Here is a 66,486-nt window from a genome sequence, read left to right as displayed (position 1 = left end):
CGCCTCGCCTCCACCCGCCTCGCCGCAGCCCGCCGGCGCCGCCACCGTCCTCCACCTGCGCGGACCCCGCCTCGCCGCCGCCCGTCGTCCCTGACCCCGCGGCGCACCTCCTCCACCGGCGCCTCCTTCCCCTTCCCCGAGCACCTCCCTCTCCGGCGCCAACTTCGGCCGTCCTCAACTCCGGCAGCCCGAGCCTCGAGCCGATCCAGATCCACTGCGCTAGGTTGACTTCTTCCCCCCCGAAAAATATTCCAAGTCCCGATGATTTTTACAATACATGCTCATGTTCATCGCATCATAACTCTCTGCATATAGCTCCGTTTCGTGCATGTGATATATCAAAATGTTCGTCTCGAGATGCTCTTCATTTTGTTGCATTATGCCATATTCATTTGAGTCCATCTTGATGCCTAAATCTCTGGTGCAAGAGTGTTATATGCTGTTAACTGCTGTTACTTACCAGAATTTGAGGATTTGTTATTTTTGTTGCTATTGATGTGTGCATCTTATGGGCATGAGCTCTACATGTGTTTTGATGTATGCCATGCCATATTTACAGAGGTGTATGCCATGTATTTTTGCGATCTCTTTGGTGACTAGCACAAGCATGCAAACTAGGCTTCGTGATGTTTCTGATTTCAGGGACTTAGTAATTTTACTGTCTGTGACTGCTGTTATTTTGTTGCTATGTATCCATGTGGCTACAGAGAGATCCATGCTCCTTTTGGTGATGTTCAGTAAGGATGTTTTGTAGATATAGTTGTTTTGTATCTATCCATGCCTCTGTTTGTAATTATGGAGTGCCATAGCATGTCTTAATCTTGCTCTACTTTTGCTATAAAATATTTCTGACAGATTGATAACATGATATTCAATTTTTCCAAGCTTGTTGTAGTTGATCCTTTCATGATATGAACTTGCTCTTGCCATGGATAGCTTCATACACATGCCATCTTGCTGTAGTTATTCTTGTTTTGTCATGCATTTCTTTGATATGAGCGAATCAAGCTCACCAAGATGCCTTCATATTACTGTTTCTGCCATGCTCTGTTTTCGGCTAAGTCTGAAACCTGTTAACGGAACTTGCTATGTTTACATGGTTACCATCATATATTCTGGTCCTTTTTGGCTTATATTCAGTAAGAGACTTTTGTTCTATGCATTTAGTAGATTCATGTCATGCCTTGTTTTGCTATGTTAAGTTCCTGCAGTATGTTGATTTCGTGCTCTGAACATTGCTACCTGATGCTGTTTATGCCATGTCCAGTAATTTCACGAAGTCTGTGAACCTGATATCTTTTGCACTTTTGTCATGCTTGTTTGAACCTGTTATGTTGTGATCTAGCCGTAGCTCAGTGTTCATCTTTTGTCAAGCATCTCCTGTAGATTACTGCCATATGCTTTGTTTCTATGTTGGAGTGTTGTAGCATAGTTACTTGTTGCATTCTAAGTGCTATCATGCTGTTAATCGAAGATTCGTGTCATTCTTGTTTTGCTTGCCATTTGCAAACCGTGCATCCGTTTCCAGTGATCTTTATATCGATTTCAACCGAAATCATCCCATATTTCCAGTGGCATGCTTGGTTTGCCAAGTTACTGCCTTGTTCATCATTTTTCTTCCGGAGCACGCCTATGCACCGCATATCACATCTCGCATATCATACATGTTTTGCATCATGTTGCTTGTGCATTTCTCGTGATTGATTGTGGTTCCGTTGCTTGTGTTCTTGTTTTGGGTAGAGCCGGTAGACGAGTTCGTGAACGAGGAACCTGTTGAGTACGCTTACGAGGATCAAACTTTCGACAACTCTGAGAACCTTGCAGGCAAGATGACCATACCCTCGAAATCACTTCTATCTTTGCTTTGCTAGTTGTACGTTCTATTGCCATGCTGCGCTACCTACCACTTGCTATATCATGCCTCCCATATTTTCCATGTCAAACCTCTAACCATCCTTTTTCCTAGCAAACCGTTGTTTGGCTAAGTTACCGCTTTTGCTCAGCCCTTCTTATAGCGTTGCTAGATGCAGGTGAAGTTGAAGTTGGTTCCATGTTGGAACATGGATATTTTGGAATATCACAATATCTCTTATTTAATTAATGCATCTATATATTTGGTAAGGGTGGAAGGCTCGGCCTTATGCCTGGTGTTTTGTTCCACTCTTGCCGCCCTAGTTTCCCTCATACCGGTATTATGTTCCTTGAGTTTGTGTTCCTTACGCGGTTGGGTAATTTATGGGACCCCCTTGACAGTTCGCCTTGAATAAAACTCCTCCAGCAAGGCCCAACCTTGGTTTTACCATTTGCCACCTAAGCCTTTTCCCTTGGGTTTTCGCGAGCCCGAGGGTCATCTTTATTTTAACCCCCGGGCCAGTGCTCCTCCGAGTGTTGGTCCAAACTAGAGCACCGTGCGGGACCGTCCCTTGGCAACTTGGGTTACGTTGGTACTGGTACGCTTAGCTTATCCGGTGTGCCCTGAGAATGAGATATGTGCAGCTCCTATCGGGATTTGTTGGCACGACGGGTGGTCTTGCTGGTCTTGTTTTACCATTGTCGAAATGTCTTGTAAACCGGGATTCCGAGATTGATCGGGTCTTCCTGGGAGAAGGTTTATCCTTCGTTGACCGTGAGAGCTTATGATGGGCTAAGTTGGGACACCCCTGCAGGGTATTATCTTTCGAAAGCCATGCCCGCGGTTATGAGGCAGATGGGAATTTATTAATGTCCGGTTATAGAGAACTTGTCACTTGACTTAATTAAAATACATCAACCGTGTGTGTAGCCGTGATGGTCTCTTCTCGGCAGAGTCCGGGAAGTGAACACGGTTTGTGTTATGCATGAACGTAAGTAGTTTCAGGATCACTTCTTGATCATTTCTAGCTTCGTGACCGTTGTGTTGCTTCTCTTCTCGCTCTCATTTGCGTATGTTAGCCACCATATATGCTTAGTGCCTGCTGCAGCTCCACCTCATTACACTATCCTTTCCTATAAGCTTAAATAGTCTTGATCTCGCGGGTGTGAGATTGCTGAGTCCTCGTGACTCACAGATTCTACCAAAACAGTTGCAGGTGCCGACGATGCCAGTGCAGATGACACAACCGAGCTCAAGTGGGAGTTCGATGAGGAACGTGGTCGTTACTATGTTTCTTTTCCTGATGATCAGTAGTGGAGCCTAGTTGGGACGATCGGGGATCTAGCATTTGGGGTTAAGATTTTCATTTGGATTTTGACCGTAGTCGGTCTATGTGTGGATTTTGGATGATGTATGAATTATATTTATGTATTGTGTGAAGTGGCGATTGTAAGCCAACTCTCGTTATCCCATTCTTGTTCATTACATGGGATTGTGTGAAGATGACCCTTCTTGGGACAAAACCACAATGCGGTTATGCCTCTAGGTCGTGCCTCGACACGTGGGAGATATAGCCGCATCGTGGGCGTTACATGGAAGCACCGCTGGGTGCCAGGCCTGCTGCAGATGCAACTGACGACGTTAAGAACGTCTGGCAGAGCAAAGCTGATGACTACTCAATAGTTCAGTGTGCTATGCTTTACGGCTTAGAACCGGGACTTCAACGACGTTTTGAACATCATGGGGCATATGAGATGTTCGCGGAGTTGAAGTTAATATTTCAAGCAAATGCCCGGATTGAGAGATATGAAGTCTCCAATAAGTTCTACAGCTGCAAGATGGAGGAGAATAGTTCTGTCAGTGAACATATACTCAAAATGTCTGGGTATAACAATCACTTGATTCAACTGGGAGTTAATCTTCTGGATGATAGTGTCATTGACAGAATTCTTCGATCACTGCCACCAAGCTACAAGAGCTTCGTGATGAACTATAATATGCAAGGGATGGATAAGACAATTCCCGAGCTCTTCGCAATGCTAAAGGCTGCAGAGGTATAAATCAAGAAGGAGCATCAAGTGTTCATGGTCAACAAGACCACCAGTTTCAAGAAAAAGGGTAAAGGGAAGAAGAAGGGGAACTTCAAGAAGAACGGCAAGCAAGTTGCTGCTCAGGAGAAGAAACCCAAGTCTGGACCTAAGCCTAAGACTGAGTGCTTCTACTGCAAACAGACTGGTCACCGGAAGCGGAACTGCCCCAAGTATTTGGCGGATAAGAAGGATGGCAAGGTGAACAAAGGTATATGTGATATACATGTTATTGATGTGTACCTTACTAGAGATCGCAGTAGCACCTGGGTATCTGATACTGGTTCTGTTGCTAATATTTGCAACTCGAAACAGGGACTACAGATTAAGCAAAGACTGGCTAAGGACGAGGTGACAATGCGCGTGGGAAATGGTTACAAAGTCGATATGATCGCCGTCGGCACGCTACCTCTACATCTACCTTCGGGATTAGTTTTAGACCTGAATAATTGTTATTTGGTGCCAGCGTTAAGCATGAACATTATATCTGGACCTTGTTTGATGCGAGACGGTTATTCATTTAAATCTGAGAATAATGGTTGTTCTATTTATATGAGTAATATCTTTTATGGTCATGCACCCTTGAAGAGTGGTCTATTTGTATTGAATCTCGATAGTAGTGATACACATATTCATAATGTTGAAGCCAAAAGATGCAGAGTTGATAATGATAGTGCAACTTATTTGTGGCCGTTTGGGTCATATTGGTGTAAAGCGCATAAAGAAAATCCATACTGATGGACTTCTGGAATCACTTGATTATGAATCACTTGGTACTTGCGAACCATGCCTCATGGGCAAGATGACTAAAACGCCGTTCTCCGGAACAATGGAGCGAGCAACAGATTTATTGGAAATTATACATACTGATGTATGTGGTCCGATGAATATTGAGGCTCGCGGCGGGTATCGTTATTTTCTCACCTTCACAGATGATTTGAGCAGATATGGGTATATCTACTTAATGAAACATAAGTCTGAAACATTTGAAAAGTTCAAAGAATTTCAGAGTGAAGTGGAAAATCACCGTAACAAGAAAATAAAGTTTCTATGATCTGATCGTGGAGGAGAATATTTGAGTTACGAGTTTGGTCTACAATGCGGAATAGTTTCGCAACTCACGCCACCCGGAACACCACAGCGTAATGGTGTGTCCGAACGTTGTAATCGTACTTTACTAGATATGGTGTGATCTATGATGTCTCTTACTGATTTACCGCTATCGTTTTGGGGTTATGCTTTAGAGACGGCTGCATTCACGTTAAATAGGGCACCATCAAAATCCGTTGAGACGACGCCTTATGAACTGTGGTTTGGCAAGAAACCAAAGTTGTCGTTTCTTAAAGTTTTTGGCTGTGATGCTTATGTGAAAAAGCTTCAACCTGATAAGCTCAAAACCAAATCGGAGAAATGTGTCTTCATAGGATATCCAAAGGAAACTGCTGGGTACACATTCTATCACAGATCCGAAGGCAAAACATTTGTTGCTAAGAATGGATCCTTTCTAAAGAAGGAGTTTCTCTCGAAACAAGTGAGTGGGAGGAAAGTAGAACTTGATGAGGTAACTGTACCTGCTCCCTTATTGGAATGTGGTTCATCACAGAAACCGGTTTCTGTGACACCTACACCAATTAGTGAGGAAGCTAATGATATTGATCATGAAACTTCAGATCAAGTTACTACCGAACCTCGTAGGTCAACCAGAGTAAGATCCCCACCAGAGTGGTACGGTAATCCTATTCTGGAGGTCATGTTACTTGACCAAGGCGAACCTACAAACTATGAAGAAGCGATGGTGAGCCCAGATTCCACAAAATGGCTTGAGGCCATGAAATCTGAGATGGGATCCATGTATGAGAACAAAGTGTGGACTTTGGTTGACTTGCCCGATGATCGGCAAGCCACAGAAAATAAATGGATCTTCAAGAAGAAGACTGACGCTGACGGTAATGTTACTGTCTACAAAGCTCGAGTCGTTGCGAAAGGTTTTCGACAAGTTCAAGGGGTTGACTACGATGAGACTTTCTCACCCGTAGCGATGCTTAAGTCTGTCCGAATCATGTTAGCAATTGCCGCATTTTATGATTATGAAATTTGGCAAATGGATGTCAAAACTGCATTCCTGAATGGATTTCTGGAAGAAGAGTTGTATATGATGCAACCAGAAGGTTTTTTCGATCCAAAGGGTGCTAACAAAGTGTGCAAGCTCCAGCGATCCATTTATGGACTGGTGCAAGCCTCTTGGAGTTGGAATAAACGTTTTGATAGTGTGATCAAAGCATATAGTTTTATACAGACTTTTGGAGAAGTCTGTATTTACAAGAAAGTGAGTGGGAGCTCTGTAGCATTTCTAATATTATATGTGGATGACATATTATTGATTGGAAATGATATAGAATTTCTGGATAGCATAAAAGGATGCTTGAATAAGAGTTTTTCAATGAAAGACCTCGGTGAAGCTGCTTACATATTGGGCATCAAGATCTATAGAGATAGATCAAGACGCTTAATCGGACTGTCACAAAGCACATACCTTGACAAAGTTTTGAAAAAGTTCAAAATGGATCAAGCAAAGGAAGGGTTCTTGCCTGTGTTACAAGGTGTGAAGTTGAGTCAGACTCAATGCCCGACCACTGCAGAAGATAGAGAGAAAATGAAAAGTTTTCCCTATGCTTCAGCCATAGGCTCTATCATGTATGCAATACTGTGTACCAGACCTGATGTGTGCCTTGCTATTAGCTTAGCAGGGAGGTACCAAAGTAATCCAGGAGTGGATCACTGGACAACGGTCAAGAACATCCTGAAATACCTGAAAGGACTAAGGATATGTTTCTCGTTTATGGAGGTGACAAAGAGCTCGTCGTAAAAGGTTACGTCGATGCAAGCTTTGACACTGATTCGGACGATTCTAAATCGCAAACCGGATACGTGTTTTTATTGAACGGTGGAGCTGTCAGTTGGTGCAGTTCTAAACAAAGCGTCGTGGTGGGATCTACATGTGAAGCGGAGTACATAGCTGCTTCGGAAGCAGCAAATGAAGGAGTCTGGATGAAGGAGTTCATATCCGATCTAGGTGTCATACCTAGTGCATCGGGTCCATGAAAATCTTTTGTGACAATACTCGTGCAATTGCCTTGGCAAAGGAATCCAGATTTCACAAGAGAACCAAGCACATCAAGAGACGCTTCAATTCCATCCGGATCAAGTCCAGGTGGGATACATAGAGATTTGCAAGATACATACGGATCTGAATGTTGCAGACCCATTGACTAAGCCTCTTCCACGAGCAAAACATGATCAGCACCAAGACTCCATGGGTGTTAGAATCATTACTGTGTAATCTAGATAATTGACTCCAGCGCAAGTGGGAGACTGAAGGAAATATGCCCTAGAGGCAATAATAAAGTTATTATTTATTTCCTCATATCATGATAACTGTTTATTATTCATGCTAGAATTGTATTAACCGGAAACATAATACATGTGTGAATACATAGACAAACATAGTGTCACTAGTATGCCTCTACTTGACTAGCTCGTTGATCAAAGATGGTTAAGTTTCCTAGCCATGGACATGAGTTGTCATTTGATTAACGGGGTTACATCATTAGGAGAATGATGTGATTGACTTGACCCATTTCGTTAGCTTAGCACTTGATCGTTTAGTTTACTTCTATTGCTTTCTCCATGACTTATACATGTTCCTATGACTATGAGATTATGCAACTCCCGGATACCGGAGGAACACTTTGTGTGCTACCAAACATCACAACGTAACTGGGTGATTATAAAGGTGCTCTACAGGTGTCTCCGATGGTATTCGTGGAGTTGGCATAGATCAAGAATAGGATTTGTCACTCCGATTGTCGGAGAGGTATCTCTGGGCCCTCTCGGTAATGCACATCACTATAAGCCTTGCAAGCAATGTGACTAATGAGTTAGTTACGGGATGATGCACTACGGAATGAGTAAAGAGACTTGCCGGTAACGAGATTGAGCTAGGTATTAAGATACCGACGATCGAATCTCGGGCAAGTAACATACCGATGACAAAGGGAACAACGTATGTTGTTATGCGGTTTGATCGATAAAGATCTTCGTAGAATATGTAGGAACCAATATGAGCATCCAGGTTCCGCTATTGGTTATTGACCGGAGACGTGTCTCGGTCATGTATACATAGTTCTCGAACCCGTAGGGTCCGCACGCTTAAAGTTCTGTGACGATCGGTATTATGAGTTTTTGTGTTTTGATGTACCGAAGGTAGTTCGGAGTCCCGGATATGATCACGGACATGACAGGGAGTCTCGAAATGGTCGAGACGTAAAGATCGATATATTGGATGACTATGTTCGGACACCGGAAGTGTTTCGGGAGGTTTCAGACATATACCGGAGTACCGGGGGGTTACCGGAACCCCCCTGGGAGTATATTGGGCCTAATGGTCGCTAGTGGGAGAAGAGGAGGGGCGGCCAGGGCAGCCGCGCGCCCCCTGCCCCTCTAGTCCGAATTAGACAAGGAGGGGGGCGGCGCCCCCCTTTTTCCTTCTCTTCCTCTCTCCCTTCCTTCCCTTCTCCTACTCCTACTAGGAGAGTAGGACTCCCCCCTTGGCGCACCCTCCTCCTGGCCGGCCGCCTCCCCCCTAGCTCCTTTATATATGGGGGCAGGGGGGCACCCCAAGGCACAACAATTGATCATTGATCTCTTAGCCGTGTGCGGTGCCCCCCTCCACCATAATCCACCTCGGTAATATCGTAGCGGTGGTTAGGCGAAGCCCTGCGTCGGTAGCATCATCATCACCGTCACCACGCCGTCGTGCTGACGAAGCTCTTCCCGGAAGCTCTACTGGATCGTGAGTTCGCGGGACGTCACCGAGCTGAACGTGTGCTGAACGCGGAGGTGCCGTACGTTCGGTGCTGAGGATCGGTCGATCATGAAGACGTATGACTACATCAACCGCGTTGTTATAACGCTTCCGCTTATGGTCTACGAGGGTACGTAGACGACACTCTCCCCTCTCGTTGCTATGCATCACCATGATCTTGCGTGTGCGTAGGAATTTTTTTGAAATTACTACGTTCCCCAACAAATTCATATTGCATAGCCTCATTCAAAATTCACGTTATAATAGGCATTACAAAAGGGATAGTCTCAACACGCACCAATTACGAAATAACCCGTCGTACAAGTTGTTGGGGGGAGAATATCACATGGAAATCAACATTCAGTGAAAAATGACGAAAACCACATGGAAAGGATGAAGTTTCAAAACAATCTCAAAAGAACATGGGACGTTAAGAGGGTGATGTTTTATTGCCAAACAAAATTTCAAGTTCAAATATATTACGGGATGTGAGCTATAAAAATAACAAAATCAGCATTGAACGGTGCCGAACAATAACACCACTATTAATTGTTGAATTTTTCTATTTCATGTCTCACATCTTGTAATGTGTTTAAAGTTGGAATTTTGCATGACAATAAACCATCACCCTCTTAACATCTCATTTTTTTCCGATTTTTTTAAAACCTCCAAACCCAGTTTTCTTTGAATGTTGGTTTCCATTATATTCTCCCAAAGCTGTTGTATCCTGGTGCAATTACCTTTTTTTAGATAAAAGGCATACGCCCGACTTTATAAATAAAGCCACCAGGCAGAGTATCACAACCAACATCCAAGCAAAAACAGTATCAGAGCAGCAAATAGAAAGGTTTGCAAACATGGCTAACGAGCCAGTCATGGCACGCAGGCCAGCCCTCAAAAGACAAGATAAAAGGAAGCTGAATTAAGGCACCGTCCGACCCCGTCGCACAAGGAGGAAGCCGTGGACCGAATCTTGGATGCCATAGCGTCGAAAGCCTCGTGGTCCGCTTCCTTAATCAATAATCTCCACTGCTGCAGAAATACACCAGTTTTAAATAAGCAACTCACAGGATTAGCCGGGAAGATATGTTCGATGGTAAATTTGTTTCTAGTGGTCCACAACGACCAACAGATCGCTGCAAACCCAACCCAGAAGATCCTTTTAGAAGCCCGAGATAAGCCGCTGGACAATCTCCGCAAGTCCATGAAGGACGATGGATTCCAATTCACTTGCAGCCAATAACGAATACATCACTTAGCCAAAGAGCACTGAAAGAAGATATGGTCAGTGTTTTCGATGGCCCCACATAAGGCGCATCTGTCAGAGCCCGGACCGTTCCTTTTCCGAATTTGATCAGCTGTGGGAAGCTTCCCATGAAAAGCTTGCCACATGAAAATTTTGATCTTAGGAGGGATACGGGCACTCCAAATGCATTTGAACTTGGACGTAGGGGAGCCAGAAATAAGTTTAGCATAGACAGACTTAACCGAAAAGCAACCAGAAGAAGAATGGGGCCAGACAACCGAGTCCTCTTCCTCCGAGAGCAAGGGGAAGCAAGCAATAAGACGATGCCAATCTTCCAACTCTTCAGGAGAGAGCGTCCTACGAAGGTCTAGATCCCAGTTATTTAGAGAGAGCTCGAAGATAGAGATCTCCAGGTTAGAACAGTAAGAAAATAAGATCGGGAACGACACCGCGAGGGTGGTTTCCCCACACCACCAGTCTAACCAAAAACGAGTAGACTTACCATTTCTAACTATAAACTTGACCAAGGGTTGAAAAATTGGACGGACTTTAACGAGCTGATGCCAAAACTGGGAGCCACCAGTGGACGAAGCAAACATGGGGCTCAACGTCGGGAAGTACTTAGCCTTGAGAATGGTGAGCCAAATTAAGGGGGCGCTCCACGGAAGACATGATTTTCCACCACCACTTTAAAATGAGGCACTTATTCATGACAGCCGTATTAATGATGCCTAACCCTCCCAGGTTTTTGGGTCGACAAATGTATTTCCATTTCACCATCCTGTATTTGCGTTTATTATCAGCCGAATTCCAGTAAACGGCACCCCTGTGCTTATCAAAGCCAGCGTGGGTCCCTCCGGAGAGGAGGTAAAAACCCATCAGGAACATGGGGAGGGAAGACAGGAAAGCGTTGGTAAGGGCAACCTTGCCCGCTTGGGTATTATATCAGCCTCTCCACGGCAAGACCCGATTGCCCACCTTAGTGACAGCCGGAGCAAAATCTTTAGCCAGCAGCTTGTCAGGAGAGATCGGAAGGCCGAGATATTTGAAAGGAAAGGAGCCTAGGGAGCAGTTAAGGAGGTGGGCAACTCTTTGGGCCTCAACGTCCGAGACCCCAGTAACAATGACTTCACTCTTGGCGAAATTAATTTTAAGACCAGAGAGAGCTTCGAAGCAAAGGAGCAGGAATTTCAGGTGGGTTATGCTAGCCTCATTTAGTTCAACCATAATGATAGTATCATCCGAATATTGTAAGTGAGAGATGCCATTAGGGACAAGGTGAGAGCTGACAGGAGTGATGTGGCCAGCAGCGACAGCCCGAGTCAGAATATGAGAGAGAGCATCAGCGACAAAGTTGAAGAGAAGGGGGGAGGCCGGGTCACCCTGCCTCAGGCCCCTGCAGTTGGCGAAGAAGTGACTAATGTCCCCTTTGACCGAAACAGAAGTGTGGCCACCCGTGACCAACTGCATAAGCCTGTGAACTACCGCACCATCAAAGCCCTTGGCTAGAAGCACTTGTCGGAGGAACCTCCAACTAACCGAGTCATATGCTTTTTCAAAGTCAAGTTTTAGGATCACCGCTTTGGAGCCCCAGACTCGCAGGTCATGAACAATCTCATGGAGACAAAGAATACCATCCAGTATAAACCTGCCCTTTATGAAAGCTGATTGGAAAGGGCTAAGAGAGCGGTGAGTGATTGGGGAGAGCTAAGTAGCAAAGCCTTTAGCCGGTAGCTTCGCGAAGTTATTGATCAAGGCTATAGGTCTAAATTGAGTGATCATGTCTGCCCCTTTGACTTTAGGGATAAGAGTAAGCACAACATAATTCAACTGTGATATATCAAGGTGCCCAACCAGAAGCGTTGAATCATAGCCTGGACGAGGCCCCGCAGCTGGGGCCAGAACTGCCTAAAGAAGGGGATGGAGAAACCGTCTGGGCCCGAGGCCGCATTGTTATTGGCTGAGCGAATCGTGTTGAAAATCTCCTCATCAGAAAGGGGGATCAGCAAGGCTTCGTTATCATCGTTTGTAACCTTATCCTGAGAGGTCCAGAAGGAATTGGCCAGTCTAAAGCCCACCTCAGGCTTAGTGGAGAGGAGAGAGGAGAAGAAGTTGACCATGTGCGACATAATCTCGGAGTGATTAGAAACCCTGACGTTGTTGATGAGCAAGCTATCAATCCTGCAACGGCGTCGCCTACCGTTGGCAATGGCAAAGAAGTACGCAGTAGGGGAATCGCCTTTTAGAGTCCAATTAATGTTGCCCCTTTGTCTCCAATAAACTTCCTCTTGACGGTGCAGGGCCAGAAGGGCCTCTTCTAAATCATAACGAGCCTGACATTCAGGGGGAGAGAGGCCAGGGCCATCCGCGCGTGCGTCCAAGGAGCCAATTTGGGCAGCAAGCCGAGCCTTGTCACGCCTTGACTCAGCAGCGTGGTTCTTAGCCCAACCACGGAGAAATTTACGGAGGAAATATGAGCATTGGTGCCAGTCATCCATCGGTCCAGAAGAGCGTCGAGTAGAAGATAAGAAAGAGGAAATCTTATGTGCAATCAGGTCAGCAAAAACGTCAACCAAAAGCCAAGGAGCATCGAACTGGAATCGTGGAGAAGAGACGGAGTGAATCCCATCGTCAAGAATCAGGGGCGCGTGGTCAGATCCCACGATGGGCGGAGCCCGAAGGGAGGCCCAAGGAAGCAAGGAGTCCCACCTGGGGCAGATGAAAACGCGATCAAGAACAGATCGAATGGGAGCCGTTTGATGATTCGTCCAAGTGAAACGGGCACCAACCCTAGGGATTTCACGGATAGCGGAGTCCCGAATAAAAGCGTTAGCAAGCGGCCAAGAAAAATTAGGCGAGTTTTTATCCAGAGGAGAGCGCATCAAGTTAAAGTCGCCGCCAATAAGCAAAGGGAGGTCACAAGATTCTATCTTATTCAAAATTTTGTCCAAGAAGATATAAGAAAGTGAGTGATTAGCCGGGCTGTAAACAACCATAACTTCCAAAAGCATATTGAGGGTGCGATGAGATACCACTGAACTAGCCCAAAAAATGTCGTGGTCAAAGGTAACAAAATCAAACATATCTCTTTTGGTACCAATAAGGATTCCACCCGAGTGGCCAGAAGAAGGCAAATATTCCAGTCAAACCTATCAATCCCAGCAACAGCAGAAAGTTCATTCGGGGAGAAGGAAGGTTTAAGCGTTTCAACAAGGCCAATGATGTCTGTGTTCTCAGAACGAACAAGATCTTTAATCTGGTCCCTGCGCCCCCTAGCGTCGAAACCTCTAATATTCCAGAATAAGGCCTTCATCGATGGGAAAGGTTTTTTATGCGAAGACTCTACCTGCTGCTTGGGGCAATGCAGGGTTTAGAGCGTTTGCCAGCCCCGCGCCGAGGCGCAGCGGTGGGCACCTGATCCCTTTCAGGTCCCACCTCGACCCCACCGGCCACAACCAGTGAGGCGTCAACCCTAGAGACAACCTCCTTGGCCCTAGCAATATCCGCTTGTGCCAATTCATTTGCCCGAACAATATCCAACAATGAAGATGGAGACCCAAAACTAGGATCACAAGAAATGCCTACATCCTCTAAGATATGCAAAAGATGATCATTGGACTGCGACGGAAGGACTAATCGAACAGGAGAAGATACGGGGATAGAAGGGGTTGGGGAACATGGGGGAGTACCTGAGGGAGAAAGATCTCTAGCCGCAGCGCGCCGCGCCGCCCGATCAGCCACCCGCTCGCCGCCGAAGGAGATATGGCCGCTCTTGCGGGCGGTGGAAGTGGGAGAGCGCACCGGCACGGGGAAGCCGCCGCAGACGAAGGACCCGAGGCCGCACCCAAATCAGCATCAAGCGTGCGGCAAAGCCCTGCCGCAGACTGCTTGGAATCACCAGAAGCCCTGCTGCGCGCGGAGAATTTCTTGACGGATGATTTCTTCTTCTTTCTCTTGGTCATGGGGCCGGACGGGGGAAAATCTTCAATACCAGAAAGGAAAGGGGAAGCGGGGCGGGCTGGAAGGTTGGAGCACACACCAGAGAAAGGGGTGCCCCTCGCTCCACCAGAAGCCGCAACCCCCCCCCCCACCGACGCCATCCATCGATTCCTTGTTCCCACCCCACCGGGGCTTTCTCCTTGAGTAAGTCACGATCTTCAGATGTTAACCCATCCCATTCCGACTGGGTGAAATGATGCTCTGTGCCAGGGTTCGAATCATCTGGAAGTCCATCTCCATCCTTGTCATCTTTGTCGTCGTTGCCCGAGGCTGGCCGAGGCGGTGGGGGCGGGGGCGACACCGAAACCGCATCGCCCTCGACCCGAACCCTAAGACGGAAGCCACCAGCAGAAGGGAAGACATCAACGGAGTCGCGAATGCAAAGAGGATCGACGCACCAAACCCGCAGCCGCACAGGGCCCAAGACAAGCAGAGACTCCGGATCGACCTCGATAGGTTTGCCAATGAGAACACCGAAAGCCATAAGAAAGGCAGTGGAGCGGAGCGTAGGTGGACCGTCATCGACTAGGACCCAAACATCAGTCAGCGGAGGGATAGCTTTCGATCCATTGGAGGCGGCCTTGACAAAAATGACCAATTGGTTGAGGGGAAGAGTGAAACTGGAACACGAAGATATCATCCGCAAGCTTTCTTTGGAGGGGAAAATGGCAGCGAACTCAAACTCAGATAATTGGCGGATCTGCCAATCCCAACCACCATCATCCCATAAGTGGAGTTCATCGAGAAGAACCTGGGTGGAGATTTTCTTGTCCTTGACAGTAATGATGCCGGCGTTAGAAAGAGCAGGAATGGGAACCACTTGAGGAACCTCGCGATCGAGAGCGAAAAAAGAACATCCAGGTAGACTGAGGCCATAATGCACAAAGGCAGGAGGTTTGAGGCGGTTTTGGCAATCGACCGTAAGATGGCCGTCTTCTCTGCAGATGAGACAAAAGGGGGGTTTTGACATCGCGACTGAAAGTGACCAGGACGATGGCATGCGAAACAGTTGAGGGTGGGGGTGGCCACTTGGGTAGGAGGAGGGACACGCGCCGGAGCGGGGGGAGGCGGGGGAAAAATACCATCCCCGACAGATCCAGAAGCAGAGGCGGGACCCAGGCCGCCAGAGGAGGGGCGGCGACCCGGCGCCCCAGAGGAGCCGCGGGGCACAAACCGACCAGGCCCACCCCCATGGGACGTTGGGGCCCGCACCGGAGCCCGCGCCGAGGCCGCGGCACCGCGAGGAGGAGGAGGCCGCGAGGTCGGGCCAGCAGAGCCAGCCCTACTCGCCATGGCCGTCACCTCCCAAGGGTCCGAAGCGCGCGACGCAGAACCACCCAGAGGAGCAGAGGGACCGGCCGCCACCGAGCCAGATCCAAGGGAAGGGGGACCGCCAGGCTCCGCCGCAGCCCCCTCCGCACGGGCATGATCCGCCTGGAGCTTGGAACGGAGGGCGGCCTCATATTCCAGATCTACCTCCCCCTCAGCCGAGCCCTCCCGCCGCCGCTTTTGGCCGGACAAGGCCTCGCTGGAGGACCCGCGCGAGCGGTCCATCGAGACAACCGACGCAAACGAGAGAGAAAGGGGTGGAGGAGGAGTAGATCTGGAGAAAACTCGAATGGGGAAGCGGAGGCGACGCATGTCAGAGAGAGAAGCTGGGAACCCTAGAAATGGGGGGGGAGCGAGCCCTTCCGCACCCATATATACCCCGACCGCGCCAGGCCGGGGCCGATGGGTTGGGCTAGAGGGGGAATGGGGGGTGGGCCTGGGCCACCCGAGGCCCAAGAGCCACGAGAGGAGGGGGAATCCGAAACACTGGAAAGGGAGGGGAGGGCCCCAGGCCCACCAGGAGGCGCAAAGGCCTGAAACCCAGGAGCTGGCACCACCAGATCTAGGGTTTCAGGCGACCCAGCCGCCGCCGCCGACGAGGTCACCAGCGAACCAACGGACGGAGCACAGACGGGGGAGGTAGCCGGAGAGGAGGGGGAAATCAGGTCCGACGCCGGCGCAATACACCGCCCAGGCCCAAGGATACCACGGGCAGGGGACGTCGGAGGAACCCTACGGCGCCTGCGAGAGACGCGCGTCCAGCCGTCCACGGCCAACGGAGCGGGAGCAGGGCGACCGCGCCCACCGGGCGCGAACTTACGACACCGCGCTGGAGCAGAAACGACGGGCAGGCAGCACGGAGGCGCAGGACGGGGAGGGGGAGGGGGAATCGGAGTCGGAGTCCGAAGCCTCGGAACCAAGAGCCCAAAATTTGTTGGCGAGGGCAGGAGCTCGAAGCACAGAGCGAGGAGTGGACGACGGGGAGGAGACTGGGGACGAGACTGCGCGGAGGCAGCACGGGGACGCCGGAGACGGGGAGGGGTGGGGAGCGAGCCCGACGCCGTCGCCGCCCGGGAGGGGGAGGGAGAGAGGGGAGAAAGGAAAGCCATCTGCAACGGGACCCTGGTGCAATTACCTCCTTGCACAACCTATTTCTATGATCGAAAGGACATTACAAGAAAATTTCCCATTGACTAATAAAATGTTAGTACAAAATGTATTGAAAAAACCCTTCGACAGAGGAATCGAAAGGGGGGCAGATTCCAAAGAGCAATTGGCCTCACAAACCAGCAAAAAAAAAAGTCCAAAACCAAAGGCAGGAAGAACCAATCCGTGACCTACGTTGAACTAGTAGCAACGAAGCAAGAATTCTTCCGATCATCTTTGAAAAAGAAAAAGAATTCTTCAGATCAGACCGACCAATCCGACAACGGGGCACAAGGACGGCTCAACCCCACGCGCGCCCGGATCACAAGAAAGGGACGGATCAATTCTGCCCTGCGTGGCCTTGCACCTCTCGCAGCGGATCGCATCGCACGGCGGCCAGCCGCTCGCTGGATTCCATCCCGCCATATAAAAATGCGGCCTTTGCCACCCATGGCGTTTTCCTCCCGTCCCTTCCCCGGCTCTGCAGCTTTTCGCGTCGCGCGGCAGCCGCCGGGGTGACGCCACGGCTGACCAGAGTCCATCCATATAGCCGAGAGCGCGACACGCGGGCGCAGCCGACCAAGAAAGGCCGAGAGCAACACTGCGCACCCTGAAATCCGAACCCGCGCGCGCGCGACGCCCTCCTTCCAGAAGCGAGCGTCTCGCAGATCCGTCCGGCCATGGCCGCGGGCGCGGCGGGCGTGCCGCCGGCGCAGCTGGGGTCGCTGTGGTCGACGCTGGAGGACCAGCGGGGCGCGCGGGGGGACGTCCCGCTGCTCTCGTCGGCGTGGAGCCTGCCGGGCTCCCAGGCCGGCGGCGGCGACGGGGGGCCCAAGCAGGGGCTGCTTCGCCGCGCCGGCGCCGCCGTGGCGGGGGCGTGGGGCTCGCTCTGCGACGGGGTGGCCGAGATGTGGGCGTTCGCGCGGGCCGACCGCCGGAAGCCCGTCTTCGCGGCCAAGGTCGGCCTCGCGCTCGCCCTCATCTCCTTCCTCGTCTTCCTCCGCGAGCCGCGCGACATCGTCAGCCACTCCGTCTGGGCCATCCTCACCGTCGTCGTCGTCTTCGAGTTCAGCATCGGTAACGCGCCAGTCCACGCCGCTTCTCCGCCATTTCCCCCGTTCCGTTGCGACGGTTTCTGTGCTGTGCCGTTCTTGGTTCGAGGTCTCGGGGAAAACTCCTTGACTTTCTTGAACATTCCCCGTGACTTGATCTCGTAATGCTAAATTTAGGCCGCTGTCGTGTGCCCATTTTATGCCCGGGTGCATCAGTGACTTGAGCATGGCGATTTTAATTTAGGGTAAACATTTTTCCGTGCGATTCTGATCAAGATTTGCGGATCAGAAAGTTGCTGTTGCAGTGAAGAACACGCGAACCCGGCAGGCTTAGATTTGAGGAGTGTAAAGTCTATGTCAACAGCCTCTCAATCAAAAAGAGAAGTCTGTATCACATCATTTAGAGTGAGATATTTCACTGCTAAGGGACACAGAGAATTTTGTCTTCCGTCAGCTCCTGTCAATTGACCTTCCATTATTGCTGGTGATGCAAGAAACGTGCACGCTACTATCGAAACTGGAGATGGACTTGTGATACGTAGATTAATCTAGCGGTGTTCCTATAATTTATATACTGATCGCCGGTAGATTCTGTCTTTACTGTATTGTTTAGGCTCTGGGCCACCACTTAGAAAGTGATCTAGTTACCTTTTTCTTTAAGAAAACGTCATTAGTTTATCTATGAGCATGGGAAGCACCACTAAATTTTATTGCTGGAGATTGTACTTGGGACCACTTTGATCTTGGACCTGTTGTTGAACTTACTATACGGAATGGTAGAAATACATATGACTAAAGAAATGAATGTTGCTCTGAAGACAAACTACTAGTATTTGACCAAAGGCACCTGTAGTTCTCAACTGGTATTTTTATTTCCTGGGATGTTGCTTGCTGGTCTTCGATAATATCATTGTGATGCAGAAGTCAATCATAATGGTAGTGGTATTTTTTGAATTTTATATCGTTGGCTTCATGGCTTGCATGTTTGTTCCTTAGCCTGCTCAATGAGGTGTTTGGCTCCGTATATGAAGTGGTTATGTTTTTTTTTACCTAGTTGTATTTTGTAAACTTTTCACAATGAGTGTTTGAAAGTACCGCTAACCTCTGTTACTAGAGATTCTAGTTGAATGATTGGAACCCTTCATTGTAGTACCGCTTGTAGAATTCACACAGATGCACACTCGCACTGAAGATTGTTTCTTTCTCATGTGAATTTTCTGGTCTTCAAAATAAAACATCAGTTATTTATCACTCTGTCTTACCTAGGTCTCAATATGGTGCTCTGTTTGTTTGTACACCTGCAAATAGTAGGCATTCCCCTTCAGTAACCTGGTCCGCCATTATGCAGGTGCAACATTGAGCAAAGGTTTCAATAGGGGTTTAGGAACTCTTACTGCAGGAGGGCTTGCTCTAGCAGTTGCCGAATTGTCCAAAAACTTGGGTGCATTGGAAGAAGTGATCCTTATTATAAGCATCTTTACTGTTGGTAAGCATTGGGGCATGCTGCGATCATTTCCTGGTGCATTTTATACAAGTGTATCTAATTTGTACGCCTCTACTTTTATGTTTTTGACTGCTAGGTTTTATCACAAACTTGGCAAAGCTACACCCAACGATGAAGCCTTATGAATATGGATTTCGTGTATTCTTGTTGACATTCGTTTATGTCATGGTCTCTGGGTACAACACAGGGAAGTTCACTGATACGGCTGTAAGTAGATTTGTATTGATTGCTCTTGGTGCTGCTGTCAGTCTGGGAATCAATATAGGCATTCACCCAATCTGGTCTGGAGAGGATTTGCACAATTTGATCGCAAAGAATTTTGCTGGTGTTGCAAAATCCTTAGAAGGTAATACCCCACCCCAACCCTTAATATAATGATGCTTAGAATCACAGTATTTGTCAACTATACATTGCTTAAAAAAAGTTAGAAAATATTAGTTGTTGTATCATTGCAATGCCGTAAGGTATATCCCTCTTTATCCCTAAACTGTCTCCTAATGTAGCATCCACATTAAGCCACATCACTCTAAAAGAACAGTAGCTGGATTATATCCAGGATCGATCAAGTCCGTTAGATCTTGGCAGTTGGGACAGTCATGTCCTTTGGTTAAAAGACACATCCCTTGGTGAAAGGATCTCTCTTTGTGGAAAGACAATTAAGATGTCTCAGTTTGTAACTTTCCAAAGGATGCGACAATTAAGATTGCTTAACTGTGCCAGAAAATCAATCTACCAAAATTTGACATTTCAGTTGGTTTATGCACTTGAACAACATTTGGATTTTGGAACTCAATGCTTAAACATGCAAATTATATATATAAATATTTCAAAATAAACACACTAAAACATTTAGTAATACCCACAGCAAAGTGCGGGCTTTACACCAGTATACATCTGATTTTTATGCCTTTATTGACAATTTGGCTGTTCACTCTAGGCTGTGTCGATGGATATCTGAAATGCATGGAGTATGAAAGGATTCCTTCAAAAATTCTTGTATATCAAGCTTCTGATGATCCTCTATATAGTGGGTACAGGGCAGCTGTCGAGGCGTCAGCACAAGAGGAAACCCTGGTTCAATTTTTGCTCTAAAGCTAACACTTCTATTTGGGGTATCTCACCTTTTCTGTTAATTCTGACTCGGTCCTTTTGTGTGTGCTCTAGCTAGGTTTTGCTATATGGGAACCGCCCCATGGTCCGTACAAAACGAGGAACTATCCTTGGAAGGGTTTCACTAAAGTTGGTGGAGCATTGAGGCACTGTTCCTTTGCAGTCATGGCATTGCATGGTTGCATTCTTTCAGAAATTCAGGTTTGCTAATTTAGTTTACTCGACAACCTGTTGAAGTTCTGCATTTGTTACCTAAACAAACGTATATTTGATTTTCGTTGTAGGCACCGCCAGAAAGCAGAAGGGTTTTCATTTCAGAAATTCATAGAGTGGGCAGAGAAGGTGCTAAGGTGTTGCGCGAGCTTGGAGACAATGTGAAGACAATGACCAAGTTGAGGTCTTCAGATATTCTACTGGAAGTTCACTTGGCAGCTGAGGAGTTGCAAAAAAAGATTGACGAGAAGTCATATCTTCTGGTGAACACTGAAAGATGGGACACTAGCAAGCGAGCTGAAGGAATAAAAGATGCCATAAATGGCAACAGCGTGGCGGCAAAAGAGAATAAGAATGAAGTGACGGAGCCTACTATTGCCGATCAAACTGCGGCTCAGCATTATAAGAGCTTTGCTGCTGCTTCATTTCTTAGCCGATATGATTCATCAGCAACTATAGACGGCTACAAGACGCTACTATCCTGGCCTGCACGCAGATCATTCCATCCAAACTTGCCGCTTGAAGACGAGGAGTCAAAAACATATGAAAGTGCAAGTGCCTTGTCCTTGGCCACATTTGCCTCGCTCCTAATTGAGTTTGTTGCCCGGCTACAGAATGTTGTTAACGCATTCGAGGAGCTGAGTGAGAAGGCTAACTTCAAGGACCCTGTGGAGGAGCCTGCTGCAGTTAGCACGGACGATGGCGGGTTTCTCGCTAAAATATGCAGATGTGTTGGGCTGAAGAGTTGACATCGACGATGACCCTGCAAGGCCCCTCCACCTGGAAACCTTGTCACTCACTTTCGTGGTCCAGTTTGTTTAATAATTTTGGACGATGACATGTGTATAATACTGAACTCGTGTGTGTGCAATGAGAAGATTGCCGGGTGCACCGCTAATGGAGCTCCTGTTTGCCACCGCTAATGGTAACACTGTTGATCCTTGTATTTCTGAAGTTAATCTGTAAATAACATGTTACTCTTGGATAGTTGGTGGTTGCACGCGCAGCTCGATGTCATGTATAATGTGTGCAAGAGAGATGTTCCCTGACCTACCTGATGATGGGAAGGTAGCCGTGTTTTAGTTTGCTCATGAGTCACCATAATGCTTTTGTTGTGAGCTTGCTTTTAATGCATTTCTATGCTTAGTTACACTCTGCTCAAAGGTGTGATGTTGCTTTCCATGTGTTGGTGAGGTTTGCTTGGGCATTGTTTGGACATGAGACTTATGTTGCTTGAGTTAAACATTATGTGTTGTCTCCACGCGATATTCCATCAACCAAAAACTCCTGTATATTGGACAGAAAATACAAAATAAATCAATCAGAAATCACATAACTGCTACTCATTTGAAATTGATATGCTTCACCACTTAGTCTTACAAGTGGATGAGATATACTCTACAGCATATCCATAGATATGCAGAGTTCTGCTTCTTTGGTATATATACAGCAGAGAAAAATTACAGGTACTGGCTATATCTATTCACCTTTCTTCCAATTTGGTTTTCCTATATCCCTTGTTTAACTACATCCATTATATGATTATGGCAGCTTCGGTCGCAGAATTGCGCGTCGAAAAGGTGAGCGCATGGTCAGGCGAACACGGGGTGATCATCTGTCTGTGCCATTTAAAGAAGTTGACTGCGCAATGCTCTCGAAAGGAAGAACGGAACCCTGCTTGCTTTCTGTGGCCTGGTGCAGCCTGACTGAGCCCATCCGATCTGATTCTCGTCGTTGTCATACGCAACCAACTTCCCACAGAGGGAAACATCTGCAACAAGCAAAGGGAGAGAAAGGTGAGCTTGACAGAGATGGTTAGTGAAGCCATGGAAATGTGGCACACAAACGACCGGTCGCTACCTCCAATTACTATTGTTGAGCTGTGGCCAATCTCAGTTCCATCAAGCACCCCTAGGCAGACATTGCCCTTGTCCTGAAAATGAGGTACAGGAAAAGTATGATGGTGATGAACTCCGTAGAGGAGATGAGGTTGAAGTGATTGCTGGGGGTGCCTGTGAACTTACGCTGATGATCAAGTAGTTCTCGGGAGCAATTGCGAACGTTCTTGGGATCACAAACCATGTTTTGCTGAAATGCAGAAGCAATGGCTTGAACAGTTGCTTCACATCATCCACAGACCTGAAAAATGCTCAGTGTCATTTGACAGAAGGGCAGGATTATTTCTAATGAAATGTGAAGTTGTTAATTCTGCATCCCTTGCGATGATCAAGAAGCAAACAGCGTTTTAACTACCAACAGATTTCCATCACATTACCTCACTGGAAAATTAGGCTTCATGCAGAAAGGCAGCGTTTGATCTGATTCATCGCGTGCAAAGCCTGGAGAGGCCGCTTCAAGCTGTTGAATTGCAAGATCATAATCAGGTATAAGTAGTAGGATGGAACTGAACCCATTTCATCTGATGGAGAGAGTTGATGCAAAAACTCACCGAAGCAATCAGGCTTGTGTATATTTCATGTGGAAAATAAGTGTATGAGCTCCCGCTGTCGAAGATCACTTGAGTCAGCTTCCCAGCCTGCTCTCGCACATTAAGCTCCTGACCTCCATAGTTCACCTTCTGTACTACCGTGCTGTACACGTCCCTGTCAGTACACAAAATGCAGAACTGCAGTCAGATACGCGTTCTAACCTCAACAAAGTGAATTTTCATACAACAGATCACAAGAAGCGCAATGTTTTTATGTATGGTGAAGGAAATCTGTGCCACAGCATAATGCATGGATATAATCTAGTTCGACGGTGTGATGTGATATCAATTGCTACGGCTACTGAAAAAAAGGGGAGTCACTTTATTTGTGGAGCCGATGCAAATATCAGAAAGAAGTAAAGAACAAAGCAACATTGCAGAGCAGTTGGGCAAAGTTTCCATTTGCAGTTTGAGTCCTGAGAGGGACTGGAATTGGTTAAGATTTCTTGAAGATTCGCCGCAAGCAGGGCATGCCGTATCCGGCCGAAGACGGTGCGGGGTACCATGATATTCATGGGAGAAATGATGGCCGCATGTGAGAATAATCTTCAGGCAAAGGAGGGGGGAGACTCACTCTGGACCATTGCGGACGGGAACCCATGTCATTCCCCATCTGGGAACGTAATCATCACCGAGAAACATGTAGCCACTACTGCTGGGATCCGTGGCGATGCAATGGCCGAAAACGTTGGAAATGATCCCTTGCTTGGCTAGCTGGGTAGGGAGGCTCATTGCCCCATTGCTGAGGCCAAGGATCCCATCAGTACTTGCTGGTGAGTCCAGAAGCTTTCCTTGCTGATCATGTGCACACCTAACAGATGGTACACAAAATGGGCAGTTTGTTAGTGTACAGACATCACCACCCATCTCTGAACACTGAACAGGTTTGGTTATCGGAGAAGTCGTGCCGTACCCGAAGACAAAGTCCATGTTTTGCCTCTCACCGTCTGCGGTGATCAGCCGCATGTTGTCCCTCGCAAGCACACCGGCAGAGGAGCTTCGGTCCGCATACGCGATCTCGTAGTCGCATTGTTTGCAAGTGTCGCAGTAATCTTGGTTGCCTTGCAATTCCTGACAATGTGAATCCTTAGGTGGAACTATGTTTTCTTTTGCGGGCTTATATAAAGGATGAGGTCCCTGTAACAAGATAAGAGGCGGATCAGGAACGTTGTGGACTTTGGAAATGAGGCTCATGATGGAACACTGGAACCAAGATATCCACAGAAATTGCGTCGTCGCGACGAGGCCGAGTTCTTATCACGAGATGAAATGTGACTGAAAATGGTACCCACCTTTGTGCAATTTGTGCAGGGTGCATCACACTGGATCCATGTCAAGGCGCTCCCGGTATCAATATCAAGAAAATAGGGCCTTGCAGGATTGCCAATGTTTATGGAAGTGAAGTAGTGCCTGCATATTAACAATCAGAAGAAGAACAATGCCATGTTAGTACTGAAAATTGCACTGTATTCTTAATAGGCAACAGAATCGAAGAACAGGACTTTGTCAAAGATTAATCACGCGAACAGAAAGATTGATCTGAACACCAAAATGTTGACTTTGAGAGGTCGACGGTGCAAGTGTTTGCTTGTTGGTTTATACTAGTAGCGACATGCCTATATCTAAATACAGACTTGCATTCTTATTTTAATATGTCGACGGTCAATTATGCTTATGACCCAGCAGGCATGACAGGACAGAAAAATGCAACGTTCCAAAGAACAAATCCCTGTTGGGCCAGTTGGTTACCTTGACAAATTCCTGCAAGGAAGGGTTCAACTCACTCATGTGTTGTTCTTTTTGACAGGTCATTCATGTGAAATTATTATTCGTGGAAAAATATATGTTTTTAATAGAATATTCGTGGTGTCCAATTTGCAAACATGCGGTGTACCAGAAAAAAGACACACTAATCTGCGAAAAATAAAGGAATCGAGAACGAAGATGAGAAGTTATTAAACAGATTCAGGTTAAACTGACAAAAATGGTGATCCAACCGAAGTCCCTGGAGAATGCGACCGAGAAACTCCAAGAAGACAAGAACCAAATGCTCATGGAATCAACCGAACCAACCCAAGGCCAAGAAACAAACTTCCTTTCGTCGTAGGATACAAAAAGAATCCAGGCGGCGGAAAGGAGCAAATTGTGCCTTTGGGCGAAAGGGATTCGGATGCCTGTGCCGGCTCGGCTCGTCGCACGCACGCACCTCTCCGGCAGCACGGCCGTGGTCGAGTCCTCCGCCTTGACGCCGGCGGGCTTGGGCTTGGGGTGCAGCGGCAGCAGGAAGGACGAGGCGCGCCCCTCGCCCCATTTCCAGTCATCCCCCCCGGAGAAGGAGAAGGAGTAGAGGCCGTAGCAGTGCGCCGCCACCGCGAACGCCGCCAGCACCACGAGCGGCGCCGTGGCCAGCCGCAGCAGCCTCCATGCCCGTCTCAAGGCCGCCGGCTCGCTCCTGGACGGCGAGTCCCGGCCCCCGTCGGCGGCGTGGTCCGGGAGGGCGATCACGACAACGCCATGCAACGGCGGCATCGTGTCCTCCTCCACCTGTTTTCCCGACAGCAACGGCGTGGTCGCCATCTCCGGCGAGGCCTGTAGAGGGATAGTTCTAGGCTTTCTAGCTGTTGCAAGAGAGGGAGGAGGAGGAGGTGGTCGTAGACACGAGGGAGGAGGACAAGGAGCGCGCGACTCCTGGGAGGCGGGCGACGCGACGCGATGGTGATGCGATGCTGGTTGCTGGTTATGCCGTGTGCTTGGTTTGGGTTTGGTATATTATGGCTCGCTCGCCGGCTGCGGGTTTTGGATGCTTGCAAGCGTGCGCGCGGGTTGTGTGCGACTGGGCTTGAGCCATGCCCGCTTGGGTTGACCTCTTCTTAAGAGGAGGAGGAGGGCGGAGTTGGAAGGTAGTAAAGTGAAGTTTGCAGCAGCAGCAGCAGCAGCAAGGCGCTGCATGTTGCTGCCTGCCAGTGAGGCGATCGAGGCCGCCGGTCATTGTCGTTGGCCGCGTCTGTGTTGCTGATGTTGTTGATCCGGAGGCCGCACGCAGGCACTCCCGCCGTGGCGTGTCGACCGGGGTGGTGGAGTGGTGGATGACCGCTGGAATGTGTGGTGCAAGTGTCGACCGGCGGTGAATTCCACCTTTCACCTACTACCAGGGCATTTGTGACGCTTTCTTGTAATCTTTTTCTTTTCTTGTAATCTTAACCAGTAAAAAAATCAAGTAAATAGCGGGAAAAAAAAGCTACCGCAATTTGGGTCATGGTTTTCAAAAACTACCACGTTATTTTGCTTGGCTGATGCCTACCAACTTTGTTTTTTTGAGAACCTGATGCCTACCAACTTGAGTATAATCTGCTGCAAAGAAACACTAGTTACCGTTCGGCTCACAATGATGTCGATTATGACATCCGTGGCCCGCCTGTCAGGTCAGCTCCGTTTGATTGACCGTTAAGTTGGACATGGGCCCACATGTCATCATCAACACTCTTCTCTCAAGCCTTTTCTCTCCCGGACATTTCATCGAACACTACACATGTTGTCCTTCGGACTCAGCCGTAGGCAACAAGGCGACAGACTGCCAGTGGCAGATCTAGAACTTGACAAACATGAGGGCAAACATTATAAAGTGTAGCATTTTTTTTTCTCAAAACACATTACAAAATAGTTAACAAACTACTGAATACATATGAATGCACTAATAAAACAATCTGCCATGGCCCCCACCACCACACCCCTAGATCCGCCACCGCAGACTGCTATACATGCTGATCCCCGAACTCCCCCCCGGAGCTCGGTGGCGACGACGGCTGGGTTGGTCCTATAGAGGCGGACCTTGCTGCCGCAACTCTCCTCCCATGGCCGCTCCACCTCCTCCCACACCAGATCGCGGCTGCTATCGTAGAGGTGGAAGTAAACAGTGTGATTTCACTCTGTTTTTTTTTTTAATTCCATTTTTTTTACAACTTTGACTTCTATACCAAGTAAATGCCATAATTACAACTTTAATTCAGCCGGATTCTTGCAGGTTGAGTTTTAACTGCACACTAAATAACTCACACAAATATAGTAGTACTCACTTAATTCTGCAAATTCAACAATAATTGTACATTAACTATACTATTATTTGGAAAATCATGTTTGGTTCCGTCAACATTAATATGGTCATTCAGTTGTCTTTTATTGCAATTTCTCTTAGTAGAATATTCGAATGTGTCTAACCACTAGTACGATTTTTTGCTGATTATCATGTCCGTAATTCGGGTATGCCAGTCACCGTGTACGAGTTTCTGCGTCCTGTAATCCGTTTCTGCATCCTATAATCCGGGCACATCGGAACCCGAGACGATCACACCACACCACTATTATTGAGATTGAGAGGGAAGAGCCGTTGATTCTCGTACGTACATGACTCCTACCTGTCCTGGGTGTCCAAATCATTGGGTGGCTCCTTGAGTCGTGGCGGCTTGTAATTACCCGGGGCTTGTCCATACGTACTTGGGGTCGTGCTGCGCAGTTGGTGGCACAGCGACAGGGCCTTGACCGTGGCGCCTCCCCAACGTGTTCGATCGCCCGCTTGCACTCCACACCCACACACGTACTAGCAGCCAGATTTCCCAAGGTGGAATAGTATATTTCTTCTTCATCCCCCGGGAAACCGTGGGTTTGTGGACTCCCACGCCTCTTTCTCAGGTGTCAATTCCAGGGGGCGCTACAAAAGTTTCCCTGCAACTTGGCGCGCGCTTGGCAGCATCCCCTCCCCTCCCCTGCGACGATCAATGCGTTTTCTTCCTTTGTTGGTCACGGTAGGGGGGCGCATACGCGTATGTAGGCCGACATGCGTACATGGTTGATTTTTTTATTTTAGTTTTTTGAGGCAACCGTAGCCGTAGATGGTTGATTGCATGATTGGACATGCTGTTGTGGTAGCCATGTAGGAGGACGGGGTTGGACTTTCTTGCACACAAATTGGTTGGATCGAGGGGGGTTAAATAAGGCGTGGAAGCTTTAGGTTTGGTTCGTAGAGGGTGATTTGTAGGTAGGTAGCTAGCTAGCTAGTCCGATTGCTTAGTTAAGGTTTGCGTCCTAAGCAACGTAGCATCAGTTAACACATCATTGTTAGCGGCTAGCTAGCGACCCTGTTTTTTCTATTGCAAGTTAGTTTAGGTGCGGTTTGTGCTTTGTAATACTATATGCCCATTTTCCTTTTGCGTGTTTCCGTTACGAAGGCATACTTATTTTTAGAAAAAATATATATTCAACCACGCAGGTGGTCAGAGTTATTTGATAAAGTCCATTAATTTTTATTTGCGAGGAATAGTGTCATTTCTAGTACTAGCACTTTGACTATTCTAGATTTGGCCTGGAAAACTCTAATTTTTAATCGCCAAAACCGTAAGTATTTCATAATCGAAGCATTGCAAAGGTGGCTCTGAATGGAGTAGCTTTGCACATGTAGGAGCCTAGCCAGAATGGAATACTTTGACAAGAAAATTTTAAAACAACTCTGATGAAAATAGTGGGAGGGAAAGTTCGGAGAAACCTACAACTATTTTCTTATTCAAAGAGAATCAGAAAATTTAGAAAAATATCTGAAATTCCTAGAACTATTTTGTGTGTTACAGTACTATTTAACAGCGATCATGCTTTATTGATTATGTAGGCTCTTTTTTCGGGACGAGACTTGCCTGCTCCCTTCCCATGCTTCCATCCGTGCTCCCGCATACGTGGCTTGATTTGATTGGAAGAAAATAAGGCCCGGCCCCACCCCCTGAAAATCAGGAGGGAGATGATTAGATTAGAAAAGAAAAAGGAAAAAGAACAGCCGTAGGATGAAGTGGGAGCACGGATGGGAGCATGGAGATGGAGCAGGCAAGCCGGATCCCTTTTTTCGAGCCATGCATGGGAATTGCATGTGTTTCATTAGGAAAGAAGGTACAAACACGGCGACACCAACGATACATAGCCATAGATGGCACGACCCATCCCGAAAGTGTGGAACAACTAATGTACTCAGAATGTTTGCACCATTTTGGACCGTGGGTAATTTCCGCACCTATGCAATCTGTTCCATGTTGTACATCGCCAACTGGTCGACTATCTATGCTTGTGCAACAGCAGGGAGGCATATTTGATACATCCGCCAAATTAAACCTGTCCAATCTGCTCGGTCGATCCTAACCCAATGGCGTCGCAGGCAATCTCGTAGGACGCAAGCACCACACACGACACGAGAGGGATCACTCCACATCCGACGGCAGCAGCGTCGACGAATTATTGCGCTTGACCATAGGCACACACAAACATAACATAGGGAGATGGCGGCTGCACGGTCAGCTTCAGGGAGCGCCTTTGAGTGCCGCGGAATCAACCAGCCCGCATGGCTCCAAGACTGCACACAGCAGCAGCAACTAACGCAAAGCGCGCGCGGATCATTTTTCTCCCGTCCCGCTAACGATCCAACGCTGACGCCTTAACCCTCTCTCTCTCTCACCAAATAAAGCAGGGTTTGGTCGATCGTGCAGACGGGATGGATTCGTCGGTGGCCATTACAAACAAGTTGATGATGAATCTCGTCGTCGGTGAGTACTCCTACATTGCTAGCGAGAGTGGGGCTGCAAAGGCACGTAGGAGCACTCTGTTATTACTGTCAGTTACATACACCGCGTCGGATACAACAACCTGCATGCACGCCCAAAGCCCAGGCATACGAGAAAAGAATCATCGTCTTCGTTTTGGCTCGTTGCCCAGATCCGGCCGCGTCTGTACGAAGGCAGCGACAAATGCGGTTATGCTACTGGTCGGTTGACAGACAAGAGTGGAATCTGGAGATCGAAGGCGCGGCCTGCTCCCACTGATCTCGACGACAAAGACGACGCAGAGGGAGAATCGGAGTTGTACCGCCGTGACCCCGCGAGCGGCCAAGCATATGCTACGCCGAAACAGCGAACGGCCGGCCGGTCCAGCCGCACCGAACAGTTGGTGCCTACTGTGCCCTGCCGCTGCAGCTGCTGCAGACGCTGACCGGCCTGGTGCGCCGTCGGCTTCCGTTTTCCGGCTTTTTGATCGTTGCGCGGTGGTTTTCGAGCTTTCTAGGGCTCTGCTTTCCTCTGAGGCTCTGGTTGGTAGGGATCTCTTTATGATGGTTTTATATATACATGTTCCCATCTCTCTTTTCGAAAAAGGGAGAAAAACTGCTGTTCAGATCTTTGTAGTTGAGCATTTTCAGAATATCACTGCCCATCCAACCAAAAATACGCAGGCTAAAGATAGAAAAAAAGAAACATTTGGTCTGCAGTCTGCATATACTACTCGGTCTTTTTTTTTTTTTTTGAGGGTTACTACTCGGTCTTCTGACGTTTGTTCCATCTGAACAAGATTCGGTTGGTTCGCCGGCATTCAGCTCGCTTATGGTGAAGGCTGCAGCCAGTTGAGTTAACACCTGCAAGGACCCAAACGACGATCTCATTGCAGCTTGCCTCGCCTCGTTTATGATCTTAGCGATTTAATTAGAATTCTGTTACTAATTGGCTGAGTAATGCGCAATGGTCCTGACCAGCAATACTCCTTTGGTTACCAGCACCACACCTGACCGAAATGTTCTTCTGGGGAAGGCAATGGTCTCCCCCTAGGATGATTACTAGATGAAATCGAAGGACATGAGTATTTTGGCTATTGTGAATTCAAGTGTTGCAAATACTACTAGAAAAAAAAGAGGGCATTCTTTTTTTTTTTGCGTGCGGAAAAAAGAGGGCATTCTGGCGACTGTAAATTTGTTCCATCTGGTAAGATTCCAAGCTCCACGGAGAGAATCCAAACTACTTGATCTATGCTGAAAGAACCTCGTCGATTTAATTAGCAGTGGTACTTGCTCCAGTTACGCGCACAAAAGCTGGCAACCCACATCTCCGTTCTTCCGCAAATCTTGCTCAACATTATTGTCGACGAGGCAAACCTTTGGATCAAAACCGGGACAAAGAAATTAGGGTCTTTTTTTATTGCGAGAATAATTGTCATGCCGTAACATGGGCGTGTATTGTAACAAACTCTCTCTCCTCCTTATTTAATATATGAGGCAAATTTTTTGCCTCCGTTTTAAGAAAAAAAAACATCTCTGTTCTTCTGGGAAGGCTGTTACCTGATCGGCGGAATTCGTACAATAAGCAAAGGTCTTCTCTATTAAAATACTACTCCACAAATGGAAATGCTAAAATGCAATGGAAATTCGGAGAACAGAGATTTGACAAACTATTTTAATGGGGGGTTTGATAAACACAATGGAAATGCTCCAGAGGGCAACTAATGCTTGTCCTGTTCTTCGTGACCTGTAAAAAAAATTACAGACTCTAGGTAACATTTATGGAAGAACATGCTTAACCCGAAACAGAAAGGGCCAAGAGCCGATGCCCAATTTGTGGGTTTTTAGGCAGTGATTAAATAAGGCATAGACAGTGGCTGTATCCCAGTAGAGCAAGCGCAGAAAGACACCTATACTTTCAGCAGATAAGGCAGGCAACCACCATACTAAACATCATGCAGGGTTTTGGTCCATAACCACCAGCAGTTTAGCTGGTCCTATCCTGCATGCATGCATGTTGGCTGGTTCTGTTTGCCACTTGCATAAGTGGGATTAGGCTATGACTAGGTTCAAATCTAAACTAAACCCTGAGCAGACGACCATGTATAATACACGGTTAGCTGGCCCAATCATCGTTGGTCCCTCGTTTTCAGACAGCTTAGATGCGAAAAATTTCACCGAGGTCGAAATCCATGGAAATTTTTCTATGGAATTGCATTCAAAGTTGGGCATACAAAAAAGTTCTTATGATCTCTATTCATACAAACCAAACATGGTACATAGGAAAAAAACTAAAAAATAATTTCTATAAAATCCCTATGAGATTCCTTTGAACAAAAGAGGCCCTGTAATCATTTCCCCATGAGTTGTTTTTATAAGGGTCTCTTTTGATTCAAAATATTTTCAAAGATTTTAATCCTTAGGAATCTTTCCTGCATGAGTTGTTTGAGAGGTGATTATAATCCATAGGGTTTTTTCTTAGGAATCATTTGCACTAGATTTGATAAGAAAACTTTCATCCACTCCAAACTCTTATTAGCATTTTTACGATCTTAGGAAAAATTTCAGCTACTCCAACCTTTTCGTAAATTTTCATCACTTGCCTAGCTGCTGTAACAGAAGTCACAGCCTCCGTTATGATCCGGCGATTTAAATTAGAATGCTATTAGTTGTTTAATAAGTAATGAGCAGTGGTGCTGACCCCTCCCCCTAGGTATATAACTACTCTCTGATTACATAGTATATGCTCACCAACTCTGTTCTACGTGACCTGTAAAAATATTGCAGACTCTAGGTACATTTATGGGACAGCGTGCTTGGCCTGAAATAGAAAGGGACAAGAGCTGATGCCCAATTTGTGGCCTTTCTTTTGGCAATGGTTAAGTAAGGCATAGGTAGAAGAAAACTACTACTACGTATTATAGGACAGGGTTTGTATCCCAGTGGAGCAAGTGCAGACGACACCTATACCTATAGTTTCAACAGATAAGGTTGGCAGCCTCCATACTAAAACATCATGCAGGGTTTTGGTTCATAACCACTAGTAGTTTAGCTGGTCCTATCCTACATGCATCTAGTCTGGCTCTGTTTGCGACATGCATAAGTGGGATTAGGCTATGACTAAGTTCACATCTAAACTAAATCTTGAGCATATGGACATGTATAATACACAATCATCATCGGTCCCTCGTTTAGAAATTGTGTAGATGTAGAAAACTTCCATGAGATTGAACTCCATTGAAAATTTCCATTGGAATTACATACAAAGTAGGACATATAAAAAAATCTTAGGCCGGGTCTCGGTTTTTTGCCCGCTCGTCCCCCGCGCGTCGCCTCTGGCGCACGAGGGAAACCCTACCGCGCCGCCAGCCGCCCCTCCCTCCCCGCTCCTCCCCCGCTTCGCCGCCGCCGGAGGGGACACCGGCGAAGCCCGCGTGGTCCCCAGGGAAGGTGGCGGCGGGGCGTCCTCGTCGTTCTCGCGCAGATCTCGCAGCGGCCGATGGCGATCTCGCGGCGGAGTTTCGCCGGTGGCTGGCGCCTGCTGCCCATGGGGCGGCGTCCCTCACGGCGGCGGGGCTGCCCCTGAACGGCGCTTGGTGGTGGCCACGTGGCGGCGCGCGGGTGGGCCGGATCTGGGCTTCCGGTTTGCGTCCTCATCGTGGCAGCGCTTGCCGTTGCCCTCGGTCATGAGGCGTGGTCCGGGACGGGCCGAGCGCCGGTGGTGCTGGCCAGGACGCACGCTGGCAGCGCCCTACTTCATCTCGCGTCGTCTCGCTGGCCAATGGTGGTGGTCATCTTCTTCGTCAGAGATGGCCGGCCAGAGGCTTGGTGACTGAATCTCGGGATCCATCATGTAGTCCCGGCTGCGAGTTGGGGAAACATGGTTGCTGGTGAAAACCGAGCCGTTGGCAGACGATGGCGGCGTTCTACGCCGTTACCTTGATGGAGGCATCATCGTGTAACTACTGTCGACCCACTCGTGCTGCTCTGGGGGAAACCCTAGGATTTGGTGTTCCAGATCGGACGATGGCGGCACTGCTGTGTCGTTTCTCTCTTGGGAGCATCGTTTGTGGAGCAGCGCTGGAAGTCAGAGGCAGGAGGTGGAGCGGCTTCGTCTTGCACGGAGTTTCGGTGGAGATGTCAAGTCATGCCTGACCGACAGGTGCTACGCTTTGTCATGCCTGGTCGGCAGGTGCTACGCACGACAGATTCTCCAAAGACTTCAAGCTGTGTCGGCTGGTGGTACTTGGCAGCATGATGCTGAGGTGTATCAGTGGCGACCGCAACGTGCTCAGCTGTTTGCGCGCAGGGAGGAGGTGCCGTTGGGCGCCGTGGTGGCGTCGACGATAGCTAGACCAAGCAAGGTTGATGCATCAGTACAGTTCTGAAGATGGAGCGGTGGCAGTTGGCGGCGGCGGCCTCTGAGGGCACGCCGGACCGGCGAGACCCATGCCCGGCAGGCGTCCTAGATGGGTCCTCAGGTTTTAGATGTTAGGTTTGGCTGCGATGTCTGTTTGGTATTAGGCCCAGGCTATCTGCGCCCCTTCATCAACTGGATATGTGTAGCGACAGTTTGTTGCTTTAGTCTTGTGAGAATAATTAATAAAGTGGCCGTACGCATCGCCCAGATGCAGAGGCCGGGGGTCATCCTCCATTTCTAAAAATATATAAAAAATCTTATGATTTTTTATTCATACAAACCAAAACATGCCACATAGGGAACTTTCCTAAAGTACAATGCGCCGCTGCGGCCGAGGAACGTCAGAGGGAGATGGAGAAGCTCTCAGCATGGATGGACGCCGACATGGCCGAGGAGGAGGCTGTCGAGGCTGCGGCGAAGGCAGGGCAGCGAAGGAGGATGTTGAGGTCTTGGACAGAGTAAGGAGATCATCGTGATTATTGGGTTAAATCCTAGGCGATTGTAGGAGGAAGGAGAGCACGAGTTATAATGGTGAGGGTGTCTTTCCCATCAGGCTAGTCTTTTTTTTGATGGGTAAGGCCTCTTGTAAGCTCATGGAGCATGTGGGTCGGGAATGCTGATTAAGGATCCGGATTGCACAACAAGTGGTCATAGTGAGATCTCATCTTTGAAATACATGCATGTCATAGTGAGATCCCGGCGAACCCAAATATGGGCTCCAAATCCGTATATCATTTGATGCCATAACTTCAAGAATTATGGTTGCATCTTTACATTCGCTTTTGAATTGGCCACGCCGTGTTGTAGGGAAATTCTTCCACCTTCAATGCATGCAAAAAATGCTTCCAAGCATAGCGAGGAAACCATTTGATGCACCCATTTAAAGAAGTCTTGCACTGCACCCTTCATTTGGTGCTTGGAGATATGTTTCTCCGAAGATCTCAATGAAAACCTACACTAATTTCTTCAAAATTTTGTATGCAAATGCTCTTTGCTGTTCCAATCCAATCATCAATATAATTAGTCGGACAACCATATGCAAGCATGCCCACGGTCGCAGTAAGCTTCTTCAAATCACTATGACCAAATTGTCAAGTTGCGTTCCTTTTCCGCACGAAGTATTGACAATGAGCTTACACGACATGTCCTTTGCGCCAGGACAAATCCCTCAACATTTGAAACCTTCTTCGGAAAGTTTTATGCCCAAAAACTGTATTCTCTCCAAACAACATCCATAAGCTTCTCATGCTTGGTTTGCTAGTTCCGACAAACTATAGCATGCTCGTGCACCGGACCTCCATACTTTAGCCCCCTGTTTGCCATCGTGTCCCCATATAAAGCCACCACCATATCAAATTCATAGTTATCGTCCGACGATGAGTCGACGAGAAATAACTCAACAAGAGAGCTCATCAAGACAATAGGCGCATCCAATTTCAATGGGATGGAATAAACATTGTGATTCCTCATGGAATAAAAACATGGTTGAGGAATTTCAACAAACACCTTGCGGGCGTCCGGTTTCTTCTCCTTCTTCGGAGGCGGTGCAGTCAAGATGAAGGGGGGGGGGGGGGGGGGGACTCGGGGGAGCACCAGTGAGCTCAGGCGGTGGCACCCACAACAGGGAGCGGTGGGCCGCCACGACACCGACGCCAACGAGGGCACGTCATGGCGGCGGCCGCCGCGGGCACAAAGCCCCACCCAGGGGCCAATGCAGTGCATGGGTTGAGGGCAGCTGACAGGAAAGTGGCGATCAATGAGGCGGGTGGTGAGAAGTTAAATTTAAGAAGATGGTATAAAAAGAGTTAAGTTATAAGGAAGAGCAAGAAATTCTCCTAAATATAAGCGAACTATTATTATACGATAACGGTTATATCTCAATAGAGCAAATGCAAACAGACACCACAAATAAGAGCATCTACGGCCAGGCGCGTCGAGCCAGTCTCAAACGCCCGGACGGGCAGACCGATCACCGATCGGTCAAAAACCCCGACCCACCCGGGTGCCTCAAACCAGCCTCGAACGCTCAGGCTGACCAGCACCCCTCGTATCTAGCCTAAATTTGGAACGGATATGTGACGGCCCGGACGCGTCCGTCATGTCTAACTGACATTTGGGTCCCATAAAAAATTGCTCAGAAACCCAGCTGTTCAATGGGCGTCTCCTCGGGGGAGGGGGTGTGAACGTCACGTGGCGCCACTCCGACTCGCCGTCGCCCGAGGGCCAAAGTCCGGCTATTTAAACCAGACGGCGACCTCCAACCCTAGCCACATCCCCTTCTCCCCCTCTCCGCGCCACCAGCCCGAGCCGCATCCATCCTCTACGCTATATGCAGCGCAGTCATAGGGTTTCAACCTCCTTTTGGGAAAAAAAAGGCAGACGGGCTGCCGTCCTAAACATCATGCAGGGTTTTGGTCTATAACCATTAACCACCAGCAGTTTAACCGTTCCTATCCTACATGCATCTAGGCTGGCTCTGTTTTGCAACTAGCACAAATGGGATTAGACCATGACCAAGTTTAGACCTAAACTAAATCCCGAGCAGACGACCATGTATGATGCACAAGCCAGCTGCCCCAATCATCATCGCCCCCTTGTTTTCAGATCGCGAAAGGCGACAGGTGCAATCGGTAGTTTCATAAGACATCCGCAGCTTTCTCGCTATCGGCACCGGGCAGAGAGAATCAAATGGTCGACGTAGATAGATGCATATACACTGAGAGGCCGCCCAATGCGACGAGGAGGCAGTCTCTGCCCTGCGGCTGTCGTGAAAGCCACACCGCTCGCATAATTGCGTGGAGAAAATCTTCGTGCGCGTGTGTACTGTGTGCGCTCTCAACGACTCCGTGAGTTGATGGATCCAACAGGGAGCTGCTAGCTAGTTGGATTTTTTCTTTTGGAAAGGGGCATCTTTCAAAGTTTTCTCACGGAGAACAGTCGGAAATGGAAAGGATCCGACTGTCTATTTCGTAGCGTACGTATGGACGACGGAATAGTTAGTGGATGCGGCTACATCTATTATTCTTCCCTAACCATGATTTTATCTTATTACTATCTATCTAATTAGGAACTCCTAAGCTGCAGAAACGACTAGGACCATCTGGTGTGTGCTCGAACTAAATTAATGCTCGGTGAGAAGAGCTGTGGGTTTTGCAGCAGCGCCGACGTCTAGCCTTGCAGCAGTGTCTAGAATAAGTTTATGGCATGCAACAAAACATATAAAAAACATACGATTTAGCTAAACTTTAGTCGACTGATTCGACTTTGGGTCAGTCGATTTTCAGGGGATGGAGGGGGGGGGGGGGGGGGGGGGGGGGGCTCGCCGGAGGGAAGGAAGAACCAACCGCAGCGGGGAGGGGGGGGGGCACCGGAGAGGCTACCCCACTATCTATCTTAGGGTTCAGGGTGGGGCCGATGGTTGCCGCCGGTGGGGGGTCGGGATGGTGGGGCGGTGGCGTGGGGATTCACCGGAGAAAAAGCTCGGCGCCGGGGGGCCTTAGAGGGATGGCCGGGGCGGCGGCGGACTGGCGGTGGGAAGAGGTTCTGGAGAGGGCGGGGCGGTGAGGCGGTCACGGGCAGCGGTGGCCAGCGGTTCGGCCAGTGGCACACATGGCGGTTTGGGAAGAAACAAATGTGAGGAAGAAGAAGGTTTATATGCCACAAGATCTTCATCCAACGATGTGACTCCCCAAGACCGACGCTTCAGACGCCTTCCATGTTTTTCGTTGTCGCCATGTGTTTTATTTTGTTTGTTGCATTTCATCATGTCATCATGAGCATTGCATCTGCATGTTTTCTTAAAGTTTGCATCCGTTCGTAGTTGCCGCGTCCCTCCTCGCCTCCGTTGACCTTTCCTCAGACCCACCATTCTTTTGTTGCCCGACCGTTTGACCCTCTCTGCACAATGCACAAAACCCCTTCTCGCGCGCGTCCGAAACCTGTCCCGAACCCGACCCGCTCAGTCATCACCGTTGCATTCAGATCATCTCTTAACATCTACAAAACATCTCCGTTTTCTTAATTGGACGCCTTAAGCCTAATTATTCTCGACCGCCCGATTACGATCGGACGGATCGCGTTAACCCCTACCCTAAATCCCACCTACTATATATAACCGGTGCATTCCTAGACCAAACCCTATTTTCTAGGGATCCTCGTCTGTCCAATCGCCGCCGCCGCCAGTCAACCACCCCTCTTCCCCTTCGGGATCTCCCCTGTCCCATCCACCATTCCATCCCCATCCAGCAGCCGCCACTCCTCTCCTCCTCGATCTGCATGCCCGGCCAACTAGAACTCTCCTCGATCCCCTCCTCCCGAGCCACCTCTCCCGTCCATCCCCATCGGAGAAGGAGCTCCCTTCGCCACCGAGCACTAGCAGGTCGGGGCACCTCTCCCCCGTCTCCTTCTTCCTCTGGCTCTCACATCTCTCTTACTCGACTCCCCTCCCTCTTTGTTTGCCTACAGGACGAGCCCAGCCGCCGAGCTCAAGCTGCCTCGCCCGACCTTCCTCGTCGCCGTCTCCGACCAGCGCCGTCACCTAGACCTTGCCTCCGCCCCGGAACTCGCGCCACCGCTGGAGATGCTCCAACCCTCGCCCGACCCAACAGGCCGTCCTCGTCGCCCCAAGGTCCAGGCCGTCGTTCCCCTGCTCCTCCCTTCTCCTTTCTGTTTCTTCCTCCTGCCCCTACTCACTCCCGATCTCTCTCTCTGGTTCTCTGTAAACATCAGCTGTCGCCGCCGCCCTGCTCCCTCCTCTCTTTTTTCCCCTGCCTCCTTTTTCTCTTTCTCTTCACTGTCCTGACCGCCATGGGCGTCCTCTGTAGGAACAGCCGTCGCTTTGATCTGCCATGGCCGCCCTCAAGAAAAGTGCTGCCGCCGGAGTTCCTCGTCGCCGGGAACTGCCTCCTCGACCCTCGGACTACCCGAATCCGCCGCGCCCGCTGATCCCCTGCGCCTGCATTGCGCATCTGCCGTCTTCTGCATCGCCTTGAACCCCTGCTGCTGCCTTTGTTCTTCAGAAACGAGCAGCAGCTTGCTCGTCTCGCCTCTTGAGCACGCCTGGGCCAGCGCGCCTCCCCAAGGCCCAATGTGAGCAGCCCCAGTCTTTTCCCTCTGTCGGGCCAGCTAGTTTCGGCCCGTGTTTTTTTCCCTGAACGAATTTGCCTATTAATCCAGTGAACGACAGATTTGCAGAAAACCCCTCATACATCATGTTGGAAATATGCCCTAGAGGCAATAATAAAATGGTTATTATTATATTTCCTTGTTCATGATAATTGTCTATTGTTCATGCTATAATTGTGTTATCCGGAAATCGTAATACATGTGTGAATACATAGACCACAACATGTCCCTAGTGAGCCTCTAGTTGACTAGCTCGTTGATCAACAGATAGTCATGGTTTCCTGACTATGGACATTGGATGTCATTGATAACGGGATCACATCATTAGGAGAATGATGTGATGGACAAGACCCAATCCTAAGCATAGCACAAGATCGTGTAGTTCGTTTGCTAGAGCTTTTCCAAATGTCAAGTATCATTTCCTTAGACCATGAGATTGTGCAACTCCCGGATACCATAGGAGTGCTTTGGGTGTGCCAAACGTCACAACGTAACTGGGTGGCTATAAAGGTGCACTACGGGTATCTCCGAAAGTGTCTGTTGGGTTGGCACGAATCGAGACTGGGATTTGTCACTCCGTATGACCGAGAGGTATCTCTGGGCCCACTCGGTAATGCATCATCATAATGAGCTCAATGTGACCAAGTGTTTGGTCATGGGATCATGCATTACGGTACGAGTAAAGTGACTTGCCGGTAACGAGATTGAACAAGGTATTGGGATACCGACGATCGAATCTCGGGCAAGTAACGTACCGATTGACAAAGGGAATTGTATACGGGATTGATTGAATCCTCGACATCGTGGTTCATCCGATGAGATCATCATGGAACATGTGGGAGCCAACATGGGTATCCAGATCCCGCTGTTGGTTATTGACCGGAGAGTCGTCTCGGTCATGTCTGCATGTCTCCCGAACCCGTAGGGTCTACACACTTAAGGTTCGGTGACGCTAGGGTTGTAGAGATACTAGTATGCGGTAACCCGAAAGTTGTTCGGAGTCCTGGAGGAGATCCCGAACGTCACGAGGACTTCCGAAATGGTTCGGAGGTGAAGAATTATATATAGGAAGTCCAGTTTCGGCCACCGGGAAGGTTTCGGGGGTCACCGGTATTGTACCGGGACCACCGGAAGGGTCCCGGGGGTCCACCGGGTGGGGCCACCTATCCCGGAGGGCCCCATGGGCTGAAGTGGGGAAGGGAACCAGCCCCTGGTGGGCTGGTGCGCCCCCCTTGGGCCTCCCCTGCGCCTAGGGTTGGAAACCCTAGGGGTGGGGGGGGGGGGGCGCCCCACTTGACTTGGGGGGCAAGTCCCCCCCCTTGGCTGCCGCCCCCCTTGGAGATGGGATCTCCTAGGGCCGGCGCCCCCCAGGGGCCCTATATATAGAGGGGAGGAGGGAGGGCAGCAGCACCTAGGGATGGCACCCGCCGGGTTTGGGTACGGGTGGAGCCACCCCATACCCTTGCTCGTGGCCCCAAACCTTACCCATCACCCATACCCATACCCATCAACGGGTACAATTTTTCCCCATACCCATCACCCGTCAGGGTAAATGGGTACCCGCGGGTAAAATTACCCATATTTGCAACACATCAATTTGAGCATTACATAGTCACAAACAACAACTTATAATAATAATAATTTATTGAAGACAACACTTCATTTGGATTTACACACAAGAACAACACTTCATTCGAACAATTGCACTCTAAAGCATTTGGATTTACACACAAGAATCCCTACAGAAACGTTCCTGTGATAAACAACACTGCTATTTTTTAGAATTTCTGAAGCTAAACGAACAACTCGTCACTCTTGCTGTAGCAAAAGAATTCACGGTTCAGATAATCACTTTACACACGGAGTGCTCGTAGCCGTATCTCTGTGCAAAACAATGAATTATCAAAAAGAGGTGGATGCCGTGGTAACAATCGTTGTAGACACATAGTGCTCGTCACCATTTTGCTGCAGCAATAACCATGACATGATCCCTCTTCCTAAAACTTCATGGTTCAGTTAAGACTTAAGAAGCTCACAATGACACACAGAAAGTCGTATTCATCACATCATCCATATACATCATGTCTACTCAGAAATCAATGCTCATCTACATGATGCATCACATCATCTTGTACAACAAATATCTCCAAACTGTAAGATCAGTGCTCGTAATCATAAAATCATAAAGAAAACCGATACTCACCTAGCCGAAATAGCCATGCTCCTGTTCTTGTGCTTTGCGATAGCAGATCGACCATTGCTAAGTAGGGTAGGGCGTACCTGCTTCACGGACGTCTTGGACACAGTGCTGCGATGGTGTTGCACCTTGGACCCCGGAGCATGAGGTGGAAGACCTTGACGTCGGCCGGGGAGTTGGCTCTTTCCTGGCGCGCGGAGACGGAAGGCACCATACGACGATAGGGTTGGGCTTGGGCTCGGTGTTGGCGTGTTGTGCTCCTGGCTGTTGTGGTCGCAGAGCTGCAACTCCTTGCGTTTCCCATCCACGCGCGAGCTATCATCATCGTCCGCTGGGTCCATGGTGGTGGCGCATGGCAGGAAGCGGCTGGAGGCACTGGCGTTCGCGGCCGGCAGCGAGAGCCGAGAGCCCAAGAAGATGAGATCGATCTATTCTGCTGGGCGCTAGCTGCTACAAGCATGCGAGGTAATTTTGGACGTCAAGTTCATCAATCACGCAATCACGTTGATATATAACCATATAAGGAACGAGGCAATTCTGGACATCAATCACCTAGACACACATATCACGTTTGGGATTCTGGACCTGGGATAGCTGCGGGATTTATGTCCACATAATGATACAAGACATTTAATATGTGGATAAATAATATTTTAGGCCTATTTATCAGATTATACGTGGGTACATGGGTACACGGGTATGGGTTATACTAAACCATACCCGTACCCACCAAACCCAATGGGTTCAAATTTTCCTATTTATGTACCCATGGGTATTTTTGTGATCCAAACCCTTGCCTTAATAGGGTTTTTACCCACCGGGTACGCGGGTAATGGGTACCCATTGCCATCCCTAGCAGCACCCCAAGCCCTGGCGCCTCCCTCTCCCTCCCGTGACACATCTCCCTCCTCCTGCAGCGCTTGGCGAAGCCCTGTTGGAATCCCCGCTACTTCCACCACCACGCCGTCGTGCTGCTGGGTCTCCATCAACCTCTCCTTCCCCCTTGCTGGATCAAGAAGGAGGAGACGTCTTCCCAACCGTACGTGTGTTGAACGCGGAGGTGCCGTCCGTTCGGCGCTCGGTCATCGGTGATTTGGATCACGACGAGTATGACTCCATCAACCCCGTTCACTTGAACGCTTCTGCTCGCGATCTACAAGGGTATGTAGATGCACTCCTCTCTCTCGTTGCTAGATGACTCCATAGATTGATCTTGGTGATGCGTAGAATTTTTTTAATTTCTGCAACGATCCCCAACAGTGGCATCATGAGCTAGGTCTATGCGTAGTTTCTATGCACGAGTAGAACACAAACTTGTTGTGGGCGTAGATGTTGTCAATTTTCTTGCCACTACTAGTCTTATCTTGTTTCGGCGGCATCGTGGGATGAAGCGGCCCGGACCGACCTTACACGTACGCTTACGTGAGACAGGTTCCACCGACTGACATGCACTTGTTGCATAAGGTGGCTAGCGGGTGTCTGTCTCTCCCACTTTAGTCGGAACGGATTCGATGAAAAGGGTCCTTATGAAGGGTAAATAGAAATTGGCATATCACGTTGTGGTTTTGGCGTAGGTAAGAAACGTTCTTGCTAAGAAACCTATAGCAGCCACGTAAAAACTTGCAACAACAATTAGAGGACGTCTAACTTGTTTTTGCAGCATATGCCGTGTGATGTGATATGGCCAAAAGGATGTGATGAATGATATATGTGATGTATGAGATTGATCATGTTCTTGTAATAGGAATCACGACTTGCATGTCGATGAGTATGACAACCGGCAGGAGCCATAGGAGTTGTCTTTATTTTTGTATGACCTGCGTGTCATTGAACAACGCCATGTAAATTACTTTACTTTATTGCTAAACACGTTAGCCATAGAAGTAGAAGTAATCGTTGGCGTGACAACTTCATGAAGACACGATGATGGAGATCATGGTGTCATGCCGGTGACGAAGATGATCATGGCGCCCCGAAGATGGAGATCAAAAGGAGCAAAATGATATTGGCCATATCATGTCACTATTTGATTGCATGTGATGTTTATCATGTTTTACATCTTATTTGCTTCGAACGACAGTAGCTTAAATAAGATGATCCCTCGCAATAATTTCAAGAAAGTGTTCCCCCTAACTGTGCACCGTTGCGAAGGTTCGTTGTTTCGAAGCACCACGTGATGATCGGGTGTGATAGATTCTAACGTTCGAATACAACGGGTGTAAGCCAGATTTACACACGCAATACACTTAGGTTGACTTGACGAGCCTAGCATGTACAGACATGGCCTCGGAACACGGAAGACCGAAAGGTCGAGCATGAGTCGTATAGAAGATACGATCAACATGAAGATGTTCACCGATGTTGACTAGTCCGTCTCACGTGATGATCGGACACGGCCTAGTTGACTCGGATCATGTTTCACTTAGATGACTAGAGGGATGTCTATCTGAGTGGGAGTTCATTGAATAATTTGATTAGATGAACTTAATTATCATGAACTTAGTCTAAAATCTTTACAATATGTCTTGTAGATCAAATGGCCCACGCTAATGTTGCCCTCAACTTCAACGCGTTCCTAGAGAAAACCAAGCTGAAAGATGATGGCAGCAACTATACGGACTGGGTCCGGAACCTGAGGATCATCCTCATAGCTGCCAAGAAAGATTATGTCCTAGAAGCACCGCTAGGTGAAGCACCCATCCCAGAGAACCAAGACGTTATGAACGCTTGGCAGCAGCGTGCTGATGATTACTCCCTCGTTCAGTGCGGCATGCTTTACAGCTTAGAACCGGGGCTCCAAAAGCGTTTTGAGCAACACGGAGCATATGAGATGTTCGAAGAGCTGAAAATGGTTTTCCAAGCTCACGCCCGGGTCGAGAGATATGAAGTCTCCGACAAGTTCTTCAGTTGTAAGATGGAGGAAAATAGTTCTGTCAGTGAGCACATACTCAAAATGTCTGGGTTACACAACCGCTTGTCTCAGCTGGGAGTTAATCTCCCGGATGACGCGGTCATTGACAGAATCCTTCAGTCGCTTCCACCGAGCTACAAGAGCTTTGTGATGAACTTCAATATGCAGGGGATGGAAAAGACCATTCCTGAGGTATATTCAATGCTGAAATCAGCGGAGGTGGAGATCAAAAAGGAACATCAAGTGTTGATGGTGAATAAAACCACTAAGTTCAAGAAAGGCAAGGGTAAGAAGAACTTCAAGAAGGACGGCAAGGGAGTTGCCGCGCCCGGTAAGCCAGTTGCCGGGAAGAAGCCAAAGAATGGACCCAAGCCTGAGACTGAGTGCTTTTATTGCAAGGGAAGTGGTCACTGGAAGCGGAACTGCCCCAAGTACTTAGCGGACAAGAAGGCCGGCAACACCAAAGGTATATGTGATATACATGTTATTGATGTGTACCTTACCAGCACTCGTAGTAGCTCCTGGGTATTTGATACCGGTGCGGTTGCTCATATTTGTAACTCAAAGCAGGAGCTGCGGAATAAACGGAGACTGGCAAAGGACGAGGTGACGATGCGCGTCGGGAATGGTTCCAAGGTCGATGTGATCGCCGTCGGCACGCTACCTCTACATTTACCTACGGGATTAGTTTTAAACCTCAATAATTGTTATTTAGTGCCAGCTTTGAGCATGAACATTGTATCTGGATCTCGTTTAATGCGAGATGGCTACTCATTTAAATCCGAGAATAATGGTTGTTCTATTTATATGAGAGATATGTTTTATGGTCATGCCCCGCTGGTCAATGGTTTATTCTTAATGAATCTCGAACGTGATGTTACACATATTCATAGTGTGAATACCAAAAGATGTAAAGTTGATAACGATAGTCCCACATACTTGTGGCACTGCCGCCTTGGTCACATTGGTGTCAAGCGCATGAAGAAGCTCCATGCTGATGGACTTTTAGAGTCTCTCGATTATGAATCATTTGACACATGCGAACCATGCCTCATGGGCAAAATGACCAAGACTCCGTTCTCCGGAACAATGGAGCGAGCAACCAACTTATTAGAAATCATACATACTGATGTGTGCGGTCCAATGAGTGTTGAGGCTCGCGGAGGCTATCGTTATGTTCTCACTCTCACTGATGACTTGAGTAGATATGGGTATGTCTACCTAATGAAACACAAGTCTGAGACCTTTGAAAAGTTCAAGGAATTTCAGAGTGAGGTTGAGAATCAACGTGACAGGAAAATAAAATTCTTACGATCAGATCGTGGAGGGGAATATTTGAGTCACGAATTTGGCACACACTTAAGGAAATGTGGAATAGTTTCACAACTCACGCCGCCTGGAACACCTCAGCGAAATGGTGTGTCCGAACGTCGTAATCGCACTCTATTGGATATGGTGCGATCTATGATGTCTCTTACCGATCTACCGCTCTCATTTTGGGGCTATGCTTTAGAGACTGCCGCATTCACTTTAAATAGGGCTCCGTCGAAATCCGTTGAGACGACACCGTATGAATTATGGTTTGGGAAGAAACCTAAGCTGTCATTTATAAAAGTTTGGGGATGCGATGCTTATGTCAAGAAACTTCAACCTGAAAAGCTCGAACCCAAGTCGGAAAAATGCGTCTTCATAGGATACCCTAAGGAAACCATTGGGTATACCTTCTACCTCAGATCCGAAGGCAAGATCTTTGTTGCCAAGAACGGGTCCTTTCTGGAGAAAGAGTTTCTCTCGAAAGAAGTGAGTGGGAGGAAAGTGGAACTTGATGAGGTGATAGTCACCCCTTCCGAACCGGAAAGTAGCGCAGCGCGGGAAGATGTTCCTGTGGTGCCTGCACCGACTGGGGAGGAAGTTAATGATGATGATCATGAAGCTTCAGATCAAGTTACTGCTGAACTTCATAGGTCCACAAGGACACGTTCCGCACCAGAGTGGTACGGCAACCCTGTCATGGAAATCATGTTGTTAGACAACGGTGAACCTTCGAACTATGAAGAAGCGATGGCGGGCCCGGATTCCAACAAATGGCTTGAAGCCATGCAATCCGAGATAGGATCCATGTATGAAAACGAAGTATGGACTTTGACTGACTTGCCCGATGATCGGCGAGCCATAGAAAATAAATGGATCTTTAAGAAGAAGACAGACGCGGATGGTAATGTGACCATCTATAAGGCTCGACTTGTCGCTAAGGGTTATCGACAAGTTCAAGGGGTTGACTACGATGAGACTTTCTCACCCGTAGCGAAGCTGAAGTCCGTCCGAATCATGTTAGCAATTGCCGCATTCTATGATTATGAGATATGGCAAATGGACGTCAAAACGGCATTCCTTAACGGCTTTCTTAAGGAAGAATTGTATATGATGCAGCCGGAAGGTTTTGTCGATCCTAAGAATGCTAACAAGGTATGCAAGCTCCAGCGCTCCATCTATGGGCTGGTGCAAGCATCTCGGAGTTGGAACATTCGATTTGATGAGATGATCAAAGCGTTTGGGTTTACACAGACTTATGGAGAAGCCTGTGTTTACAAGAAAGTGAGTGGGAGCTCTGTAGCATTTCTCATATTATATGTGGATGACATACTGTTGATGGGAAATGATATAGAATTCTTGGGAAGCATAAAGGCCTACTTGAACAAGTGTTTTTCAATGAAGGACCTTGGAGAAGCTGCTTATATATTAGGCATCAAGATCTATAGAGATAGATCAAGACGCCTCATTGGTCTTTCACAAAGTACATACCTTGACAAGATATTGAAGAAGTTCAATATGGATCAGTCCAAGAAGGGGTTCTTGCCTGTATTGCAAGGTGTGCAATTGAGCACGGCTCAATGCCCGACCACGGCAGAAGATAGAGAAAAGATGAGTGTCATCCCCTATGCCTCGGCCATAGGGTCTATTATGTATGCCATGCTGTGTACCAGACCTGATGTAAACCTTGCCGTAAGTTTGGTAGGAAGGTACCAAAGTAATCCCGGCATGGAACACTGGACAGCGGTCAAGAATATCCTGAAGTACCTGAAGAGGACTAAGGATATGTTTCTCGTTTATGGAGGTGATGAAGAGCTCGTCGTAAAGGGTTACGTCGATGCTAGCTTCGACACAGATCTGGATGACTCTAAGTCACAAACCGGATACGTGTATATTTTGAATGGTGGGGCAGTAAGCTGGTGCAGTTGCAAGCAAAGCATTGTGGCGGGATCTACATGTGAAGCGGAATACATGGCGGCCTCAGAGGCAGCACAAGAAGCAATCTGGGTGAAGGAGTTCATTACCGACCTAGGAGTTATTCCCAATGCGTCGGGCCCGATGACTCTCTTCTGTGACAACACTGGAGCTATTGCCCTTGCCAAGGAGCCCAGGTTTCACAGGAAGACCAGGCATATCAAGCGTCGCTTCAACTCCATTCGTGAAAGTGTTCAAAATGGAGACATAGATATTTGTAAAGTACATACGGACCTGAATGTAGCAGATCCGTTGACTAAACCTCTCCCTAGAGCAAAACATGATCAACACCAGAACTCTATGGGTGTTCGATTCATCACAATGTAACTAGATTATTGACTCTAGTGCAAGTGGGAGACTGTTGGAAATATGCCCTAGAGGCAATAATAAAATGGTTATTATTATATTTCCTTGTTCATGATAATTGTCTATTGTTCATGCTATAATTGTGTTATCCGGAAATCGTAATACATGTGTGAATACATAGACCACAACATGTCCCTAGTGAGCCTCTAGTTGACTAGCTCGTTGATCAACAGATAGTCATGGTTTCCTGACTATGGACATTGGATGTCATTGATAACGGGATCACATCATTAGGAGAATGATGTGATGGACAAGACCCAATCCTAAGCATAGCACAAGATCGTGTAGTTCGTTTGCTAGAGCTTTTCCAAATGTCAAGTATCATTTCCTTAGACCATGAGATTGTGCAACTCCCGGATACCATAGGAGTGCTTTGGGTGTGCCAAACGTCACAACGTAACTGGGTGGCTATAAAGGTGCACTACGGGTATCTCCGAAAGTGTCTGTTGGGTTGGCACGAATCGAGACTGGGATTTGTCACTCCGTATGACGGAGAGGTATCTCTGGGCCCACTCGGTAATGCATCATCATAATGAGCTCAATGTGACCAAGTGTTTGGTCACGGGATCATGCATTACGGTACGAGTAAAGTGACTTGCTGGTAACGAGATTGAACAAGGTATTGGGATACCGACGATCGAATCTCGGGCAAGTAACGTACCGATTGACAAAGGGAATTGTATACGGGATTGATTGAATCCTCGACATCATGGTTCATCCGATGAGATCATCGTGGAACATGTGGGAGCCAACATGGGTATCCAGATCCCGCTGTTGGTTATTGACCGGAGAGTCGTCTCGGTCATGTCTGCATGTCTCCCGAACCCGTAGGGTCTACACACTTAAGGTTCGGTGACGCTAGGGTTGTAGAGATACTAGTATGCGGTAACCCGAAAGTTGTTCGGAGTCCCAGATGAGATCCCGGACGTCACGAGGAGTTCCGGAATGGTTCGGAGGTGAAGAATTATATATAGGAAGTCCAGTTTCGGCCACCGGGAAAGTTTCGGGGGTCACCGGTATTGTACCGGGACCACCGGAAGGGTCCCGGGGGTCCATCGGGTGGGGCCACCTATCCCGGAGGGCCCCATGGGCTGAAGTGGGGAAGGGAACCAGCCCCTGGTGGGCTGGTGCGCCCCCCTTGGGCCTCCCCTGCGCCTAGGGTTGGAAACCCTAGGGGTGGGGGGGCGCCCCACTTGACTTGGGGGGCAAGTCCCCCCCTTGGCCGCCACCCCCCTTGGAGATGGGATCTCCTAGGGCCAGCGCCCCCCAGGGGCCCTATATATAGAGGGGGGGAGGGAGGGAAGCAGCACCCCAAGCCCTGGCGCCTCCCTCTCCCTCCCGTGACACATCTCCCTCCTCCTGCAGCGCTTGGCGAAGCCCTGTTGGAATCCCCGCTACTTCCACCACCACGCCGTCGTGCTGCTGGGTCTCCATCAACCTCTCCTCCCCCCTTGCTGGATCAAGAAGGAGGTGACGTCTTCCCAACCGTACATGTGTTGAACGCGGAGGTGCCGTCCGTTCGGCGCTCGGTCATTGGTGATTTGGATCACGACGAGTACGACTCCATCAACCCCGTTCACTTGAACGCTTCCGCTCGCGATCTACAAGGGTATGTAGATGCACTCCTCTCTCTCGTTGCTAGATGACTCCATAGATTGATCTTGGTGATGCGTAGAATTTTTTTAATTTCTGCAACGATCCCCAACACATCATGCATATAATAATTCACAAACCGTGCATCGGATTAAAATAATTTATATATGAAAAGTGCTTAGAATTTCATCTAGTTTCATAATATGCCACTTTCATGCATGTTTAAAATGCTGTTTTTTTAAATTTGCATAAATGCCATGTTAAAATGATTTAATTCATAACTAAATAACCGTAGCTCGGATTTAAATAAACTTTATATCTAAATGGGGTAGAAAAATGCATAGATTAACGTGGTGTACTTTGTTTTTCTGTTTAACAACATTAAAATTGTGTTTATGGCAGAACAGTACCAAATCTAAAATATGCATATGAGGATTTTCCGGAATTGTTATTTGTTGTTCCGGCCTCATTTAAACTTGCCTAAATAGTTAGTTTCCTTATGCTTCACCTCTTGCCATGTTAATCAACATTTAACATTGTTGGGTACATAAACAAGAATGAACTAAATAACTTGAATGTGGTGTTTCGTCAATATGCAACTTGTTACATATTGAGCTCCACTTAATTTGTAGTATTGTTTATGCACTTTGCCATGCCATGCATCATTAAACTGGACATGCATCATACTTGACTGTGCATCATGCCATGTTTATGATTGTGTGTTTACTATGTTGTTTGTTTCTTTCCGGGTTGCTTCTCTCGTTACCTTCGGTTTCGTTCCGGAGTTGTGAGGATCCGTTCGACTACATCCGTTTGTCTTCTTCATGGACTCGTTCTTCTTCCTAGCGGGATTTCAGGCAAGATGACCATACCCTCGAAATCACTTCTATCTTTGCTTGCTAGTTGTTCGCTCTATTGCTATGCCGCGCTACCTACCACTTGCTATATCATGCCTCCCAAATTGCCATGAAACCACCTCTAACCTTTGTCACCCTTCCTAGCAAACCATTGTTTGGCTATGTTACCGCTTTTGCTCAGCCCCTCTTATAGCGTTGCTAGTTGCAGGAGAAGATGAAGATTGCTCCATGTTGGATTATGTTTATGTTGGGATATCACAATATCTCTTATTTAATCAATGCATCTATATACTTGGTAAAGGGTGGAAGGCTCGGCCTTATGCCTGGTGTTTTGTTCCACTCTTGCCGCCCTAGTTTCCGTCATACCGGTGTTATGTTCCTTGATTTTGCGTTCCTTACGCGGTTGGGTGATTTATGGGACCCCCTTGACAGTTCGCTTTGAATAAAACTCCTCCAGCAAGGCCCAACCTTGGTTTTACCATTTGCCTACCTAAGCCTTTTTCCCTTGGGTTCTGCAGACTCAAGGGTCATGTTTATTTTAAACCCCCGGGCCAGTGCTCCTCTGAGTGTTGGTCCAACCCGTCAGTCGCCAGTGGCCACCAGGGGCAACTCTGGGCTCGCCTATCGGAAGCTTGGACAATCCGGTGTGCCCTGAGAACGAGATATGTGCAGCTCCTATCGGGATTTGTCGGCACATTCGGGCGGCTTTGCTGGTCTTGTTTTACCATTGTCGAAATGTCTTGTAAACCGGGATTCCGAGACTGATTGGGTCTTCCCGGGAGAAGGTTTATCCTTCGTTGACCGTGAGAGCTTATAATGGACTAAGTTGGGACACCCCTGCAGGGTATTATCTTTCGAAAGCCGTGCCCGCGGTTATGTGGCAGATGGGAATTTGTTAATATCCAGTTGTAGAGAACTTGACACTCGACTTATTTAAAATACATCAACCGTGTGTGTAGCCGTGATGGTCTCTTTGCGGCGGAGTCCGGGAAGTGAACACGGCTTTTGGGTTATGTTTGACGTAAGTAGGAGTTCAGGATCACTTCTTGATCATTACTAGTTGACGACCGTTCCGTTGCTTCTCTTCTCGCTCTTATTCGCGCATGTTAGCCACCATACATGCTTAGTGCTTGCTGCAGCTCCACCTCATTACCCCTTTCCTACCCATAAGCTTAAATAGTCTTGATCTCGCGGGTGTGAGATTGCTGAGTCCTCGTGACTCACAAATACTTCCAAACAGTTGCAGGTGCCGACGATACCAGTGCAGGCGATGCCACCCAGCTCAAGTGAGAGCTCGATGAAGAACTTGGTCGTTACTATGTTTCGTTTTCTGATGATCAGTAGTGGAGCCCAGTTGGGACGATCAGGGATCTAGCATTTGGGGTTGTCTTCTTTTCTTTTGGTTCCGTAGTCGGACCTATGTGTGTACTCTGATTGATGTATGTTTAATTTATGTATTGTGTGAAGTGGCGATTGTAAGCCAACTCTTTATCCCATTCTTGTTCATTACATGGGATTGTGTGAAGATGACCCTTCTTGCGACAAAACCACAATGCGGTTATGCCTCTAAGTCGTGCCTCGACACGTGGGAGATATAGCCGCATCATGGGCGTTACAAACGAATCACAAATCGATTGACCCTAATTGAAAAAATCGGTCGACTGAAGTGTAGCCTCTCCCAAAAACATATGAAAAGGTCTATGGCAACCACGGTAACATTTGTGTCAAAAGCATTCATACTAGCAAACCCGCCTGTGGTTGAATGGTTAGAAGGACAGTGGTATCCTTAGCCCACCAGGGTTCAAGTCCTAAACTTAACAACTGGCGCTCGTATTATTCTTGGATTTATTTCATACTTCCGGCGATATTCGTGCAGTGGGAGTAGACATTCTGTGATGGCTTCGTAAAATCTCAAGTTACTATACCGTCTCAGTCTCTCGGAGGTGCTCATAGGGGCAGGGTCTACGTTATGCTTGTGTATGTAGAACATCTACAGCTGGACTTGCCAAATCCGCCCCTCTATACACCCGCAGACGCATCCGAAAGGCCCCTCATATTTCTCTCCCGGCATCCCCATACCTCAAATCCATGCAAATCCATGAACGTCAATCATACAAGCCAATGTCACATGTAAATAACAAATGTTGGTCCCCAACATAAATAGTGTTTATATAAAATTTATTTTAAGTGCACAACTCAAACATCAGTTGTTTGGTTTTTCATTGTGGGTCCACATATGCTCACAACATCATTGAGTAACCGCGTGTGCACCTGACGATCTCGAAAATTCTGATGCATCTCCAGAAATTTCATAAGCTGAGCTGCATCTTGATCTTCCGGGATTTCAACTTGTTCTCCAGGTGCTTCAAAATCATTGGTTTGGGCTACACCATCATCCTCATCATCAACAATCATATTATGCAAAATAACACAACATGTCATGACCTTCCACAAAGTTTCTGATTCTCACATCATCGCAGCCCCACGAACAATTCCCCACCGAGTTTGAAGCACTCCGAATGCCCTCTCCACATCCTTCCTAGCCGCTTCCTGCATTGTTACAAAGTGGCTCTGTTTATTGCCATGCGGTTCAGATGTGGTCTTCACAAACACCTCCCACCGAGGAAAGATGCCATCGACAAGATAGTATCCCATGTTGTAGTCTCGGTCGTTGACGGTGTAGTTGCATGGCGTTGATTACCCATTGCAAAACCTCCTGAACACCGGAGATTGTGAAGCACGTTGATGTCGTTGTGAGAACCCAGCATTCCAAAGAAAGCATGCCAAATTCATAAGTCATGTGATGCTACCGCTTCTAGTATGATGGTGACCTCTTTGGTCTGACCTTGATACATTTCACACAAACCTTTGGGGCATTTCTTCCATTGCCAATGCATGCAATCAATTGACTCAAGCATTCCTGGAAACCCTCTGGCCTCTCTAGTAGCCAACAACTTTTCTGTGTCCCGCACATTTGGTTCTTTGAGATACTTAGGTCTAAGCACCTCCACCACGGTGGGAGAAAACTTGATAGTAGTCTTCAGGCATGTGCTCTCCCCCATCCTGGCCATCTCACCAACGATATCTGCAGCAGTACCAAGTGCAAGCATCCTCAGAGCAGCCGCGCACTTCTGCTTGGCAGAGAAATAGAGTTGTCTGCAGCAATCCTTGTGAGCTCGAGGTAGTCATCGCGTGCCTCCACTCCCTCCACAATGCGCAAAAAATGGTTTTCGCAAGCGAAAACGACGACAAAACCATGGATCATTCGGGAAAATAGGCTTGGGAGCAAAGTAGTCCCAGTGCAGTAGCTTTGCTTCGGACACCCTATCCTGATTGGTCACTCTTCTTCCTTTGATTGAGCCCTTGAAGTTGAGAATATGCTCCACTTGCCGATCCATTTTCTCTTGCATGCTCATGAGCATGATCATGCCCACTTCTTCGTCCGAATCCGAGGAATTGAAGAATTCATCTTGAATCATTTGATCAACCTCCATCATTTCATACCCCTCGTCAGATGAAGCACCAGAATCCGTCGTTTTCCCTAATAAAATCACAAAAAATCCGGCCAGACAATGTATCGAACACATCAAGCGTAAGGCGGAGTCGGAGAGTTGCCGGACATACCGCGATGGCGTTTGGGCCGGCGACAACATCCCCCGCTGCGAGGGCGGGAGAGAGGACTGCTCTGCTGGAGCTGGCGGCGCAGAGGCCAGGAACGGCTGCGGAGCTGCGAGACGGACGACACGGAAGAGGAAGAAGAGAGGAGAGAGCAAATGGATTCGGCAACTTTGGGGTGTGGATTTGATGCAATTTGGGGTGGGGTCGGCTGTCGGGTCCAACATGGCGGGCGCGCCCGAGCGCCCCAGATCCGCCCCATATTTGGGCTGGATATGACGGATGCCGGTCAAGCCGGGCGTTTGAGGACCATTTGAGACGCCTGTCTGGATCGATATTTTGTGACCGGTCAGTGACCGGACGGGTTGTCTGAGTGATTGAGACCGGTTTGGGGCGCCCGGCTGGCTGTAGATACTCTTACAACGCACATCAACTTTTGGAGAAATAAAGCTATCAAGGTTCGTTGATTGTAACATTGATCAAAAGAGTTCCAAGGATAGCCATATAGGGTTACAGTGTGGGACTATGAAACCGGGTGCAAAATAAACACAAACACCTCTCGATCATCCTAATTGCCCAACTAGTACAAAATGTGCCAAGATACACAAAACAAAAACACAAAAATACACACACATGTTGAATATCAGTTGAAATCAGCCAAAAAACAAGACCAAATCCCCAAAATAAGAACCAATGATCAAAAAATAAAAATGGCTGCTCTCCCTTTCTTTTTATGAAAGCAACAATATTTTCTCTTGCATACAATTCCACAAAAAAGAAGAGAAAACCGAAGAAAGAAAAGAAAATCCTCTTACTAGTTTGGTAGTGGGCTGGCCTATGTAGCGTTTCTTTTTGCACCGGTTTCGGGAAGCTTCTAAATTCTTCCAGTCGGTTTTCTTCTTTTCTCTATTTTTTTGCTCGTTTTTTACATGGTTCTTGTTTTTTTTTTCTATTTTGCGTTCAACTCTTATTTTTAGAAATTAACGAACATATTAAAGTTCATGTTTTTTCAATCCAGGAAAATTTCCTAAAATTCATGAACACTTTTTACATCCGCGAACATTTTTCAAATTTGTGAATAGTTTTCAAGCATTTTTTAAATTCATGAATATTTTTTAAAATTTTCAACATGATTTAAAGTTCACGAATATTTTTAAAATTTGTTAATAGTTTCAATGTTTTTTTAAATATATTAATAAAGATAGCTAGTCGCCTTTGAAAAAAAGAGAGCAATTGTTGGTTTTTCAGAGGACAAGAAAAAAGGGGAGCCTACAGCGAACGTAAAATCAGGCCATTGGCACGACAGCGCTGAGGCACCATTCGCATGGGCCGGCCGATAATACGTGTTGATCGCCTGGTTGATTTACGCTCGCTGTAGGCTCCCCTTTTTTTGGTCCTCTGGAAAACCAACAATTGCTCTTTTTTTTAAAAAGGCAACTAGCTACTTTTTTATTGATATATTTTAAAAATTGCGAAGTATTTTTTCTCTTGAACTTTAAATAATTTTGACAAATATATAAATATTCATGAATTAAAAAAAAAGCTTGAAAACTATCCACAAATCTGAAAAACGTTTGCGGATTTAAAAAATGTTCATGAATTCTTGGATTTTTCTTGGATTAAAAAACATGAACTTTGTATGTTAGTGAATTTCTAAAAATATGGGCTGTCCCAAGAGCATGCATGACTGGTTGCTCATCCAGATTCGCCTTGTTTCGCTTGGTCATGGTTGACCACTTGACAGGTGAACAATTGATTTTTTTTAAAAGAAGCAAAAGAAAAAAAGTTAAAAAATTTGCAAAATAATCTGAAATTTTTTGTGAATTCAAAAAAGTTCACGGATTTGAAAACAAAAGTTCACACTATAAAAACGTCATGGATTTTGAAAAAAGACGAATTTTAAAAATGTTCAAAGAGTTTTAAAAAGTTGTCGATTTTGAAAAAAATACAGATTTGAAACAAATAATTGATTTTGAAATAAATGTTTACTAACTTGAAAAAAGTTCGTGGATTTGGAAAAATTGTTTACGGATTTGAAAAAAGGTCATTGATTTTGGAAAAAGTTCACAGATTTGTAAAAAGTTTATCAATGTAGAAAAATGTTATAAACTTATAATTTCAAAAGTTCGCGGATTTGAGAAAAAATTGTTTTCAAAATAAAAGCTCATGGATTTGAAAAGATTTGTCGGTTTTGAGAAAAGTTCTCAGAAGTTGAAAAGGGTTCATGGATTTGAAAAATTCATGCATTTGAAAAAAGTTCATGTATTCAGAAAAAATTCCACGTATTTGAAAAAATGTCCATGTATTTAAGAAAATATTCACGAACGTAAGAAAAGTTCAAGATTTTTAATAAAACAATGATTTTATAAAAATGAAAAATAAAGAGAAAGAGAATAGAAAAAAAGAACAAAAGAAAAACCGGCAACCCCCCGAGAAGAAAGCTAAATTTGAGAAACTGCTGCATTTTTAAATGTTATTTCAAGAAGATAAACGAAATAAACTAGGCAAAACAACTAAGGTGTCCGACTTGGCTACAACTATTGGTAGCAAACCAAGAGATGTGTGGTTCGAATCACGTCATATATAAAGTTTAAACAAAAAGTAAATAGGGACCTTTATACCACTTTGAAAGCCACACATTAATACTACACCTATAAAAGGTTAAAACTAACTAACTCCCCCCCCCCCACGGTGATTTTCACTTGAATGGGCCCACGCGCATACACTCACCCCTATGAATGCACACATGCGCACCCTACCCCTATGAGCATCTTCGGAAGACTGAGCTGACATATCATCTTGAAATTTGCGAAGTCACCGTAGGCACCTCGCCGTCGACGGGAACGTCTCCTCCCACTGAATGCGTATCGCCGGAATTTACGAAGTCACCGTAGGCACCTCGCCGTCGACGGGAACGTCTCCTCCCACTGAATGCGTATCGCCGGAAGTCCTGAAATAAATCCAGAAATAAATGCGAGCACCAGGACTTGAACCCTGGTGGGCTAGGGATACCACAGTCTCTCTAACCATCCAACAACGGGTTTGTTCGCAATACTTAACTAACCTTTAGTAGGTCTAGAATTGCTCGAAAGCCACACATTCCAAAAACGAAAGCACACTGGTACGTGAGCAAGGAACCCAAGGATTTTCTAGTTGGTAACTCATTGTAGGTTTCGTTTTGCCAGATTTAACAGTCATATCAATGCAAGATTGTAAGAAGGTTTAAGAATTTCTAGAAAGGTAAAAAATCTAAAACCTTTGAGATTTTCTAAAAATATAACTTGTGTTTTTTTAAATGTCTATGTATTCCAATAAATTGTTCACAATTTTTAAAAATATTCTTGAATTTCAAAATTCTTCATGCATTTAAAAAACGATGAAATTGATAATAAGTCTTATCCTAAAAAATATCTGCAAAATTTTAAAAATCCATGCATTTCAAAATGTTCATGAAGTTTAAAAGGTAGAAAAATGACAAAGAAAAAGAGAAATCAAAAGATAAAACTAAAATGGGAAAAAAAGAAGAGAATAAAAAAAGGAAAACCAATGGAAGAAAATAACATAAAAGCCAGTACCAATTTTTTCTGCTAACGACTAGTACTTGGGTTACTGAAGAAGAGAAGTCCTATCAAAGTGGATATCTCTTATTGGGGATGGCCCATTACCCATCGCTCGTTCTGTGATACGTCAAATAGGAATTTCCAACTGCTAGCCCACAACATCGCCCGAACTGAGGTGGAATTTGACCCCCCCGCCTCCCAGACGACTCGGGGGAACCCTAGCAGCGCCGCCGACCGCGCCCCAGATTCGCCGCCCTCGTGTCGCCGTCGCCGAAGGGAGGAAGTTCGTGCGTGCTGTAGGGTAACACAACAGCAAACAAAAAAAATCCATACTACAAGCACGCCTAGGACCACTATGAAGATGCATACAAGGTTTGATCTGATCATTTCCGCCTCAAAGCGCAGCGGAAGGAGAGGCGGTGAAGATCAACAGTGCAGATCCCGCCGCTAGGATTTTACAACCTTGGCCAGGCGGCAAAAAACAAGGGAAAACACGGGAAGAAGCTAGACGAGGGAGGGAAGCTTCTACATTCGCGGGGGACGTGGCATTGGCCATTGGCCGGCAACAGGCGGTCATCCGGGTAGGCCATAAAGGATACGAAGAGGCATCCTATATTAGCAAGGACCAGCTTCCATACCGATAGCTCATCTAACAGAACTGTCATGTTAACTATGCTGAGGCTGGAGTAGTCATCAGATGGGTGACCGGATGGGAAGTGGACTCGATATTAACTAGTTGGACGGGTCACTGTAAAGGTTTAATTAAGCCAATTAAACCTTTACAGTGCTCCGTCCTATTAGTTGAACCTCGAGGTCTTTGTTTTGTAATTTTTGTTTTTTGAACACATGTTAATCGAAGGTCTATCACGTTACTTTACGACATGTTTCTAAAAAAAGTGATATGACCTCTATCAACTTATAAAACATGTCTGTCAAATTAAACCTCGAGGTACTTGTTCTCAAATTAACCTCTGGGCCTTGCAAGAGTGCTGCAATGGGTCGGCGTCAATTGCAAGATGAGCCACCAAGCTAGCAGTGGAGTTGCCAACATGCTCAAAGTGCACGCAATATTGAGTGGAAAGAAGCATGCCCAGGAAATTAATGCGTGCTTAGGGAGGCCCTTTGCTCAAAGTGTTGGGGAACGTAGCATGCAATTTCAAAAAAACTCCTACGATCATGCAAGATCTATCTAGGAGATGCATAGAAACGAGAGGGGGAGAGTGTGTCCACGTACCCTCGTAGACGGAAAGCGGAAGCGTTAGGTTAACGCGGTTGATGTAGTCGAACGTCTTCACGATCCAACCGATCTAGTACCGAACATACGACACCTCCGAGTTTAGCACACGTTCAGCTCGATGACGTCCCTCGAACTCTTGATCCAGCAGAGGATCGAGGGAGATTTCCGTCAGCACGACGGCGTGGTGAGGGTGATGGTGAGGATCCGCTCAGGGCTTCGCCTAAGCACTACGACGCTATGACCAGAGGAGTAAACTATGGAGGAGGGCACCGCACACGGCTAAGAGAACAATTGATGTGCTATGGGGTGCCCCCTGCCCCGTATATAAAGGAGGGGAGGAGGAGGCGGCCGACCAGGAGTGTCGCGCCATGGGGGGGGGGTCCTACTAGGACTCCACTCCTAGTAGGATTCTCCCCCCTTTTCCTTTCTTACCAGAGGGGAAAAGGAAGAAGAGGGGGATGGAGAGGGAAAGGGGGCCGCGCCCCCTCCTCCTTGTCCTATTCGGACTCCCTTGGAGGGGTGCACACGCCACCCCCTGCAGGCTTCCCTCTCTCTACCCTAGGGCCCACGTAGGCCCAATACTTCCCCAAGGGGTTTCGGTAACCCCTCGGTACTCCGGTAAAATACTCGAACCACTCGAAACCATTCTGATGTCCGAATACTACCTTCCAATATATGAATCTTTACCTCTCGACCATTTTGAGACTCCTAGTCATGTCCGTGATCTCATCCGGAACTCCGAATAAACTTTGGTCACCAAAACACATAACTCATAATACAAATCGTCATCAACCGTTAAGCGTGCGGACCCCATGGGTTCGAGAACTATGTAGACATGACCGAGACACATCTCCGGCCAATAACCAATAGCGGAACCTGGATGCTGATATTCATTCCTACATATTCTACGAAGATCTATATCGGTCAAACTGCAATAACAACATACGTTATTCCCTTTGTCATCGGTATGTTACTTGCCTGAGATTCGATCGTCGGTATCATCATACCTAGTTCAATCTCGTTACCGGCAGGTCTCTTTACTTGTTCCGTAATGCATCATCCCGCAACTAACTCATTAGTCACATTGCTTGCAAGGCTTATAGTGATGTGCATTACCGAGAGGGCCCAGAGATACCTCTCCGATACTCGGAGTGACAAATCCTAATCTTGATCTATGCCAACCCAACAAACACCTTTGGAGACACCTGTAGAGCATCTTTATAATCACCCAGTTACGTTGTGACGTTTGATAGCACACACTGTGTTCCTCCGGTATTCGGGAGTTGCATAATCTCATAGTCAGAGGAATATGTATAAGTCATGAAGAAAGCAGTTGCAATAAAACTTAACGATCATTATGCTAAGCTAACGGATGGGTCTTGTCCATCACATCATTCTCTAATGATGTGACCCCGTTCATCAAATGACAACACATGTCTATGGTTAGGAAACTTAACCATCTTTGATTAACGAGCTAGTCAAGTAGAGGCATACTAGGGACACTCTGTTTTGTCTATGTATTCACACATGTACTAAGTTCCGGTTAATACAATTCTAGCATGAATAATAAACATTTATCATGATATAAGGAATATAATTATAAATAACAACTTTATTATTGCCTTTAGGGCATATTTCCTTCACAAAGAGCAAGTACTCTTTCGGTTATACTATAACTATGAAGGAAATATGCCCTAGAGGCAATAATAAAGTTGTTATTTATATTTCCTTATATCATCATAAATGTTTATTATTCATGCTAGACTTGTATTAACCGGAAACTTAGTAAATGTGTGAATACATAGACAAACAGAGTGTCACTAGTATGCCTCTACTTAACTAGCTCGTTGAATCAAAGATGGTTGTGTTTCCTAGCCATAGACATGAGTTGTCATTTGATTAACGGGATCACATCATTAGAGAATGATGTGATTGACTTGACCCATTTCGTTAGCTTAGCACTTGATCGTTTAGTATATTGCTATTGCTTTCTTCATGACTTATACATGTTCCTATGACTATGAGATTATGCAACTCCCGAATACCGGAGGAACATTTTGTGTGCTAACAAACATCACAACATAACTGGGTGATCATAAAGGTGCTCTACAGGTGTCTCAGATGGTACTTGTTGAGTTGGCATAGATCGAGATTAGGATTTGTCACTCCGATTGTCGGAGAGGTATCTCTGGGCCCTCTCGGTAATACACATCACTATAAGCCTTACAAGCAATGTAACTAATGAGTTAGTTGCGGGATGATGTATTATGGAACGAGTAAAGAGACTTGCCGGTAACGAGATTGAACTAGGTATTGAGATACCGACGATCGAATCTCGGGCAAGTAACATACCGATGACAAAGGGAACAACGTATGTTGTTATGCGGTTTGACCGATAAAGATCTTCGTAGAATATGTAGGAGTCAATATGAGCATCCAGGTTCCGCTATTTGGTTATTGACCGGAGATGAGTCTCGGTCATGTCTACATAGTTCTCGAGCCCGTAGGGTCCGCACGCTTAACATCCTGTGATGATTTGTATTATGAGTTATGTGATTTGATGACCGAAGTTTGTTCGGAGTCCCGGATGAGATCGGGGACATGACGAGGAGTCTCGAAATGGTCGAGACGTAAAGATTGATATATTGGAAGGCTATATTCGGACATCAGAATGGTTCCGAGTGATTCGGGTATTTTTTGGAGTACCGGAGAGTTACGGGAATTCGTATTGGGCCTTAATGGGCCATACGGGAAAGGAGAGAAGGGCCTCAAGGGAGGCCGCGCCCCTTCCCCATGGACTGGTCCGAATTGGACTAGGGAAAGGGGGCGCCCCCTTCCTTCCTTCTCCTTCTCCCTTTCCTTTTTCCTATTCCATGTGGGAGGTGGAATCCTACTAGGACTAGGGAGTCCTAGTAGGACTCCACACTTTGGGCGCGCCCTATGGGGGCCGGCCTCTTCCTCCCTCCATCCTTTATATACGTGGCCAGGAGGCACCCCATAGACACACAAGTTGATTGTTCCAAGCCGTGTGCGGTGCCCCCCCTCCACCATAATCCACCTTGGTCATATCATAGCGGTGTTTAGGCGAAGCCCTGCGTCGGTAGAAACATCATCACCGTCATCACGCCGTCGTGCTGACGAAACTCTCCCATAAAGCTCTGCTGAATCGGAGTTCATGGAACGTCATCGAGCTGAACGTGTGCTGAACTCGGAGGTGCCGTGCGTTCGGTACTTGGATCGGTCGGATCGTGAAGACGTATGACTACATCAACCGTGTTGTTATAATGCTTCCGCTTTCGGTCTACAAGGGTACATGGACAACACTCTCCCCTCTCGTTGCTATGCATCACCATGATCTTGCGTGTGCGTAGGATTTTTTTTTGAAATTACTACGTTCCCCAACAGTGGCATCCGAGCCAGGTTTATGCTTAGATGTTATATGCACGAGTAGAACACAAGTGAGTTGTGGGCGATACAAGTCATACTGCTTACCAGCATGTCATACTTTGATTCGGCGGTATTGTTGGATGAAGCGGCCCGGACCGACATTACGCGTACGCTTACGCGAAACTGGTTCTACCGACGTGCTTCACACACAGGTGGCTGGCGTGTGTCAGTTTCTCCAACTTTAGTTGAATCGAGTGTGGCTATGCCCGGTCCTTGTGAAGGTTAAAACAACACTAACTTGACGAACTATCATTGTGGTTTTGATGCGTATGTAAGAACGGTTCTTGCTCAGCCCGTAGTAGCCACGTAAAACTTGCAACAACAAAGTAGAGGACGTCTAACTTGTTTTTGTAGAGCATGTTGTGATGTGATATGGTCAAGACATGATGCTAAATTTTATTGTATGAGATGATCATGTTTTGTAACCGAGTTATCGGCAACTGGCAGGAGCCATATGGTTGTCACTTTATTCGCTTTATTGTATGAAATGCAATCGCCATGTAATTGCTTTACTTTATCACTAAGCGGTAGCGATAGTCATAGAAGCAATAGTTGGCGAGACGACAACGATGCTACGATGGAGATCAAGGTGTCGCGCCGGTGACAATGGTGATCATGACGGTGCTTTGGAGATGGAGATCAAAGGCACAAGATGATGACTGCCATATCATATCACTTATATTGATTGCATGTGATGTTTATCTTCTATGCATCTTATTCTGCTTTGATTGACGGTAGCATTATAAGATGATCTCTCACTAAATTTCAAGGTACAAGTGTTCTCCCTGAGTATGCACCGTTGCCAAAGTTCATCGTGCCGAGACACCACGTGATGATCGGGTGTGATAAGCTCTACGTTCATATACAACTGGTGCAAGCCAGTTTTGCGCACGCAGAAATACTCAGGTTAAACTTGACGAGCCTAGCATATGCAGATATGGCCTCGGAACACTGGAGACCGAAAGGTCGAGCGTGAATCATATAGAAGATATGATCAACATAGTGATGTTCACCATTGAAAACTACTCCATCTCACGTGATGATCGGACATGGTTTAGTTGATATGGATCACGTGATCACTTAGATGATTAGAGGGATGTCTATCTAAGTGGGAGTTCTTAAGTAATATGATTAATTGAACTTTAATTTATCATGAACTTAGTCCTGGTAGTATTAGCATATCTATGTTGTAGATCAATAGCTCGCGTTTAGCTCCCCTGTTTTATTCTTGATATGTTCCTAGAAAAAACTAAGTTGAAAGATGTTAGTAGCAATGATGCGGATTGGATCCGTGATCTGAGGATTATCCTCATTGCTGCACAGAAGAATTATGTCCTTGATGCACCGCTAGGTGACAGACCGATTGCTGGAGCAAATGCATACGTTATGAACGTTTGGCAAGCTCGATATGATGACTACTTGATAGTTTAGTGCACCATGCTTTGCGGCTTAGAATCAGGGCTTCAAAGACGTTTTTGAAACGCCATGGAGCATATGAGATGTTCCAAGAGTTAAAATTAGTATTTCAGACTCATGCCCATGTCGAAAGGTATGGGACCTTTGACAAGTACTTTGCCTACAAGATGGAGGAGAATAGCTTAGCTAGTGAGCATGTGCTCAGAATGTCTGAGTACTACAATCACTTGAATCAAGTGGGAGTTAATCTTTCAGATAAGATAGTGATTGACAGAGTTCTCTAGTCACTATCAGCAAGTTACTAGAACTTCGTGATGAACTATAATATGCAAGGGATAATGGAAACGATTCCCAAGCTCTTCGTGATGCTGAAATCAACGAAGGTAGAAATCAAGAAAAGCATCAAGTGTTGATGGTTGACAAGACCACTAGTTTCAAGAAAAGGGCAAAAGGAAGAAGGGGAACTTCAAGAAGAATGGCAAGCAAGTTGCTACTCCCGTGAAGAAACCCAAAGCTAGACTTAAAGCCTGAAACTGAGTGCTTCTACTGCAAAGGAAATGGTCACTGGAAGTAGAACTGCCCTAGATACTTGGCGGATAAGAAGGATGGCAAAGTGAACAAAGGTATATTTGATATACATGTTATTGATGTGTATTTTACTAGTGTTTATAGCAACCTCTCGGTATTTGATACTGGTTCAGTTGCTAAGAGTAGTAACTCGAAACGGGAGTTGCAGAATGAATAGAGACTAGTTAAGGGTGAAGTGACGATGTGTGTTGGAAGTGGTTCCAAGATTGATATGATCATCATCGCACACTCCCTATACTTTCGGGATTAGTGTTGAACCTAAATAAATGCTATTTGGTGTTTGCGTTGAGAATGAATATGATTTGATCATGTTTATTGCAATACGGTTATTCATTTAAAGTCAGAGAATAATTGCTGTTCTGTTTACATGAATAAAACCTTCGATGGTCATACACCCAATGAAAATAGTTTGTTGGATCTCGATCGTAGTGATACACATATTCATAATATTGAAGCCAAAAAGATGCAAAGTTAATAATGATAGTGCAACTTAATTGTGGCACTGCCGTTTGGGTCATATTGGTGTAAAGCGCATGAAGAAACTCCATTCTGATGGACTTTCGGAATCACTTGATTATGAATCACTTGATGCTTGCGAACCATGCCTCACGGGCAAGATGACTAAGACTACGTTCTCCGGAACAATGGAGCGAGCAACTGACTTATTGGAAAATAATACATCCTGATGTATGCGGTACGATGAGTGTTGAGGCTCGCGGTGGGTATCGTTATTTTCTGACCTTCACAGATGATTTGAGCAGATATGGGTATATCTACTTGATGAAACATAAGTCTGGAACATTCGAAAAGTTCATATAATTTCAGAGTGAAGTGGAAAATCATCGTAACAAGAAAATAAATTTTCTACGATCTGATCATGGAGGAGAATATTTGAGTTACGAGTTTGGTCTTCATTTGAGACAATGCGGAATAGTTTCGCACCTCACGCCACCTGGAACACCACAGCGTAATGGTGTGTCCGAACATCGTAACCGTACTTTATTAGATATGGTGCAATCTATGATGTCTCTTACCGGTTTACCACTATCGTTTTGGGGTTATGCATTAGAGACAACTGCATTCACGTTAAATAGGGCACCATCTAAATCCGTTGAGACGACACCATATGAACTGTGGTTTAGCAAGAAACCTAAGCTGTCGTTTCTTAAAGTTTGGGGCTGTGATGCTTATGTGAAAAAGTTTCAACCTGATAAGCTCGAACCCAAATCGGAGAAATGCGTCTTCATAGGAGACCCAAAGGAAACTGTTGGGTACACCTTCTATCACAGATCCGAAGGCAAGATTCGTTGCTAAGAATGGATCCTTTCTATAGAAGAAGTTTCTCTCGAAAGAAGTGAGTGGGGGGAAAGTAGAACTTGATAAGGTAATTGTACCTTCTCCCGAATTGGAAAGTAGTTCATCACAGAAATCAGTTCTAGTGATGCCTACACCGATTAGCGAGGAAGTTAATGATGATGATCATGAAACTTCAGATCAAGTCACTACCGAACCTCGTAGGTCAACCAGAGTGAGATCCGCACCAGAGTGGTACGGTAATCCTGTTCTGAAGGTCATGTTACTTGACCATGACGAACCTACAAACTATGAGGAAGCGATGATGAGCCCAGATTCTGCGAAATGGCTTGAGGCCATGAAATCTGAGATGGGATCCATGTATGAGAACAAAGTGTGGACTTTGGTTGACTTGCCCGATGATCGGCAAGTCATAGATTATAAATGGATCTTCAAGAGGAAGACGGACGCTGATAGTAGTGTTACTATCTACAAAGCTAGAATTGTAGAAAAAGGTTTTGACAAAGTTCAAGGTGTAGACTACGATGAGATTTTCTCACTTGTAGCGATGCTTAAGTCTGTCCGAATCATATTAGCAAATTGCCACATTTTATGAAATCTGGCAAATGGATGTCAAAACTACATTCCTTAATGGATTTCTTAAAGAAGAGTTGTATATGATGCAACCAGAAGGTTTTGTCAATCCTAAAGGTGCTAACAAAATGTGCAAGCTCCAGCGATCCATCTATGGACTGGTGCAAGCATCTCGGAGTTGGAATATACGCTTTGATGAGTTGATCAAAGCATATAGTTTTATACAGACTTGCGGTGAAGCCTGTATTTACAAGAAAGTGAGTGGGAGTACTACATCATTTCTGATAAATATATGTGAATGACATATTGTTGATCAGAAATAATGTAGAATTTTCTGGAAAGCATAAAGGAGTATTTGAAAGGAGTTTTTCAAAGCAAGACCTCGGTGAAGCTGCTTACATATTGAGCATCAAGATCTATAGAGATAGATCAAGACGCTTGATAAGTTTTTCAATGAGTACATACCTTGACAAGATTTTGAAGTACTTCAAAATGGAACAGTCAAAGAAAGAGTTCTTGCCT

General features: G+C 46.8%; 2 protein-coding genes across 2 annotated transcripts; one reads left to right on the top strand and one right to left on the bottom strand.

The window, feature by feature from the left end:
* Positions 1-16,908: 16,908 nt before the first annotated feature.
* On the top strand, positions 16,909-21,554 carry LOC123163773 (aluminum-activated malate transporter 9). Its single transcript, XM_044581155.1, has 6 exons — positions 16,909-17,600; positions 18,924-19,061; positions 19,156-19,425; positions 20,017-20,153; positions 20,244-20,390; positions 20,474-21,554. The coding sequence occupies exons 1-6, from the start codon at positions 17,204-17,206 to the stop codon at positions 21,149-21,151; spliced, it is 1,767 nt and encodes a 588-aa protein (XP_044437090.1). The 5' UTR covers positions 16,909-17,203; the 3' UTR covers positions 21,152-21,554.
* Positions 21,555-21,719: 165 nt separating this feature from the next.
* On the bottom strand, positions 21,720-25,792 carry LOC123163774 (aspartyl protease APCB1). Its single transcript, XM_044581157.1, has 9 exons — positions 25,097-25,792; positions 24,183-24,300; positions 23,804-24,027; positions 23,465-23,701; positions 22,852-23,005; positions 22,678-22,760; positions 22,427-22,541; positions 22,263-22,335; positions 21,720-22,173 (listed from the first exon to the last, which is right to left on the bottom strand). Exons 1-9 carry the CDS (start codon positions 25,465-25,467, stop codon positions 22,031-22,033), a joined length of 1,518 nt encoding a protein of 505 aa, XP_044437092.1. The 5' UTR covers positions 25,468-25,792; the 3' UTR covers positions 21,720-22,030.
* Between the last annotated feature and the right edge of the window lie 40,694 nt (positions 25,793-66,486).

The sequence above is a fragment of the Triticum aestivum genome, chromosome 7D (assembly GCF_018294505.1).
Source record: "Triticum aestivum cultivar Chinese Spring chromosome 7D, IWGSC CS RefSeq v2.1, whole genome shotgun sequence".
Lineage (NCBI taxonomy): Eukaryota > Viridiplantae > Streptophyta > Magnoliopsida > Poales > Poaceae > Triticum > Triticum aestivum.
Note: the sequence above shows the minus strand (reverse complement) of the source record. Positions and strands in the feature narration are given on the sequence as shown.

Excerpts from the sequence above, each read along its gene's own strand:
- LOC123163774 (XM_044581157.1), bottom strand. The coding sequence starts at position 25,467 with ATGGCGACCACGCCGTTGCTGTCGGGAAAACAGGTGGAGGAGGACACG. Across the intron at positions 22,761-22,851 it reads ACACAAGCCTGATTGCTTCG|CTTGAAGCGGCCTCTCCAGG; the intron begins GTGAGTTTTTGC and ends GCAATTCAACAG. Across the intron at positions 22,542-22,677 it reads AAGCCTAATTTTCCAGTGAG|GTCTGTGGATGATGTGAAGC; the intron begins GTAATGTGATGG and ends AGCATTTTTCAG.
- LOC123163773 (XM_044581155.1), top strand. The coding sequence starts at position 17,204 with ATGGCCGCGGGCGCGGCGGGCGTGCCGCCGGCGCAGCTGGGGTCGCTG. Across the intron at positions 17,601-18,923 it reads CGTCTTCGAGTTCAGCATCG|GTGCAACATTGAGCAAAGGT; the intron begins GTAACGCGCCAG and ends GCCATTATGCAG. Across the intron at positions 19,426-20,016 it reads TGTTGCAAAATCCTTAGAAG|GCTGTGTCGATGGATATCTG; the intron begins GTAATACCCCAC and ends TGTTCACTCTAG.